Consider the following 70,295-nt stretch of genomic DNA (forward strand, 5'->3'; position numbering starts at 1 on the left):
CCCCCCCCCCCCCCCCCCCCCCCAGCTATAGAGACTGTTCCTTGCACCAGAGCTCATCCCTGGTGGGTCAGCTGTCACACACAGCTCTGGCCCAGCCCAGTTGCCCGGAGGCTTTAGGTGACTCCAGAGTAGGCTTTGTCTGCTGGGGCTGTCACTGATGATAGGACGCCTTATCAGCTGTATTGTGGAGCTAGGTCACTAATTCTCCTTCTGGCTCCTAGTCTGAGCCTCCCAAGGCCAAGGAGGGCCAGGCTTGGAAGGGGTGGCCCTTGCCTCACCCCACTATTCCCCTTCTTCTCCTCCCACCTCAACCACCATCCCCACCAAAGCCTGCAGGAACCAGACTCTGAGTTTCAGGCCACAGGATAAAGAGCTTTCTTTAAAAAGATTTTTTTTTTTTTTTTTTGGTCCAAGACTTTTCCTAATATTTGGTTTCAGGTGACCCTTCTGACCTCAACTCTCACTTGTCTCTTCCCTTCCAAGACTCTGGACACACACATGTTAGGCACACCCCTACCTCAGGGCCTTTGCACCCGCTGTTCCACCTGTCTGGGACTTCCACCTGGCTCTCTTCCTCACCTCCTTCAGGTCTTGGCTCAAATGGCCCTTGTCAGTGAGACCCTCCATGTCCTCCCTAGGTAAAACATGCCTGCCTCACTCCTACCAGCCCTTTCTCCTCCTCATTTCACTTGTTTCCTTAGGACAGACAATTTTGTTACATAAGCCAATAAATTGCTTTCTTTGCCCAAACCGGTTTGAGCTGCGATTTCCTTCCTTTGCATACCAAGCATCCTAAGCATTGCATCCCCTGGGGAGACTTACCGGCAAAACCCTCTGAAGCCAGGGGCCCCTCCCTTAGCTCCCCCAAAGGACTTGACACAGAGCTGGGTGCATGGGAGGCCCTGACCCAAAGAAGGACAACCTGCCTTGAACTGCAGTGCCACAGGGATTCTCCAAGATGACGGCTGTGTGCAGGACGACAGCTAGGCCGTGGGCAAAGGGAAAATATTGATTCAGATGAGCTGGCCTGGGCCTCATCCTTCCCATTCTCGCCAACCTGGGTTTGACCCAGCAATTGGGAAACATCTTTTTTTCTTTTTCTTTTTTTTTTCCCTTTGTTCAAGTCCGGCCAGGGCCGGCCCTTTCTACCAGGCTTGTGAGCAAGGTGGAAACTATGGTGGTTCTGGACAGGCTGAGGTTTGCATGCTGGAGGCTGGCCTTCAGCCCTGCCGCGTCCCTGGCAGTCAGCCTCCCCGACTGCCATACCCACGACACCTGCTCACCAGGCCACTCACCACAGTTGTTCTGGCCTGGCCGGCTGGGCAGCCACGGAGCGCCCCACAGAGCAGAGGGACCAGGAGACGGCATTCAGAAGTCGGCTGACCCAACCCACCTGGGGAGATGGGCTGATGAGGCCAGAGAGGGAAGGAGACCTGCCTAAGGTCACACAGGCATTCGACAGAATCACTGGGCTTGTGAGACCAGACCGACCTGGGTCTTAACCCAGTTTAGGCTCCCTGGGCAAGCGCCACCACCTTTGTGAGCCTTGGTCTCTCATTGGAGGTTATAATGGTCTCTCCCTCCCCTGTATCGAGTTGTGGGGCGGATGACAAGAAGAGACACACAACACGGGGCCTGGTCCACACCGGGTGGGGGGCCCTCATCTACACACTTGACTCCACCAGCTTGTGTCGTCTTCGCAACAACCCTGGGAGGCCAGACAGTTAGTGACCCCATTTTACAGATGAGGACACTGACCCCAGGAGAGTTGAGAAGCCCTGGACTTGCCAGGATGAGGATCTGGGCCTGGAATCTCTGGGCCAACATGGGCCATAGAGAAAAGAACACCCTTCCGCTGTCTGATTCTGGCCCTGTTCATTGTCTTTGAGCTATTCTGTACCTCTTTGGTAAGTAACTGATAGGTATGCAAACTCCATCTTTTAGAAATCCCCCCTCCCACCCCCCTACCCCCGCTTTTGTGGAGAAACTAGCTTTGTCTCCGTTTTTTCCAGATGAAATTGTGCCTTTTTCACTTTTTCTTCGAACCGGTCATAACATCTGTCTGATTCCCCCATTTAACAAGGCAAATAAAATCTCTAACACGTGCTCGCGTCTAGATTTGTAAGAGAATCATGATTTTACCTTTTTGTATGAGAATCATGATTTTGCCTTGCTCTGAAAAATGACCCCTTAACAGGGTCGTCGAAATCGATGCCAGATCCTTCTGGCAGTGGTCCTGTAACTCAGCCTCCCCATCGCCCCTTGCTTACCTCCAGTGCTCAGGACTCAGCAATTCTATGTGTATTTTCTAGATGATCCTCATACGGGATGCCACGTATCACCGTTCAGTTCACACACGAGGAAACGAGGGTTTAGAGGCCGAGCAACTTAGCGCAGGTGACACAGCTAAAGCCAGCACTCTCTCCCTCTGAAGCTGTGCGTGGATGTGTGTGTCCTGCCTCCTTGAGTAGGTTGTGAATCCGGCTGCAGGTGGCGTCCAAAGAATGCATTTGGAAATGGCCTAGTGGGGGAGGGGGGTCCAGGTGGTGCTGTGGTTAACGAGCAGGTTCCAGAGGCCCTGGTAGGTTGCTCAACCTCAACGGAGTGAAGCTACATTGTTAACAGTTGTTAACAGTTGGCTACATTGTTAACAGTTGGTGGTGTCTTTGACCCCTCCAAATCCTGAAGAATGATCCAGGCCTATGGGAGTGGCCTGCCCATTTCCACCCCTTCCCATATCTCCCCGCTGAGAAACGTGCCCAAAGTCAAACCACTTGTAAGTGATAGAAAGGCCTTGAACTTCAGAAGGCTGACGTTGCAACGCTGCGGTCTTCAACACCTGGACATAAACCCAAGTTTGTGCTTCTCAGCCGTGTGACCCTGGGCCACATTTAACCCCTGTGAGCTCCTCAACCTCTCACGAAGTCGTTCAGAAAATGGAACCCGGAGAACGTAAGCCCAGTGCCAGACACATGGTAAATCCTCCGTAAATAGAAGCTGCTTTCCAAGGCCCCATTAGCTCGAATAAGGAGCCACTGCTTGGGAGCCCCTGCCATGTGCCAGGCGCTGTGGGAGGCACTTGAGTGACATCATCTCCAGGAATCTTCTTGACAACCCTGCCGGACACACCATTATAATCCTTACTTAACAATTTGATAAGTCACCTGCCCCAAGTTGCACCGAGACTAAGCGCTGGACGGAGACGTAAACCCAGGTTGCCTGCCTCCAAGCCCTAGACGCTTTTCCACTCTAGGCATGTGTTCATTTTTGAAATGTTTATTCGTTTTTGAGAGAGAGCGCGACGCACGACTGAGTCCAAGCATGGGAGAGGCAGGGAGAGAGAGAGGGAGACCCTGAATCCAAAGCAGGCTCCAGGCTCTGAGCTGTCAGCACGGGGCCTGATGCGGGGCTCGAACTCACGAACCATGTGATCATGCCCTGAGCTGAAGTCAGATGCTTAACTGACTGAGCCACCCAGGTGCCCCTTGTTCATTCATTCAATAATTCAACAAGTATTTATCGGGAACCTACAATATATACCAGGCACTGTTGTAGTAGCTAGAGGGGCAGCAATGAACCGAACAGACACAACCCCAGTGCTCACGAAGCTGATGTCCTAGTTAGGGGAGCAACAGGCAAAACTTCTGGCTTTTCAAGGTGAGGCTGGTCACACATGCCACCTGCCAGGCCAGGTGGGGCAAGTGTCTCATGCAATTTTGGGGCCAGCGCTAGACTTGGCTGAGGTGGGGGGCAGGGGAAAGGATCAGGACTAAGTCATTGAAAAGATGGGTATATGAAGATGTCTGCTGAGGGAAGCGGAGGATTCTGGAAGGAGAATGGTCTCAGAAGGGGCAGAGCAGACCCTCTGGGACCACTGGGACTGGAGTTTCCTGAGGACTGTCTCCCCTTGGGGTCAAAAACACACAGAGTTACAAGCAGGTATTTCCATGAGTGAAGATTCTGACTGCACTGAGGACATAGCCTGCTGTGGGGTCCCCAGTCTAGGGCTCCCCTGAACCTTCCAGTACAGGACAAGGGAGATCTGCACCTCACCCTGCACGGCTGCCCTGGGTGGGCACTTGGGTGGGCCCGGGCTCCCTCTTGTGGCGTCTCTTGTCTCTGCAGGGACCCCTTGCGTCCCTGAGTTTGGAGGGGCTTCCCATGCTTACACCATTTCTCTGTCCCCAGCCTATACCTTAATGGGGCGCCTGGGTGGCTCAGTCGGTTGGGCGTCCGACTTTGGCTCAGGGCATGATCTCGCGGTTCGTGAGTTCGAGCCCCGCATCGAGTTCTGCGCTGACAGCTTGGAGCCTGGAGCCTGCTTCGGATTCTGTGTCTCCCTCTCTGCCCCTTCCCCACTCATGCTCTGTCTTTCAAAAATGAATAAACGTTAAAAAATTTTTTTAAATGAGATTAAATAAGACAATACTGGACAGTTTGTCTGTTAAAGCCTCACTCCTATCCCCATCCTGCCTGCCATTTTTCAGAATGACTTGCCAGCAGGATTCTGGGTTAGACTCAGCCAATGGGAGGCAGCAGAAGCACCTTATTGCTTCTCCAGTAGCAGCGGATTCAGTTTCAGTTCAGTTTTGCAGCCACCTTTGCAGATTTTTCTCTGAATGCTGCCTCGGGACAAGAGGCAGAGGTGCTCTCCCGCACTTCCTGCAACTTCCAGACTCTCTGAAAGCTGGAGGCAACTTTCCCTAATCTTTACATTCCAACCCATCCAGCGGGTTCCAATACTGAATAGTATTAATCTGGGAGGGCTTCTTGGAGGAGGTGAGGGTGTTGGAATGATGCTAGGCCACAAAAGCAGAAGGCTTCCAGTGTTGAATAATTCCACCTCGGTGCCCATTTGGGCCCTGCCCTTCAGCTCCCCTCTTCACAGTTTCCAGGGAGACAGTTTCCAGGGAGCTTGGAATCCTCATATTGATGTCACTTGGTAACCGGGAGCTGGTGGCTGCAGCCACCTCTCACGTTCTTTCCATCATCCTTGGCCCTCATCTCTGGCATGGGCTCTGCACGGCCCAGGTAGCGGGGGCCCAGCTGGGGAAGCACCTTCTCCCTGCTTCCCTTCTCAGCCAATCACAGGCCTCACAGGGACCCCTGAGACTCTTGTTGATGGCGGTAAGTCCACAGAAAGTGCCAGATGGACCAGGGGCGGGGCACCCTCAACCTCCAGACCCAGAGGATCCTCCCGTTAGTTCTCATCCATGGAGTACCCTGGGGTTCAGCGTGGATGGAACATAGTCCTGGCCCGAAGGGCTCCCAGCCTAGTGCAAGAGACAGAGCGTACCTCATTGTTGCAACACGCAGATGTTAGCAACTGTTACATGCTGCCGGCTGGGCCGCAGACTAGCAAAGGCGTGGCTCATCCTTGCGTGGGGAGGATAGCAGATGCCGTGGTATCCAACTCACTCCTTAGCAGTCACCTCTAAGCACCAAAGGCTACTTCCTCTAAACTCTGCGGTCCTCTACCTGAAGGCTTTTCATGCCCCCAGAAGCAGCCCTCAACCGCAGGGAGTGAGTGAAAAAAAATCAACTTAATTCTCTCACCCTCCATTGGGACAAGTCTAGTATGTGTGTCTCCCAGAGTGGCTGGATGGGACGGAGCTCAGGTGCCCAGAGGTAAAGGGCTCCAACACCTAACACCTCCCGGCCACTTCCCAGTCTCTTATCCCCACCCTTTTGCTGCTATTTCCTGGAAGCAGCTCCCAAATAAGCCATTCAAATCCCTGTCTCAGGTTGGCTTCTGAGGGAACCCAGACTGGCACAGGGAGGATGATTTATTACAGGGAAACAAAGTTCTGCGAAACTCGCGTTATACCTAATCATATGCAAAGCAGTGGCTGACCCAAGGGATGGGTAGGGGAGCTATCTGCCCGGGTACAAGCAATGAGGGGGGCTGTTGTCTGTAAAAAAGTTAAAAGCAGTAATTTAGCTGACCAAAGGCCTGTCTGCTTTTTATTGTCACTATACCGGCCATTATAATAAGCTTCAATGATAAAATTCTCCTCCCCCGTGAGACTGATGGCTCTTGCTGTCCCATGTCCCCTCCTTGGCACCCCACTGATGCCAACTGCACTGAGGACAGAGAAATTGATTGTAGGCAGAGGAGATGGGGGAAGGCCTCATGCAGGAGGCAGCAACAATGTCCTAAACACACAGCACTACCTGCATTTCACACCTCCACGCTTTGCATATGCCATTCCCTTTTACTGGGATGCCTTTTGTGCCTCAGTTCTCTCCCAATCGTCCATTATGATGCAGTGCAGTTGGGTATCTCCTCCTCCAAGAAGCCCTCCCTGACCCCCAGCCTGAATTAGATTGCCTCCTCTGGGCTTGCACAGACCTCCAAGTGCCCCTATGTCATGGCAGTCTTCACACTGGGTTACCTTTGTGAGTTTTGTGTGTTTTTTTTTTTTTTAATCACCAGACCATGGGCTCCAAAGTGTCAGGAACTACAGTCTGTTCATCTGGGGCCTGGCTCACAGTTGACACTTAGGAATGGGTCTGCCCCTGGGGCACCTCTGTGCGGTCCGCGGTCTGCATCCCCATCCATGGCAACACAGCCTATGGAGGTTTAGTGAACGAATGAATGGGTGCATGGGTGGAATTTTCAATAACCGGGGAAGACATTTATTTTTTTTTTATTTAAAAAAAAATTTTTTTTAACATTTATTTATTTTTGAGACAGAGAGAGACACAGCATGAACGGGGGAGGGGCAGAGAGAGAGAGAGACACAGAATCGGAAGCAGGCTCCAGGCTCTGAGCCATCAGCCCAGAGCCCGACGCGGGGCTCGAACTCGCGGACTGTGAGATCGTGACCTGAGCTGAAGTCGGACGCTTAACCGACTGAGCCACCCAGGCGGCCCCCGGGGAAGACATTTAAAGCAGAAGAGACAGAGCAAGTAAAAGCAGGGAGGCTTGAAAAGTGCAGAGCTTCTCAGTGGAAGGGGTAAACGGTCTTAGGCCGCAGGCAACATAGCTCAGGAGTCCATCAGCTTCAGCACCACCCACGGTGCGGTCAACATACCTGCAATCTACCTCAGACACTTAGCTGGAATCCCTGCCGATGGGGTTCAAGAATCTGGGTGTCCCAGAGAAATCCTGGGAACAAAAACATGTGGAGTGGCATGGGGCCAGCTAACAAAGTGAGGGGTGAACTGCAAAAAGGTGAGACCGGCCCCGTTAAGTTGAGCCCACACCAGTAATTCATTCACGTAGCATTCATTCATCCATTCATTCATTCAGTTAGTGTGTATTGAGCCAGGAAGGCACTCAGATATACCTGTGCACAAGACAGATATGATCTCTGCTCCCTTTTTCACCGTCTAGTGGGAAGAGAGTCATGAAATTAACAAGCAAGCAAATAAATACCTGATATAAGGTCAGGTTATGATTAACGCTTTGCAGGGAAGAAAGCAGGGTAAGGAAGGGATTAAAGAACAGAAGACATGGGGTGCCTGGGTGGTTCAGTCTGTGAAGTTTCTGAGTCTAGATTTTGGCTCAGGTCATGATCTCATGGTTCGTGGGATTGAGCCCTGCGTGGGGCTCGGCACGGACAATGCGCAGCCTGCTTGGGGTTCTCTGTCTCCCTCTCTCTCTGCCCCTCCCTCACTTGCACGCACACGTGCACCCTCCTGCTGTCTCTCTCAAAATAAATAAACAAACGTAAAAAAAACAATAGAAGAGGTTATCTTGGATGTAGCGTCAGGGAAGCCAGGGAAGTGAGAGAAAGAGTCACTTAAAATGAAGGAGCAAACCACGCAGATGTTTGAGGAAAGAACATTCCGGGCAGAGAGAGCAGCACATGCAAAGACCTGGAGAACAGAACGTGTGGGAGAGGAAACCTGGTTAGGTAGCTACTGCAATAGTCCAAGTATGGGATGCTAGAAGATCAGATCGGGGTGGAGACCGTGGAGGTGGTAGGAAGTGGTCAGATTCAGAATACATTTTGAGGGTAAAGTTGACTAGCTTTGCTTTTGAATCAGATGTGGGTGTGAGAGGATGGAAGTCAACGTTATTACAGCCAGGGGTGCAGGGGATGAGAAGAGAGTTGGAGGGGATGATGTCAGAGGGAGGTAAGGGGTGTGTGTGGGGGGGGGGGCGCAGACCATATGCAGGTTTCCAGAGATCATAGGGAGGACATGACTCTCCCTGAGTGTGTTAGGAGCCCTGGGAGAGTTTTAAGCAGAGGAGGAATGTGACTTGGCGTGTGTCCTAACAGAATCTCCGGTTGCAGAGTGTAGAACAGACTTTGGGAGACAAGAGATGAACTCAGGCAGTTCAGAGGTTGGTGCAGACATCCAAGTCAGAGGTGATGGTGGCTTGCTATAGGGTGCTGATTGGAATGGGAAAACTGAATTTACTTGAGCAAAAACAGTAAGCGGATTTAGAGAATCTTGTTGAAGAAATAGCAGGTGGCAAAAATCATAGAGGCGCAACTGCATCTTCTTGGAGGAAGCGGCTTCAATTCTCTGGGCTGGTTTTGTCATCTGCAAAACGGGGACGATAATGGAACACACCTCGCAGAGTTGTCGATAGGGTGATGTAGAGGTTTGGGCACAGGATCCAGCACACAATAAACATTTAATAAACTTTATCCTGGGAGCCAGACTGCTGGGTCCCGGTACCATCTCTGCCCCTCATTGTCTGGCTGAGTCATCTCGGGTCAAAATCACCCCTCTGTAAAACGGGGCTACCGTTAACGCTAACTGTATAGGGTTGGGTCGTGACGCTTAAATTAATGAATACACGTAAGGCATTTTGAATAAAGGGGCACGTAGCAAGCATTGCATAAGTGCCAACTATTATTATTAATATATTTTAGTCATATTTCATAAACTCTTCCTCCACCAGCATATGCCCACCCTATTCTGAGGATGGGAAGTCTGTGGCTCAGAACAAGGTAGCCTCTCCTCGAGGACCTAACCTAGGGTCCCGCGTGTGTGGCGATCTCTCCAACTCCCTGGAAAAAGGAGATTCCTGTTTTAAAGGACCGCGCCCCGCCCCGCCCCGCCCCGCCCCTCCTGCGAGCTGCGTGGCGGAACGTTTAAGCGCTGCGCTCGGGTTTCCAGTCGGCGCGCTGGTGCAACGGGTCAGGCGCTTGGAGTTACTTCCGGCGGCCGTGTTCGGCCCTCGGGCGTCTCCATTTTGGCCGCAAGTGGGGCTAGGCCAGGGCGGGCGGAGCAGCGGAGCGGAGCCCTCCGCGCTCTCAGGGCTGAGTCGGCTTACGGCATTCCCTCCCTTCCTTCCTCCCTCCGCCTGCAGAAGCCGGGGGAGCGCATGGCGGGCTTGGAGGTACTGTTCGCGTCGGCGGCGCCGGCCATCACTTGCGCGCAGGACGCTCTCGTCTGTTTCTTGCACTGGGAGGTGGTGACGCACGGCTACTACGGCTTGGGAGTCGGCGACCAGGTACTCCAGAGAGGCAGCCCGGGGTCAGGGTGGTGGTGGTATGGTGGTGGATCCAAGGTCCGGAGTTCTGGTCCAGAGCGCCTGGCCCTCCCCCCGCCGGAGTCCGGGCCTTGGGGCTCCTGGAACCTTCGGTATAGACAGCGGGTCGAGGAGCTCCTCTGCTATCCCAGCCCAGCGCCCCTCAACACAGCTGGGACAACATGATTTTGGAACCCAAGGACCAGAAGCTCGCTTCAGCATAGCCTGGCAGTCTCCCAGGCCAGGATCGTGTGGACCTGACGCCGAGACAGGGGCGTAGCTCCCCTGAGCACTCCTCACCTGCCTGAACTCCGCCAAGCTCCTTCCCGCATAGCAGCGGGGGGGGGGGGGGGGGGGGGGGGTTCTGTTCCCAATATTGCACTCGAACCTCCACCAGATATCTGAGTCCGAGCACGTTTATGGGGGCCCAGAGAACATACACACCCTTATCGTTTTACTGAAGGGTCCCGTGCAGTCTGCTCACCGCTGTCATCCCCAACTCAGGTTCTGGGATACAGCCCCCCCCCGGTACACACCTGCACTCTGTATGTGAGGGCCAGGTAAGGTTACCTCCTCAACAGCTGCCCTACAGGGTCAGCCCCTCCTGCTCGCAGGTCCTCTGACTGCCTCTCCGAGCTGGGGGCCTTGCCCTCACACCCAAAGAGCCCCGGGATTGCTGGGCCCAAGCTCCTGCATAATTCTTTGCTGGAGCCTTTGTTCATCTTCTCTGCCCCTGCTTTGTGGCTTTCACCCTCCACATCAGCTTCCTGGTGAGAACTGGGCTTGGCCCCCTTCCTGCCCCTTCAGTTCTCTTCTACTTCGGCAGAGAAAATATCCTCCCAGCCTCACTCCCCACATACACGTAGGATTCCAAGCCTGCCCCTTCCTGTCACCGTTCTTCTCACCCTCGGAACCAGCATCAGCTCTGGGGAGCGGGGCACCTCACCCCTTGCATCTCTTACGGTGCGATTTTTAACCTTCTCATTTTTCACTGCTTCAGTTCTCAAACTCCCTAATCCTGAGTGTCTCAGGTATACACTTAGCATCTCGGGTTTTCCTGTCCTGACACAGAGCTTCAGGGATCCCTCCTTAAATGCAGTTTGCACATCCTGAGCACCGAGAGGCAGGCACTCCCTTCCACCCCCTGCTGCCCCATTCCACCGTCCTGAGCAGTGAGCCAGACCGCTGCCCCATCTCACACTTCACACCCAACACCGGGAGTCAGATTAGAAGTACAAGAACTGTCATGGATGTCTGGCTTTTTTTATCCTCCTAGACTTCGAGTATCCCACGGGGACCCCAGATACACACTTAACAGCTCCATCCCTACCCCCTTCCAGGCTCACACATACTTCGTCCCTCATGTGGCATCTAGGACAGGAGATACGGCTAGAAAAGAAAGGGCAGCCACACACACACACACACACACACACACACACTCTCTCTCTCTCTCTCTCTCTCTCTCTCTCTCTCTCTCTCTCTCTTGGAAGCAGAAACCATGTTTTCCTCCCAGATAGCTCAGTTCTGGGCCTTTCCGTCCATCTTGCACTTCACTTCCCTTGCCTTTCAGCATTCAGGCCTTGGGACCGGGTAGAGATGGCGCCCCGAAGTGTCATTCTCCCCCCTTCTGGTGCATAGCGGCCCCAAGAGAAGCTGTTGCCTCACTTGCCTCACGTCGCCTTTCTGATCTTGAATGGCTCTTCCACTTGCCCAGTCATGTCACCTCAGCGTGGCCTGGGAAGTCCAGGCAGCTGCTGTACAGGATGGTGCCGAATGCAGTGGGATTGGAGAGCAGAGGGGGAGGAACACTTATTTGGTCTGGTTCTGTCCTTGGGGCTCCTCTGTGGGCCTTCTGTTTCCCTGACCCCTTGCCCTGTCCTTCAGCTCTAACAGGTCTGCCCTGCTCTCTGCCCCTCCTCATGGACCTCACCTGGTTTACTTCCAGCTAGCTACTTCTGGTCTGACAGTCAGAATCTGTCCCCCCCAGAACGGGAACTTGTTACAGAGGGCCTGTGTGACTCCCTTCTCCCCATTTCACAGGGACATATCAACACAGCAGATCAGCTCCCAGCATTGTCCCTTCACACACCCGTCCACAGTTCTGAATTGCTTTGACAGCTTAGGGACATCAGTTCCTATAGGTCATTGCCTCCTTCGGCATCCTCCCCTTGCCGAATTTTCAGGTGAACTGTGCAGAAAGAATGCGATCTCATTCTAATACTGGTTTAAAGAACAGAAAAGGTCCTTCACTGATTCCTAAAGGTCCATCTAATTCCACTGTGTTCATGGTGCCACGTGTTGCGTTCATACAGGCCAGAAAAAGCTGCCAGCCCCAGATATCTTACGGAAGGCCAGGGAGGGTGGGGATGAAGGTTTGAAAGGCACTGCCCACTGTCCATGTGTCCCCCGCCCCAGTGCTAAGTCCTGCGTGCCCTCTGGGGATGGGTGTTTGTATTGCACACTGGTGTGTCTGCTTCTGTGCCCTTTGTCACAAGTGCTGCTAAAGCTCACATTGCACTTCCCCTTCTCTACCTGCTGCTGGAGTCAGCGTCCCCTGGAGCAGAAGGCCTGTAGAGAGGCATCTTTCCTATCAGTTTATTTAAAAGAGGGTTTAATTGTCTGCCTTGAGACCAGCAGACTCAACTGAGACCAACAGTGTTTGCCATGCCTGGAGGATGTTCATGTTGCCTCTCCAGCCACCTTCTGCTCCTCACCCTTCTAAGGGTGATAAGAGAGAGGAAGGTCCTGGAAGTATGTGCCTGATCATTTAGCATATTGACAGTTAAATACAAAGTTGTCTGCTTTTCTCTTTGGTTTTATCTCCTCTTGTTCAGGGAAATTGCACATGTAAAACTTGGTTAGAGGAGCAGTGAGGCCATTGGCTTCAATAAAAATTGACTGTTTGAATTTGGAGCACTTCCTCGAAGTGAGTGCTGCTCCTCCTAAGAGCTTTACAGAGGTGTCAGGTGGGTCAGGTAGCAAGGGGTTAGAGATGGCCATAGGTAGAAGTCAGAGAATCTTGTTTCCTGTTGGAGGAATCTAAAGATTTTGACCGTAGAGAGAAAATGCCCAAGATGATGTTTGTGTTTCTTTGGGTGGATTTTAGCCCAGAGACCCTGGGATGAACTCATGGTCACTGAAGAATGCTTAGGATTTTGCCTAAGTGGGCAACTATCTTTACTTTCTAGGGGCCAGTCTGGTGGACCTGGCTGGGAAAAATCTCCAGCCATAGACCAAGCAACCAGGAGCACTGAAGCCCAAACCCAGCTGTGCACCTGACTTACTGTGACCTTGGGCCCTTCCCAGCCCCTCTCAGCCCTTAAATTTTTCGCCTGAGGGTGTTAAACTGTATAACCATATACTTTGGCTACTTTCCAGCTGCAGCTTTCTGGGGGGCCCGATACTGATGTCAGTGTCTAGAAGACAGTTGAATGCCGTGTTTGGCCTGATTATCACCCAGAGCCAGTCCCTCTTGGTCCCACCTGTTTTTCCCATTATCAGGGCAGCCCTTGGGCTGGTACCATCAGTTCCCCCCGGCAGTGAGAGACATAGGAGAGTGAGCCTAATGAATTATCTATACTCCGAGGAAGAATTCTGGTGGGTTAAACGCCGTATGTGGTGGATATAAACATAAATTCAGAGGCCTCTGACAGAACAAAAACGAGGCATGTTGTCAAATTCTTGGCTTCCAAAGTAAACCTTAAATCCCCGGCACTAAACCTATTAACAGGAAATCTACCCGGTTGGATGTGGGGGATTGTTTCTCTTCATCACTTCGTGGACTGTTCTGACTCGTTTCACTTGCGGTTTTTGTCACTCTCGTTTCTTTGCTTCAGGCCTGTGAGTTTCCTTGTCATCCAGCCAGCTCTTAAACCATGCCAGTTGCAACATCTTAGGTTGTATTGGGGACCACTTCTCCCTTTGGATGCCTGAGCACTAAGGGTGACCAAAGAGAGGCCCACAATTCTCTGCCTTTGACCTCCCATCGTCCTTGGTGCGTGTAAGGGCTGTGGTGCCCGTTTTTGTGTTTTGCTGTTGTTTTTCATCTTTGGTCCAGCTTCTCCCAACATACTCTCCTGAGTACAGAGCTTCCCAGTCAGTCCACTTGCTTGTGTTTAGCCACATAAATAGGCATCCATGAAAAAAGTATATAGAGTGTTTTTGTGTGTTTTAAAAATCTTTTACATGAGTGCTACCTAGCTGTAAATCACATTTTTTCTTAATTTTTAAGGAAAGTTTAAGTTGTATTTTTGACTAATATCTGTATGATGCTACAATTTGACCTAGTTTGTTTCTTGTAACTCCTATATAGTATTCCACTGTGAGCATATCTTTTCATTTCACCTCCACTTTGGTGCTCATGACAAGGTTGTGACGAAGGTCCCTTGTCATGACCCCTGTGCTTTTGTGCACAGGGTTTCTTCCAGGAAGAGAGGTTTGGGGTCATAGGGTGTCAGCTTACCTAATCGCACCAAATACTGCCAGATTGCTTTCCGGAGGGGTTGTAGGAATGTAAAGGGCCACCAGCGGTGTCTGAAGGTTCACATTCTCCCCACACCCACATGAACACCCGGCCAAAAAAAAAAAAAAAAAGAAAAAAGAAAAATGGATAACACCCGTCTGATGGTTGTAACCTGGAATCTCATTATTTCCACCTGTCCTTCTCTGGATGCTAGTCAAGTTTTTAACAGCCCTTTATGTACTGTTATCTGCCGTTCTCTTTTGCTTGTTCATATCTTGGCCAGGTTTTCAAGTGGGTTCCTAATTTTTATTGTTCATTTTCCAGGCATTCCCTTAATGTGCTAGTTATTAATCCTTTTTCATTTGTAGCCATGGCAGAGTGGCTGCCTGTTAGTGTTGCAGTGTCTGTCGTTGAGCAGAAGCTTTAAATTTGGAACAGTCTCAAAGACAGTACTTTTTCTCATTTATGGATCTCAAGAAATCTTTCCCCACCTGTAAATCACTCTATTACTGTAGAAATAGTTTAGGGGTGCCTGAGTGGCTCAGTTTGGTTAAGTGTCTGGCTTTTGATTTTGGCTCAGGTCCTGATTTCACGGTTTCTGAGATCGAGCCCCGGGTCGGGCTCTGCACTGACAGTATGGAGCCTGCTTGGGATTGTCTCTCTCTCAGCCCCTTCCCGCTGCTCGCCATGTGCATATGAGTGAGCACTCTCTTTCTCTCGAAATAAACTTAAGAAGAAAGAAAGCTTGGGGACACCTGGGTGGTTCAGTAGGTTAGGCATCTAACTCTTGATTTCAGCTCAGGTCATGATCTCACAACTCATGAGCTCGAGCCCCATGTTGGGCTCTGTGCTGACAGCGCGGGGCCTGCTTGGGGTTCTCTGTCTCCCTCTCTCTGTCTGCCCCTCCCTTGCTTGTGCTGTCTTTGTCTCAAAAATAAGTAAACTTAAAAAAAAAGAAAATCTTGATCTTTAAAAAAATAGTGTAGAAACTGCTTCTCAAACTTTAATGTGTAAAAGGAAAGTCCTAGAGTTATTTAAAAAGAAAAAGAAGACATCACAACTCACAGTGATGCATTTTTACACACACCAGCTTGGCAAAAATTTTTAAATTGGACAGTGACGGAGTTGCTGACCATGTGGAATACAAGAACTCCTATGTTGTTGGTGGAAGTGTAAAATCAGTACCTCTTTGGAAAACAGTTTGACTTTATGTCATGAATTAGAAGTTCTTTCCTCGTACGCACTCTATGGAAGTTCACTACGTGCACGCTAGGACGTGTGTACACAGATGTTCACAGCAGCCTCATTTATAACAGCCAACCTGTACACAGTCCAAATATGCATCCCCACCGAATGCGTACCTTGCGACGTGTTCACGCAGCGCCACACTGTATGTAGCTGTGAACTTCACGGCAGCGGGGTGCTGTATCATGGATCGTATGTGGTTAAACACTCTGAAACAGATGAACCTCAACAGTATCAAACGACCACCACGGTAGCCTGGACGAGAGTGCACTAGAATCTTTATTTTTAGATAACGTTTTGGTGCTCCTGTTACAGATGGTCCAGGTTCTGAGCTTTGAAAACTGCTGCCTTAGAATTTCATAGTATCCCTTCAGGAGATTGGCCTGATTCTTGGGGAGGGAGGTGGAGAGGACATTATTAGTAAACCCGAGGCGACGGATTCTGGACAGGTTCCAGTACTGTGTCACAAAGGCAGGCAGCTACAAGGCAGAAAGCACTAGAGCAGGAGCCCAGAGATAGATCCCAGACCTCTGACTTGGGCCTTTTGTTTCTGTTGACCTCCATGTCCTTAACCTGTGAAATGAGGGAGTGGGATTAGATTATCTGTGAAGTCCTTCCTCGCTCTGTGCTCTGAGGTCGTCATCTCCTCTCAACCCTGGTGTCTTCTCAGCCGGGTCCCAATGATAAGAAATCAGAACTGCTCCCAGCCGAATGGAACAGCAATAAAGACCTGTATGTCCTCCGGTATGAGTCGAAGGATGGGTCCAGAAAGCTCCTTGTGAAGGCTGTCACCGTGGAGAACAGTGTGATCATCAATGTGCTGGTGAGTCTCGGGGACATGTTGGTATCTGCTGGTGGGAGCACACGTTGTGATCACCTTTGTGTAGCTCATTTAACAGTACAGATCAAAGGCCTTAAATGTTTGTGAGGCCTTTATCCAAGGGATCCTACTTTTGGAACTGAGGCAAGAATCCTCAATATAAAAAAGCTTTGTGTTCAAAGATATTCACCTTCTGGTTTTATCAAGGGAGGGACTTTTCCATCACTGGGGAATGATTATGTAAATTAGGATAAATCCGTTCACTGACAACAGAGGAGGAAAATGCTTATTGTAGGCCCAGAGGACGACTATTCTTTGGATAAGCCTAGCTCTCTGCTATCCTGGAGCCCTTACGTTTCTTATTTCCAGGGATGGAAAAAACTTCCCCTCCACTGTGGGCCACCTCACCCGCACCCTCCTCTCTGCCTTTAGCCCCTGCTAACTCCCTCCCGTTTTTCACTTCCTCAAAAAGTGCAGTCCTGACTACCTACTCTCACCTGCCAGAAGAATCTAAATTATGCCTCTCTACTTCATCATTTTATTTCCTTGCCTGGTACCTACCACAGTTTGTAATTAGGTATTTAGTGTTTGTATTCTGCCACTGGACTGTGCACCACGGGGGCAGTGAACTCTTGTTAAGTTTGTCCTGGTTGTCTCTGCGTGCTCATAGAAAAGTACCATGCAGTCTACATACATTCCCATGTAAAGATATACTTTATTTGTTTTAACTATGAGGTAGTCTCTAATAACCATAATGTATTTATCCCTTTCTGTTTTGATGAACATTTAGATCTTGTATCAGACAGAGTTCTTAGTAAAAAAATAACAAAATTGCCTTAGGTTAATTTAAACAGATTGGCTTTATTAAAAGAGGTGGAATAGTTCACTGAATTATTGGAAAGGCTAGAGAAACAGGTTCAAGGCTGGGCTTTCAAGACAGTCCCTCAAAACCAGGCCGTAGAAACCACTGCTGCTGCTGTCGCCCCAGGCATTAGGTGCCGGCTGATGCCACAGGCCCTCGGCACCTTCTCGTGAGCCACTGGTGTCTCTGTGCCTCCCCTCTTTAGCAAGATGTCTGCCCCTGGCTTTTCCATGTTGCTGCCTCCAAGCCAGAGACGTGCATCCATTTGGCACCTCAATTACATGCCTGTGCCCAAGCTACAAAAGAGCCTGGGAAGTAGGTTTATTGGGCTCTGCCCTACAAAGGTAATATTCCCAAATCAGAGAAGCCCCCTCTGCATTGGAAGTATTTCGCGTATTACAGACATTCCTGGTATGTTCCTTTGCTCATGTATATTTCCTTAAACTGAGTATTTAATTGTTGTTCTCTACTCACCCATTAGCCCAGAAATCTCCCCAGTCTTTCGTTTTCTGTTTTCATTTTTCTAGGAATGTGGCTCACAGCAGGTATCAGATTTGACACTGAACTTGGATGATTATGTCGATTCAGAACACCTGGGTGACTTCCACAGGTACTTCTAAGTGATGGCTTTTCCCTGGGAAAAAGACGAGAGAAACAAGGGAATAGGGCAGAGAAGTCGAGAGAGTCAAGAAAGGTTAATAGAATGGTCTTTGTCTCCTGGGCACAGTCACTTCTCAGTTCTCTTTTCTGTTTTTAATTTATTTTAAGAGAAGATTCACATGGGAAGTGCCACGTGAAGTAAAGTGATGTAATCAAGCATCCACAAGTGCTACAGTGGCCGCAGGGGAGCGGTGGGGTCAGTCAGAAGAGGCTCCTGGAGGAAAGGTGTACCTAATTCGATCTCCGCTTCCAACTTTGTTTTCTCTTAAATGGACTTTATTTTTTAGCGCAGTTTTAGGCTCACAGTGAACGAGCGCAAAGAGTTGCCATGAACACCTCCCCCTCCAACCACCCACACGGCCTCCTTCACCGTCAGCGTCCTGCACCAAAGTGCTGCATTTGTTATAGTGGAAGAACCTCCATCAATACACATCCTCACCCGGACTCCATAGTTGACCTGCAGGTTCACTGCGGGGAATGTCGGAGTATGTTTGCTTCTCTAAGAAACTGCCGTGCTGTCTTCCATGGTGGCAGTACCATTTCGCATTCCCACCAGCAACGTATGAGAATCCCTGTTGCTCCACAGCCTTGTAAGCGTTTGGTGGTGTCGGTTTTGCAGATTTGGCCATTCTGATGAGTGTATGGTGGTATCTTGTTGTAATTTACAGTTCCCAAGTGACACATGATGCCGAGCATCTTTCCATATGCTTTCTTGCCATCTGCACGTCTTCTTTGGTGAGGTGTTCATTTGGGTCTTTGGCCCATTTTTTCATTGGTCTGTTCTCTTACTGTTGAGTTGTAAGAGTGCTTTGTATATTTGGGGTACAGTCTTTTATCATATGTGAGTTTTGCAAATATCTTCTCCCGGTCTGGCTTATTTTCTCATTCTCCTAACGTTTTATTTTGAAATTTGCTACCCCACAGAAAGGATGGTTTGTAAAAGTATTACAGTGAACGCTCGCATACCTGTCATCTCTGTTGACCAGTTTTTAACGTGTCGCCACATTTGCTTAGTTTTGCTGTGTGCTGTTCTGTCCTTGAACCACCTGAGAATTCCTTCCACGCTTTGTGAACCTTCACCCCTAAGCTCAAGCAGTATCTCCGTATTCATCAAGGGCACCTCCTATATAATCTTAACACAGTTATCATGCTCAGGAAATGAAACGTAGATATATGACTGTCCTTTCATACACAGTCTGTTGATGTTTCTGCGGTCATCCTGGCGGTATCCTTTTTAACTAGTCTTTTGGCTCTTTGGGGGTTTTTTCTTACCCAACCAAACATCACATACTGCATTTATTTTCCTGGCTCTTTAATTACTTTTAATCCAGAACAGTTTCCTAGATGTTTATTTTCCATGGTTTTGGTATTTTTGAAGACTTGAGGTCAGTTGTTGTGTAGGAGGTTCAGATTGTTTCCTCGTGATCAGGTTTATTAGGTTATTTCCTCCTCATTTGATTCCGGTTGAACATTTTTGACAAGAGCACCCCATAGGTGAGGCTGTGCTCTCAGGGTGTTTGCATCAGGCATAGACGTCTGTCTTGTTGACTTGGTTCATTTTGATGACTTGGTTAGGACAGCGTCTGCCAGCTCTTTCTATAGTGAAGGCATCTGTTTTCCTTTGTGTTTCATCAGCGATCTGCGGGATTATGCTAGCAGACCATACTGTCTTTTACCCGGTAGTTTTGGCATCTGTGGATGATTCTCGCCTGAGTCAGTTACTACAGTGATGTTTGTAGGGCAGTAATTTTCTACTCTAATCATTCTAACTACATTTATCAGCATTTTTTATAAAAAAGAGTTTTCTATTCTCCCTGTCCCCTTTATTTTTATTTCCTTTAAATACCAGTGTAGACAATGGATTCTTTTTTATTCTAAGTTATGGTCCATTTCTATCATGCTTTGGATGCTTCAGTTGTTCCAGAGTTGGCCAGTGGGAACCCTTTCAAGCTGCCTCTTTGTCCTTTTGACATGTCCCCATCACTCTTAGAGCGTTTCACACTTTCTGGCACAATAAAATATTCCCGCCTTCCCTTGTAATTTCCTTGCCCCTGCCTTGTAATCAGCCGGTTTTCTAGGGAGCCATGATTTCTGTTAGTGGGGAATCGTATTTAACAACCAAAATCTGGGCCCTGAATGTGCTCATTAATACAAGGATACTATTGCTTCCAGGCCCTGTAGATTAGAATAGAGCTTGAAAGCTTTTTCCTTAAAGTCTTTTCTTAAATTTTAAACTGATGCTTTCGTTTTTAATCTAACACCAAGGGATTCTTAACTCTCTTATTCCGTACTTGTATCTCCTTCTGTGGCGTGGACCCTGATTTCCAACAGTATCAGCATATTTACTCATTTGTTTGATCCTGAAGTACACACATAGTTTCTGAACTGCGACGTCAGTGCCAACGAAGAACAAGTCAACCAAGTAAAGTTCCAAGTATAATTTCTTTCCAATTCTTTTGTCCTTCAACTGTGTCCCACTGAGGATGTTATAGTCAGAGTATTGTGTTCAAAATGTACTTAGATTAATGCTGCTTTCTCCTTAAGTGTAATGACATTATCTGTTACATAGTCAGGCCCAGTTATTTCCACTTTATTCCATTTTAGGGACTTTGTTGCCATCCTGATCAGCCTCCTTGGTTAGAGGAAGCCCGGCATCACCGTAAATTCACAGTCACCAGAACTGCCTAGAAACCCTGTTGTGTTTTTTTTTTTAGTGTTTGTTTATTTTTGAGACACACACACACACACACACACACACACACACACACACACTGACCAGGGGAGGGGAAGAGAGACAGAGGGAGACACAGAATCAGAAGCAGGCTCCAGGCCCTGAGCTGTCAGCACAGAGCCCAACACGAGCTGTCACGAACTGTGAGATCATGACCTGAGCCGAAGTCGGACGCTTAACCAAGCCACCCAGGCACTCCTGTGTTGTATTTTATTATGTCTAACCCCCTCCACTCCTCTCAGACTTCCAAATCACCTGCCTCCATCATTGTCTCTGCCCCCTTCCATGTGGCCTTTACGTGAGGAGATGCCTACTTCTGTTCCTGCTTACCACCTTTCAGTCGATTTCCCACCCAGTAGTCGGACCAGCCTTTTAAAACAGATAATAAGATTGTGGCTAAAACGCTTGCTTGAAATCCTTCAGTGGTACCATGTCACTCATGTTAGGATGGCTACTGTCAAAAAAAAAAAAAAAAAGAGAACACAAGTGTTGGCCAGGATGTGGAGCAATTGGAATGCTTGTGCACCATTGGTGGAAACATAAAATGGTGCAGCCACTATGGAAAACAGTGTTGTGGTTCCTCACAAAATTAAGTTACCATGGGGTCCAGCAATTCTACTTCTGGGTGTAACCAGTAACATTGAAAGCAGGGTCCAGAATAGATATTTGCACACACATGTTCATAGAAGCATTTATCATACCAGCAGAAGTTGGAAGCCATGTAGGTATCCGTGAATACCTAGAACAGATGCATGGATAAACAAAATGTAGCGTATACAGACAATGTGGTCGGTGACTACATTTGTTCAGCTTTAAGAAGGAAGGAGAAGCTGACACATGCTGCAACGTGGAATAACCTCGAGGGCCTTATGCGGAGCAAAATAAGCCACCCACAGGCAGACAGACACTTAGTATGATTCCGCTGAGATGAGGTGCCTATAGTAGTCACATTCATAGAGACAGAAAGTCAAATCGTGGCTGCCAGGGGCTGGGAACGTGGAGAATGGGGAGTTACTGTTTAATGGGGACAGAGTTTCAGTCTTGCAAGATTTCTGAAGACGGACAGTGGAGGCGATTGCACAATAACGTGAATACACCACTGAACTGTATGCTTAAAGATGGTTACGAGGGTAAATTTTGTATGTATTTTCTCGCAGTTAAAAATTCTTGTTAATCTGAAAGATACCTGAAACCCTTCAGCGAATGTCGGTTGCTCTTAGAATAAAGAACAAACTCCTTGAGGAGGCCTAAAGCGTAACCCCGTCCTGGACCACTTCGCCCCTAGTTCCTGTGTCTCAGCCTCCATGCCCTGCTTCCTCTCCCTTCTGCAGAGCTCTTCCCTGTGCCTAGAATACTCTCCCCAGCTCCCCATGCAGCCAACTCCTGTTCTCTCTTCAGTTCCCATTGAAGAGTTCTTCAGAGAAACCTCTCCTGCTCCCCACCACGTTTGAGCTTTCGAAACCCCCTTTTCAGCATTTACTAAGTGGGTGTTCTATGATCAGGGTCGCTCTCCCCCACCGGCTGTGATCCCCTTGAGGGCAGGGCCCGGGTCTGTTTCGCGTATAGTGGACTGTGGCATGGAAGAGAGAGGCGAGGCCAGCCCAGAGCTGCTGTTGTGGGCGCTGCCCGCTCCGTGACCCCCACGCTCCTAACGTGGGTAAGGGAAGGACTGGGAGTCTTCCTCTTGATTCTTCAATCTGGAATTCTATCGTGGGAGAAGGTGGAAGAACCCAGGTACGGTACGAGGCTGCGCATGCTCATTGCAGCTTTTAGCCCTGAGCGGTGCTGAGAGAAAAAGTGACCGTGTCTCCATTTCTTTTTTGTGAATACGTTTTTGTTGTTGGGGCTTTGTGTTGGGGGAGTATTTTGTTTTTTGTTTACCGTGAAATGAGGGACCAACAGTACTACCTCGCGGCGTTGTGAGAACAAAACAAGATGTCAGCACAGAGTGTTCGGTGCTGGGTGCAGCAGCTCTTAGACATGCAAAGGGGAAAAATCTGATCACCGGAATCATCTCCATGGAAACTGAGGCTCTGTGAGCTGGCGTGTGGATCTGCCTCTTAATCATAAGGCTCCCTCCCTCTCTGCTCTGTCTTATTGCCGGCGACACTGAAGTGCCTGCTTCTAGTCACCTTCCCCCACCAGGCCCTCCTCTTTCGGTCTTCATGACATGTCTTGTCCACTCTGGGTGGGGATTTGTGCCCCTTGGTGAGCAATCTCTGATTTGCTAAGGGGTCCGAACCTGTTCCTTACTGCCAAGCCTCTTCTCTTTCCACTCCTTCAGGATGACAGGCCACAGGCTGTCTTTTGCTGCTACCAAAATGGCAGTGCTACTAAGGCTTAGAAATTGTGCAGAACTTCTTCAGTGCTTAGCAGTTTTTAAATCAGACCTGAGCTCTACAGGTAAACACACACCCTCCAGAGGGAGATCGTAGGCCTTCCAGCCGGCCGTATCACACACAACCTCATCTGATTGAAAGGAAAGGGGACTTAGATTTATCCCTTCCACCCAGCTTGCTCCGGGAAGCAGCAAGGTCCCCATAATTCTAGGTTTTGAGCAAAACCCTGATCTTTATAGGGATGTAGAGACCACAGGCCCACAGATCTCCCAAGGCCTTGTAGGTGTTAAGACTTTTGAGCCACGGAACTCTAATTCAAGCACAGTGTTCTTTAGGATTGACATATTAAACTAGTTAAAGTAAAATTGCTCCGATGGGAAGGGTAGGGGCAGGAAATGAAGATCCCTGGGTCCCATCCACTGGGCTTTCTCTCTTGCTCTCCTTGGGCCCCCTTCTGTGCGAGAGAAAACTCGAAATTGCTGGTCTAGTTTAATATTCTCTGTTCTTCTTATGGTTATAAATATTAATTAAACCTTTTATTTTGAGATAATTATAGTCTTGTTGTAAGAAATAATACAGACATTTTTTCGTATCCTTTATACGTTTTACCTCAGTGATAACATTGTACAAAACCTTACTGGATACTACAGCCAGGATGTTAACGTTGATATAATGATACAAAGCCTTTCTATCACCGTAATGGTCCCTTTTGATGCCCTTATGTGGCCACCCCACTCCCTCCCCATCCCTAACTCCCTGGCAACCGCCATTTATTCTCCGTTTCTAAAATTTTCTCATTTTCAAAAATGTCTTATACATGGAATCATACAGTATGTAAGCTTATGGGATTGGCTGTTCTCAGCGTAGTGCTCTTGCCATCCCTCTGAGTTGTTGCATGCATTGATAGCATGTTCCTGTGTAAAGCTGAGTGGCACTTCACCGCATGGGCGTGCAACAGTTTGTGTAACTATTCACTCCTTGAAGGATATCTCATTGTTTCCATTGTTGCACTATTACAAATGAAGGTACTAAGGATGTTCCCGTGCAGGCTTCTGTGTGGATGTGATTCTCCCTTCTCTGTGATAAATGCCCAAGAGCACGATAGTAGTTGCATGTTTAGTTTTTTAAGAAACTGCCGAATGATTTTCTACGGTGTCTGTACCATTTTATGTGTCCACTGCCGGTGTGTGAGTAATAAGGTTTCCCCGCACCTTCACCAGCATCCGGTGTGGTCACTCTATCATTTTAGTTATTCTGACACGTAGTGATATCTCATCGTGGTTTTACTTTATATTTCCCTAATGGTTAACAATGAGCATCTTTCCGTGTGTATCTGCCGTCTGTGTGTCTTCTTTGGTAAAATGTCTGTTCGTGTCTTTTGCCCATTTTGTTTGGATTGGTTGGGTGGGTTTTTTTTGTTTTGATTTTTTTAACTGTTGCTCATTTGAGAGTTTTTATATTTTTTAGATGCAAGTCCTTTCCGAGATGGTAGCTTATAAATGTTTTCTACCAGACTGTAGTTTGTTTCTTCATTCTTTTAACAGGGCCTTTCACAAAGCGGACCTTTTAAATTTTGATAATACTTATTTTATCAATTTTATGGGTCGTGTTTTTGGTGTCAAGAACGCTTTGCAAACTACCTCTAGCTCCCCAAGATTTTCTATGGGTTTTTTTTTTAATGATTTTATAACAACATCTTTGATTTGTTTTTTTAATTTTTTTTTCATGTTTTATTTATTTATTTTTTTTGAGAGACAGAGGGAGGCAGATCGTGAGTCAGGGAGAAGCAGAGAGAGAGAGGGAGACACAGAATCCGAAGCAGGCTCCAGGCTCTGAGCTATCAGCACAGAGCCCGACGTGGGGCTCAAACTCACGGACCATGAGATCATGACCTGAGCTGAAGTTGGACGCTCAACTGACTGAGCCACCCAGGCATCCCTCCTATGTTTTTTTCTAAACATTTTATAGTTTCATGTTTTAGAATTAAGTCTGTGGTCGGTTTTAAGTTAACTTTTGTATAAGGTATGAAGTTCAGACAGGGGCTTCATTTTCTTGCCTGTGGATGTCCAGTTACTCCAGCACCATTTGTTCTTCCTTCACTGGATTTGCTTTTACAGCTTTTTCGAGAAGCAATCGTCTCTGTTTATGTGGGTCTATTTTGGGGTTTTCTATTTTTTCCCATTGATCTTTGTGTGTGTCCCTCTGCCAGTGTCAAACAGTTTTGATTAATGTAGCTACATAGGAGACCTTAACATTGAGTAGAAATGATTTCTCTCACCGACTTTTTCTTGTCAAGATAGTCTTAGCTATTCTGGGGTCTGTGCCTTTCTGTACAGACTTTAGAATAAGCTTGTTTATGTCTATAGAAACCTTGCTGGGATTTTGATAGGGGTGGCATTAAACCTATAATGAGGAAAATCGACATTTTTACCATGAACATGGTGTATCTCCATTATTTAGGTCCTACTTGATTTCTTTCATCATCATTTTGTAATTTTCAGCAGATAGATCTTATTAAACATGCTTTTGCTATTTCTTCTCTGCAGGAGAGGAGTGATTGTAAATGGTGTTCTGCTCTTAGTTTGATTTTCAAATATTTGTTATTGGTGTATAGAAATGCAGTTTATTTTTGTAGATCATTTATATGCAGTCACCTTGGTGAACTCAGTGTTCTTGGAGTTTTTTTGAGGATTTCTTGGTAACGTCAAGATAGACTATCATGTCATGTGCAAATAGGGGCAGTTTTATTCTTTGCTTTATTCTGTGCTTTTTCTTTCCTTTTTCTTATTTATTTATTGCCTTATTGCAATATGTTATTTAAGAGTGAGTGGTGAGAGAGAACATCCTTGCCATATTCCCAGTCTCGGAGGCAAAGTGTTCAGTCTTTCATTATTATTATTATTATTTTTAATTCTACCTTTATTTACTAGATCTGTAATAAATACTTCTGAAAACTCATGTAGTTAATGTATATAAAGGACTTAGAACAGTACCTGCCACATAGTAAATGATCGGTAAATATTAGTTGTTACATCATTATTACTCCACTCATATGACCAGCCTTCTTCCAAAATTCAGTATTTAAGGTCCAGAGAACATACTGCCTAGGGATATATACCTATAGGTGTATATCCATATAGGAATGGAATCCATATCTGCCTATTCAGTGGCTTCCCAGTAAAAGAGAAACTTAATTTGTAAGACTTTTTTTTTTTTTACCTCTATTCCCATTCCAGTAAGCCAAAAGGGGATAGAAAGCCACAGTGTAGCTTTTCTTCCCTCCTTCCCTAAGTCTCTCCCTCCCACTTAGCTTCAGAAATACCCTCCAATCAACTCAAGTCTAGTATGTTGTTAACTGTAGGTTTTCGTAGGTATTTAAAAAAAATTTTTTTTAATGTTTATTTATTTTTGAGAGAGAGAACGTGAGCAGGGAAGATGCAGAGAGAGAGACAAAATGTGAGGGTGGGGGGGCAGAGAGAGAGAGGGAGACACAGAAACCAATGCAGGCTCCCGGCTCTGAGCTGTCAGCACAGTGCCCAGCGTGGGGCTTGAACTCACGAACCGTGACATCAAGACCTGAGCCAAAGTCGGATGCTTAACCGACTGAGCCACCCAGGCACCCCGTAGGTATTTTTTATGAAGCTCAAGAGGTTCCTCTCTTTTCCTAGTTTGTTGAAAGTTTTTCTCATGAGTGGATTTACATGTTGGATTTTGTCCAGTGCATTTTCTGCTTCAATTGATAGGATCGTGCGATTTGTCTTAGCTTACTGATATGGTAGGGATTCGTGAATACTGAACCATCCTTGCATACCAACAGTAAATCCTTGGCATATGATTCTTTTTATATATTTTTAATTCAACTTGTTAGTGTTTTCTTGAGCATTTGTGCATCCCAGTTCATGGGAAATACAGGTCTGTAGTTTTTGTTTTTTGTACTCTCTTTGGTTTTGATATGAGGCAATACTGGCCTCATAAAATGAGTTGGGAAATATTTCTTCATCTTATGTTTTCTGGAAATAACTGTAAATTGGTGTTAATTCTTCTTTAAACGTTTGGTGGCATTCTCCACTGAAATCATCTGGGTCTGGAGATTTGTTTTGGGTGCTTAAGTATGAATTTTGTTACTAGAATAGAACTATTTAGATTATCTATTTTATTTTGGCGGAGTGGTTAGATTGTGGTTTTTGATGACTTGGTCTGCTCTGAGTTGTTGAAGTAAGTTGTTTTTAGTTCTCTTATGACCGTTTCAGTGGCAACAGATGTGTTTTAATAGCCCATGTCACTCTCGATATTGGTGATTTGTGTCTTCTCTCTTTTTGTGTTTGCCAATTTTGCTAGAAGTTTGTCAATTTTATTCATTCTTTGGATGAACTAGTTTTTTTATTGATTTTTCTCTATCATTTTCCTGTTTTCTCTTTCATTGATTTTTATTCTTTATTATTTCCTTACTTCGGCTTGCTTCAGGCTTAATTTGCTCTTTTTCTGTGTTCTTGAGGTCTGAATTGTGATTATCGATTTCTTTCCTCTTTTCCAGTGTTTTTAGTGCTAAGAAGTTTTTTTAAAAATTTTTTGTTAATGTTTATTTACTTTTTGAGAGAGAGACACACACACACACACACACACACACAGAGCATGAGCAGGGGAGGGGCAGAGAGAGAGAGAGAGAGAGAGACACAGAATCTGAAGCAGGCTCCAGGCTCCAAGCTGGGGCTCAAATTCACAAACCGCGAGCTCGTGACCTGAGCTGAAGTTGGATGCTTAACCGACTGAGCCGCCCAGGCGCCCCCCCCTTTTTTTTTTTTAAGTTTTTTTATTTTGAGAGAGAGCAAGAACACACGTGAGCAGAAGAGGGTCAGAGAGAGAGGGGAAGAGAGAAAATCCCTAGCAGCCTCTACGCTGTCAGTGTGGAGCCCAACATGAGGGGCTCTATCTCATGAACCCTGAGTTCATGACCAGAGCAAAATCAAGAGTAGGACACTTAACCACCCAACTGCCCCTAATAGGTTGTATTTTTATTTTTATTAAGTGCTTTATAGTTTTTTTTCATGTCTTCCTCTTTGATCTGTGGATTATCTAGAATCATATTGCTTAATTTCCATGTATTACAGATTTCTTTCCGTTTTGATGTTTAGTGTGAATCTGTATGGTCAGAGAACATACTCTTTATGACTTTAGTTTTTTAAAGTTTGTAAGATTTGTTTTTTGATCCAGGATATGGCTCATTTTAAAACATCGAATTTTTAGAAACTCTGGATCACTGCCCACTCATCACTACCTCTGTCTGCCTCAGCACCTCAGCTACAACTTACAATTCTTGTCTGTCACAGGCAGAGAAAAGAGACCCAGAGCAGCCTTCCAAGAACCCCTGAGTTAATGACAGGACTGGACCTTGAGCCCTCAGAGCCCTCCCTACCTGGACCAGGAGCCTGGTTCATACTCCCCGAGGAGGCTTGGTCGTCCGTGACCCTTCCCATGACACATGATGAACACACAATGAGGCCGAGGGTGGGGTTGGGCAGGTAAAGAGGAGTAGCCAGTCCAGGCCCTGCGCCCTTACACCCTCACCTTTCTAATGGGGTGGTAAACGAGGAGGGGCAACTCAGATGCCTGAGAAGCTTAGGCCCAAACCTCGGAAACAACACCGGGCTGTTGCCCCCCTCACACAGGTCCGCCGGGCGGCCCATTCCCACCCTTATAAACAGCCCAAGCGCAAAGCTAAGAGCCGTCGGGGCCGCCATTGCCGCCGACGTCGCCGCTGCCAGAATAGTGTGTGTGGGGTTGCTGGCCAGGTGCAAGCAGCTGATAGCTCGTCTCCTTCCTGCAGGACCTACAAGAACAGCGAGGAACTTCGGTCTCGCATCGTGTCTGGGATCATCACACCTATCCATGAGCACTGGGACAAGGCTAGTGTGAGCAGTCCCCACCGGGAGTTTCCCCCTGCCACTGCCAGAGAGGTGGACCCCCTTCGGATTCACCCACAGCACCCACACACGAGCCGGCAGCCTCCCTGGTAAGTACAGAGCCCCCATCAGGCAGCCCATGCTTCCGCAGGGCTCTGGCCTTTAACCCTTCTGCCACCTGACTCCCTCTCTGACCTCCATGCATCTTCAACAAATTGTCAGAGTCTTGGCAGATGGAGAAAGAAAGTGGAGACGTCAATGGAGCGGTGAGTTCTTGTACTGCTCCTAGTCACCCTAACTCCTCAGGTTCTCCAGGCTGCAGTGACCTGGGCCAGGCGTTTCAGGGAATGTAGGGATGCAGAAGTACTTGCCCAGAGGGGATGTAAGCCCAGTGTCTTGCTTGTTTCATTTCATCCATTGTAGTTGCCTAAACCTCTTTGACAACTTCAGAAGTTTTCCAAAATGCCATGGGGTATGAGCATGTCACATCCAAGATCTTAGCAGGTTAGGGTGGCAGCATTTAGGACAGGAGACTTGTTGGGCACCTGGGTGACTCGGTTAAGTGTCCAACTTCAGCTCAGGCCATGATCTCACGGTTCATGGGTTTGGGCCCCTTGTCAGGCTCTGTGCTGACAGCTCGAAGCCTGGAGCCTGCTTTGGATTCTGTGTCTCGCTCTCTCTCTGCCCCTCCCCTGCTCACAGTCTGCCTCAAGATACCTCTCTCTCTCTCTCTCTCAAAAATAAATAAACTTAAAAAAAGAAAAAAGACAGGGGACTTGTGCTCTGAGGTAGGAGACAGGAACCAGGGGGAGACCTTAGTCTCTGGCTGAGACAGAACTTGCCAATTTAGAGTCCACAGTGTAGTAGTAATGGGGGGTGGGGAGTTCACTGTGGAGCCACTAGTAAGCACTCAGGAAATGTTAACTGCCATTGATATTTTATCCTATTTTGCAGTTCTGTGTCTTTCATTAATTAAAAAATGGGAAAGTGAATCGTTAGGGTAAGTAATAATTGGTACATCCCTTAGGCACTCTTCAGAAATCCTGGGGAAGGGTGAATAATAAAAAGTAGTTGAAGGGGTTGGCAGCTTGTCTGATCTAACCTCCTTATTTTATAGATAGGAACAGAGATAAGATGGCCTGCCTAAGGTCACCAGCCACTAATAAAGAGGCAGGGCCAGGGCTACGGCTCAGATATCATCCCAGTGCAGTGCTCTGTCTGTGATGTTCCCAGAAAACAGTGACAAGATTTCAGAACAAGCCCCGGACAACAATCAAGGGCAGAGAGGGCAGGAATTTTTACAACTTAAGTAGGTAGTAATTCTCAGCTCTCTCAGACTCACTGCCCATTTCAAACAAATATTCTGTGAAATCTCCTTTACTTCTCTTGAACTGAAATTCATAGGTAAAAATGGCACCTGGGCAGCTCAGTCGGTTAAGCATCTGACTCTTACTCTCGGCTCAGGTCATGATCTCACGGTTTGTGGGTTTGAGCTCCATGTTGAGCTCTGCCCTGACATCGTGGAGCCTGCTTGGGATTCTGTTTCTCCTCTCTGCCACTCCCCTGCTCACTCGCTCTCTCTCTCCCTCTCTCTCAAAATAAATAAACTTAAAAAAAAAAAAAAAGATTCTTGGGGCACGTGGTTAAGCATCCGACTCTTGCTTTCAGTTCAGGTCATGATCTCTTAGTTCGTGAGTTCAAGCCCTGCATTGGGCTCTGTGCTGACAGTGCAGAGCCTACTTGGGGTTTTCTCTCCCTCTCTGCCCCTTCCCTGCTCATGAGTGCACGCTCTCTCTCTCTCTCTCTTTCAAAAGTAAATAAACTTAAAAGATTCTAAAATAAAAAAATTCATAGCTAATCTAACTGAATGCATACTTCAAAAGGAATCAGTATAAAGTTCTAACTGTAATATAAATGAGAAGCAAAAAGAAAGTAATTAATAATAAGGTAATGTACATTTGATCATGTAGATGCCTGAACACCATTACAGTGGAAAATGTAGTCAGACATTTGCACTTGTGTGTGGAGTTATCTTGAATTTGACAGTAACAGAAGCTGACATATACAGATGCATTGTAGCAAAACTCAGACTGTATTGCTGTATTGCTATTACAAACTATTGCTGTTACATGATTTTTCTGAAATGCTGCACAGCTCTTAGGAGACTGGCAAACAGAATAGTAGATGGACAGTGTCTCCTATATAAAATGGTCTCAGACTCCGGTGATTTGTAACAAGACTTTCAAAAGTTGTGTGGGATGCAGGTGATTCTTACAATGTAGAATTCATTATGTAGAATGCGCAGTCTGCCTTAAGTACCATAAGGCCCCTCCAACCACTACGGCAAACAGAAATTCTCCCAAGGCTTCCGCAACAGCACCTGGAGGCTCCCCCACCCTAACTGGGAGTCAGACCTCGAATTTATAATTGTGAAGATAAAATTTCCTAGCCTTGGAAGAACTGAAGGAATCCAAAATCACCATGTTGCAACTTCTCCTGAAATAATGTACGTAGGCACAAATGGTCAATGTTTGCTAAAACCCTCAGTAAAAGGTTGCTGGGGAACTTTACAATGAATAGATCAGGCTGGGGGCACCTGAGCCCATAGATGAGTCTTAACACTAAAAGTGGGATAGCCAGACATGAAGTGTCTTCTAATGTGATGCAGTAGTAAGTGCATCGCAGCCTGTACCCGGATCTAACTCCTGGTTTAATTGAAGCCTGATGGATAGAAGAACAAGTTAAACAGGCCAGACACATGAGGATATGTGTGTTGCAGCCCAAACTGGAACATGAAAATTTTTTACAGGATAAAAAATTGTCAAATAAATGAATAGCATGGAAAAGGGAGAGTGAGGCTGTTACTAAAAGAGTTACATCAACTAAATACAGTGTTGGACCTTGTTTGGATCTTGATTCAGACAAACTAATTCTGTGAGGCCCTGATACCAAAACCAAAGACCACAAGAAAACTACAAACCAGTTTCCCTTTTGAATATAGATTTTAAAATCCTCCACAAAATACTAGCAAAACAAATCTAGCAACATAAAAGGAGGATTATATACCGTGACCAAATGAAATTTATCCCAGAAATGGTTGGTTTAACATATGAAAAAAAGTTCGTGTAATATACCATATTAATAGAACAAAGGCTAAAAACCACATGTTCATCTCAATAGGCAGAAAAAAGCATTTGACAAAATCCAACACCCTTTCATGATAAAAGCATTGAGCAATTGAAGGAGTTTCTTAACTCAATAAATGGCATCTGCAAAAAGCCCACGGCTAACATATTACTTAATGGAGAAAGATTGTATGCTTTCCCCCTAAGATTAGGAAGACAAGAATGTGTACTCTTGTTACTTTTATACCCTTGTTACTTTTATATAACATCATATTTGAGATTCTAGCCAGGAGAGTCACTCAATAAAAAGAAAAAGTATCTAGATTAAAAAGAAAGAAGTGAAGCAAACTTTGTTTGCCAATGACATGAGATCTCATATATAGAAAATTCTAAGGAATTGTCTAAAAAAACTTTTTTTTTGAGAGAAAGTGTGTACAAGTGAGTGGGGGAGGGGCAGAGGGGGGAGAGAGAATCCTAAGCAGTCTCCATGCCTAGCACAGAGCTTGCTCTCAGGACTGTGAGATCGTGACCTGAGCTGAAATCAAGAGTTGGATGCTTAACCGACTGAGCCACCCAGGCACCCCTAAAAACACTTTTAAAATAAGCAAGTTCAGCAGTGTGATAGGATACATAGTCAAAAAACAAAATCAGTTGTATTTCTGTATATTAGCAATGAACAATCTGAAAATTAAGGAAATCCCATTTATAATAGCCCCCAAAAGAAAAAGTACTTAATAAATTTAACGGGGCGCTTGGGTGGCTCTGTCAGTTAAGCGTCCAACTTTGGCTCAGGTCATGATCTCATGGTCTGTGGGTTGGAGCCCCGTGTTGGGCTCTGTGCTGACAGCTCAGAACCTGGAGCCGGCTTCAGATTGTGTGCCTCCCTCTCTCTCTGCTCCTCCCCTGCTCGTGCTCTGTCTCTCTCTGTCTCAAAAACAAATGAATGAATGAATGAATGAATGAATGAATGAATGAATGAACGAACAAATAAATAAGATAAAATAAAAAATAAAATTAGCTGCCAAGTGCTTTCCCCCTTAGAAACAAGGCAAAGAGACCCTGTCTCACCACTCTTACTCAGCATAGTACTGAAAGTTTTGCCACCACATTAAGAATTAAAAGGGATGCAGATAAGACAGGAAGAAATAAAACAGTTTATATTTGCGATGACATACCAGTCTACATGGAAAAATCCTACAGAATCTACCTAATCATAATAATAATAATAGTGTTCAGCAAGGATACCAGCTCAGGGCTCAGAATGAATGTGAGCTGGTAATTCCAATTGGATCACAGATTTAAATGTGAAGCTTAATATTACAACACTTTTAGAAGAACTCACAGGAGAAAATCTTTAGGATCTGGGGCTTGTTGAAGAGTTCTTATGGCACTAAAAGCATAGTCTGTAACAGAAAGAAATTGACAAATTGGACTTCATCAGCATTAAAAACTTTTGCTCTGGGAAAGACCCTGTTAAGAGAATGAGAACGTAAACTACAGGCTGGGGGAAAATGTTTGCAAACCACACATGTGACAGAGCAGTCCTATCTCTAAGGATCCAGAACACTCAAGACTCGACAGGTTAAAAAACCGTCCAATTAGAAAATGGGACAAGGATATGAAAACATACCACACTGAGAAGGATAAACAGATAGATGGCAGATAGCACATGAAAAGGTGTTCGCCATCATTAGCCATTAGGGAAATGCAAATTAAACAACATGATCCTTCACACCTAGAATAGCTAAAATTAGAAATAGCAGTGATACCAAATGCTGGAGAGGGTGCAGAGAAACTGAATCTCTTCTGCATTGCTGGTGGGAATGTAAAATGGTACGGCCACTCGAGAACATTGTTTGGCAGTTTCTTTAAGAACTAAACAAACACTAGTAAGATCTAGGAATCGCATTCCTGGGTGTTTATCTTAGAGGACCGAAAATTATGCCCACGCAAAAGCCTGTACGCAGATGTTCATAGCAGCTTTGTTTGTAATAGCCAAAAACAGAAACAGCCCAAATGTCCCTCACTTGGTGAGTGGTTAAGCACCCTGTGGCACTGCTCGTGGAATACTATCTGCAATATAAAGGCGCGAACTGTTGATGCACATAATATTTAGGATGGAGCTCAGGGTCATTGTGCTGGGTGAAAAAAAAAATTCCAAAAGGTCACACACTGTATGATTCCATTTATAGAACATTTTCGAAATGATAGTATTCTAGACATTCTAAACAGATTAGTGGTTGCCAGAGATTAGGAATGGGGGCTGAGGCAGGCTGTTGGGTATGATTAGAAAGGCAGGGGAGGTAGCATGAGGGAGCTTTGTGGTGGTATAACTTGGAGAAAACCGGGTGAAGGTACCTGGGATTCCTCCGCACTATTTTTCCAACTTCCTGTGACTCTTTAATTATTTAAAGATAAAAAGTATTTAAAATTTTACAGCGTGCCTAGGTGGCTCAGTCAGTTAAGCATCTGACTTTGGCTCAGGTCATGATCTTGCAGCTCGCGTGTTCGAGCCCTGCATTGGGCTCTGTGCTGACAGCTCAGAGCCTGGAGCTGGCTTCAGATTCTCCATCTCTCTGCCCCTCCCCTGCTTACATTCTGTCTGTCTCTCTCTTTCAAAAACTAAACATTTAAAAGAAATTTGTAAACTGTTTACCTTTAGGGGTGCCTGGGTGGCTCAGTCAGTTAAGCACCTGATTTTGGCTCAGGTCATGATTTCATGGTTCGTGGGTTCGAGCCCTGCGTTGGACTCTGTGCTGACAGCTCAGAGCCTAGAGCTTGCTCCAGATTCTGTGTCTCCCTCTCTCTGCCCCTCCCCTGCTCATGCTCTGTCTCAAATAAATAAATGTTTAAAAAAATGTTTTTAATTAAGAAGTATTTAAAACTTTAGATGCTGAGGGGCCACTTAGGTTCTTAAATCCCGGTATTTCTTGAGCTCACTAGGTGGGGAGCTCTAGATCTAGCCCCAGGTGCTTCACGAAGACCAGTGATGCCATCTGCGCCTGCTGTCATCACAGGGAGGGACAGGGTGCTAGGGAGCACATAGGTAGAGGAGCCGGAACCACACTTGGTGTTAAGGGAAGGCTTCCCCTAAGGCGGGTTCCTAAAGAATGAGGAGGGTAGGAAGGTGTTCCAGCATGAAGGCTTGTCCTGTGCAGAGCCCTGGAAGGATCGGAAGTGATTAGAGACAGGTGCGATGGGGGTGGAGGTGACAGGGCAGAAGGCTGACCCTTATTGTTCCTGCATACCACTCTTAGCGCCTGCCACTTTTTCCACCCCCCACACGCCCCCCATATCAAGGAGAGTATTAAATGGCAGGCAGGAGCAGAGGCCTTGGAGGTGGGTCTAACTCTGCTTCTGCTTTCCCCACCACACCCTTCGGTTTCAGTGCATGTAATCAGTTTGTACCAATTCAGTGTAGTCAGCGCACCCTGAGTATGGAGGAAAACCCATTCCCTTGCCCTCCCTCCATTAGGTCTTTCTCAAGCAAACCTGTCTCCCAGGACTAGCACACTGAACTGGATGAGATGGTTGGAGAGGAGGTGAAGTGTTTAGGGAGGCTTTTTGCCGGCCACGCACCCCCCTCTGCCTCCGCTCCTCACCAGCCCCCTTCCTCTATCAGCACAGATGTCTGTAATGACAGCGATTCCTTCGTTGAGCCTCCTTTGACTCCAGGTTGCCAGGCAACCAGCACTCACACTTTCACCTTTTTGTTTTTCCCTCAGATGCTGGATTTGGGGGTGGGGCCTTAGGGCAGGAAGGCCTGAAAGAGCCCCGGAGCCTCCCATCTGGCTGCTGCGGGGTGTTAATTAGCCCATCAGTGAACAGCGCGGCTCCTGCTCTGAGCAGGAAATGGCAGCCTCTGCCCCCTTCCCACAGGACACAGTCCTGTGTCTCACTGCTTGCCTTCCATACCCCCATCTAAGTCTGTCCCATCCCTGGAAACTTCTAAACCAAACCAAAATAGGGTGTCTGTCCTAGCGTGGAAGGAGATTTGAGTGTGTGGGGACGTGTAGCTAGCGCTTGTCAAAGGATGCTGAGTCTGCCAGTTTGGTGCTGGCTGCTTCTAGGCCAGGGATGTACGTGGCGAGGACATTCCCTTGTGATGGAGACTCAATAGCAGAAAGTAGGTCTGTCCTACTCCTGACATCTCTAGGGAAGAGTTACTGAGAACAGCCCATCTGTAAGGGAAGGGTTGTGTGTGTGTGTGTGTGTGTGTGTTTATCTAAGCCTAACTTTTATTGTTGTTGTCTTACAATTCTAACCCATTTCCCTTTGCCCCATCTGTCCTCAGTCAGACCGTATGCCCCAAATCCTACTCGCTGTTTTGAAAAACCAGTTTTTCCTATGCTTATCTGGCTTCACTAAAAATAAATCCTCAGATCTAAAGCTCTTGTCTTTCAAAATTCATTTTCAGTCCCAGTCTGTGTCTTTGCATATTTTTAATGTTTCTGATATTTTGTGTCGTGCATTTCCTTTTTAAAGTTTCATAATCTGTTTACTAAAGTGCCAAACATCTCTTTTTTAGTATCTGATATTATATTTTGCGGATATGCTGTAGTCTTGCCTAACCTCCATGGAGTATTTTAAGCATGTTCAGTTTTTCATCTTAAATAGTAAAGTTCTGTGCATCTGCATTAGAGTTTTTTCCTTTTACTTCGTTGAGTTATATTTTCCATGCTGGCAGAGCTCAACATTTTTTAGTCTCAGAAACCCTCTTGAACTCTGAATTATTGAGAAAGAATTATTAAATTCTGAGTTATTAAAGAGTTCTTATTTATCAATCAATATTTACCATATTAGAAATTAAAACTGAAATTTTACAAATACATATTTATTCATTCACTTAAAAAATAACAATGGACGCCTAGGTGGCTCAGTCAGTTGAGCATCCAACTTCGGCTTGGGTCATGATCTCGTGGGTTCGAGCCCCACGTCGGGCTCTGTGCTGACTGACATCTCAGAGCCTGGAGCCTGCTTTGGATTCTGTGTGTGTGTGTCTCTCTCTCTCTCTCTCTCTTAAATATAAAAAAATTAAAAGTTTTTAAAAAACAATAATAAACCCATTATATATTAACACAAATAACACATTTTTACAAAAATACTATTTTCCCCCAAACACAGAAATTGCACGAGAAGAATGATTTGTTTCACTTCGCTGCAGACCTATTTATCGTTAGGTATGGAAGATAACTAGGTTCTCACTTCTGCTTCTGCATTTAGTCTGCAGGCAGTAATGTTTTTGTTGAGCCTTACCCTAATAGTTATAAGAAAAGAGAAGACTGGCTTAATAATGTTTTCAGATAATTGTGGATATTCTTATTTGCATTACACCAAAACTTGACAAGTGATAGTTTCTTGAAGGGTTAATTGTAGTGTGGAATCTGAATACCTAACAGCGAAGGTACGTTCTTGTACATTATTACGTTAAAATCTACTGGTCTGTCATGTCCTTTGGGTGGATCTTTTACCCATGTATGATATTGGAAGATCATGTATCGATCATTTGGAAAATATTGGTTCACTGAGTTAATGCAGATCCGCTAAATGCTGACTCATTATCCAGTATCAAAAAAGTCACATTCATCAATATTACTATTCTCATCACCATCAGGACTAGGAAGCCATCAAGCTACTGATGAATACAAATTTTCAAATCGTTAATTTTCACCCAAAAGCTTCAATTTTATCATTGGCAACAGTGTCAGTTGTTTGTCTTGTAGTAACAGGCCCACATTGTTTTGAGAAAATGTCTACTAGGTAGCCCAAGTCTGAATAATGATGGTTTGTCTGTCAGTCATTCTTTCAAGTTAAAATGGTTTTCCATGAAAAAATGGCTAGTTGAGCTAGCAACTTAACTGTGAAAGTATTGGTAAGTGCCATTGTACTTCTTTATGCAGAAGTGCTCTATGCCTGTTTTCCCATTTCATCACCGAGAATACCAAGAAGAGGTGTATTCAAAGATGGGAATTTTAGAACACTGGGTAATTTTTTACTGCTTCATCAAGGACATTCTAAAGTGACACGAGAGTTATGCAGCAGGTGACTGGTGAGGGAGGGTACACCCGACTGCTAGTTTAGTGTCCCTGCTTTGATTCATACTAAGGAATCAGTGATTTCTCTCACCGCTGCTTTTGTACCGTCAGTGCAAATGTCAACACGGTGAAGAAAGCAAATAGCTTCTAAGAGGAAATAGCTTTGATCTCATGGACCCCCTGAAATGAAAGAGTTTCAGGGACCCCTAGAGTTCTGTGGAGAACATTTTGAATCCTTTCTTTTTCTTTTTTTAAAATGTTTACAAGCCCTTTTAGATATTCCCTTTTGTTGAAGAGTCTTTCAGATCTCTTACCATTTTTATATTCGGTTGTCTCATCTTTTTATGATTTGTAGGCATTGTTTGTGTATTCTGGATTTAAGTCCTTGGTCAGATACATGTATTGCAAATATTTTCCCTCTGTGGTTTGCCTTTGCACTCTGTCAGCGGTGTTTTTTAAATTAAAGTATTCTTAATTTTTATGTAATCTAGCTTATCAATGCTTTCCCTTTATGTTTGATGTTCTTTTTGATGTTTGAGAAATCTTTGCCGTACCCCACAGTCATGGAAGATTTCTCATATATTTTTTCTAGGAGCTCTGTTGTTTTACCTTTTATATTTAGATCTATAACCCATTTGAAATTAATTTTATGCGTGGTACAAGATAGATTGATGTCTTCCTATATTGAATCCAGTTGGTACAGCACCATATTCCAAAAAGATTTATCCTCTACCTATGTCACCTTAATAATTAAATTTTCAATTTTTATTAGTCATGAAACTATTTCCTTTTTTTCTTTTTTTTTTTTTTTTTAGTGTACATATTTAGTTTGAGAGAGAGAGAGCACAAGCAGGAGAGGGGCAGAGAAAGAGGGAGAGAGAATCCCAATGCAGGGCTCAAACTCACCAACTATGAGATCATGACTGGAGCTGAAATCAAGAGTCAGATGCTTAATCGACTGAGCCACCCAGGCAGCGCCCGTTATTCCGTATTCTTAAAATTTGCCCTCATTGTCTTTCCTCTTAGAGGCAAATAATCTTGATCTCTTTGGTTTTTCTCATGTATGGCAAAGCTAGTTCAATAATAATTATTCAATCACTGCTTGTTGAGTGCCAATTATTGTAAGCCACAAGCTAGGCGTTTCATCCATATGCGCGTATTTTATTCTCTCAACCCCATGAGATGGGCAAGGCCTCTCCTCATTTTACAAGTAAGGAAACTGAGGTTCATGTATAAGTAATTTGATCACAACCAGTAAAAAGCAGTTGTGATATAATAATAGAATATTGGATACCACTTCTTGAACTTTTTATTATGTACCAGGTGTTACACTCTTGTAAACATCCTCGTGTGACACCTACAACAACCTCGAGAAATACTGTTGTCGTACTTTACAGGAGAGAAAGCTAAGGTGTAGGGATTTCATGACCTACCCCAAGTCACACAGCCATTAGATGGTGAAGCCAGAATTTGAACGTGGGTCTAAGTCTAAAGCCTTTGCTTTTGCCTTCTTACAATTTCTCGTTCCCAAGTAAGTCTAAGTGCTGCTTATGTGTCAGGCACTGTACTGGGCACTGGGAATACATGATGAGGTGTGGACCCAGCCTTGAAGGAGTTCACAGTTGATCCCCCGCTGATTGCCCTGTTCATTCCAGATCATAAGTCCTTTAAAAACAATGACACGTATTTTCTGAGGTCTGCTAAAGCACAGAGAAGGGTGATTATTCTGAATAATATTCTGAAGGATTGAGTGGTACAAGATAGAAGGAAAGGCTTCACAGAGATAATGCCTGATGAGCTAAATTCTATAGGACTAATAAAAATTCTGTGATATTGAAAGTAATTGGCATGTATGGCTGAGGGGACAGTGGGTTTAAATGAGGCTCTGAAATCATCTCATGCGTGTGTATGTTGGGGCAAGGGAGAGAGTGAGGGCATTATATTTGTACTGGCATGTGAAAGGAGAGTAGGTGAATGTGAGGACCACATCACAAGGGGCCCCATGTGCTAAGGAGCTAGATTTGATCCTGGGTAATGGGAACCATCAAAACATTTGGGACAGAAAGCAGTCTGGTTGGGACCCCATGAACCACTGACTTTTTTCTGTGGAGGAATCCCGGTTAGGTTCTGACAACTAATGTGGTTAATATTTAGCAAGTCTTTACTGTGTGCCAAGCAGTTACATTAAGTGTAAAATATAATCTCTTAATCCTAACGAGAATGAGATAGATGCTGCTATTCCCATTTTATAGAAAAGAAAACTGATGCACAGAGAGGTTAATTAACTTAGCCAAACCAACATAGCTCATAAACATTGGAGCAAGATTCAGCCCTTAGTATTTCCTCCTTTTTTTTTTTTTTAATGTTTTTTAATGTTTATTCATTATTGAGAGATAGAGACTGAGCATGAGCAGGGGAGGGGCAGAGAGGCGGGGAGACACAGAATCCGAAGCAGGCCGAGCCGTCAGCACAGAGCCCAACGCGGGGCTCGAACTCACAGACCGTGAGATCATGACCCGAGCCGAAGTTGGATGCCCGACTGACTGAGCCACCCAGGCGCCCCTAGTATTTCCTCCTTGTAACACATGTATCAGCAATCATTTCAAAGGAAATGATCGTTTTGGATTGTTCCGAGAATAAAGAGAAAGTGGTGTGGTTGGAACTCAGTAAACTTGTGGGTGGAGAATGGAGAGATCGGTGATGACACTGTGGGGGTGAGCAAAGGCCAGGGCATGCGGAGTCTTGGGGGCAAGATCAAAAGCAGTAGGGATCCCTGGGAGGGACTTCATACTGTTTATGTTTTATTTTTGAATCACTCTGGCTCCATTGTGGAGAATGGAGTATAAAGGTCCAAGAGCAGAAACAGGAAGATGGCGCCAGGAGCTGACACGGGCACCCAGGGAACAAACAACGGTGGTGGTAGGGGGAATGGTGGCAGAGACGAGGCAGATGATCTGGGGTATGTTTGGAAGTATACCTGATAGGACTTGCTGATGGGTTGGTTTAATGAAGGAGAGACAGATCCAGGATGATGCAAGGCTTTTGTGTTTCTTAGCCTAAGTCATCCCTAACTTGGGGCTACCGTAGCTAACACCTCAGTGAACATATTTTGAAACTTAGAGCACATCTCTGAATGTTTCCTTAGCATCTGTCGCTGGAAGTAGAACCAAACAATTGTATTTGTTGGCATTCCCACCGTATTTTGATGCTGTTTCCCTATCCTTGCCATGTTGCTGGAGTTGGTCTCCTTTTTCTTTTAAATTGTTTAGCAAAGCATCACCCCCGTAACATTTGTGAGCTAACTGAACCCAAATTTAGTTCCTTGTTTTTGTAGGACTTGGGCTCCCCATTCCTCATTGGCTGTTGGCTGAGGGCCTCTGAGCTCCTTAAGATTCCCTACGTCTCTTCTCACACGGCCCCCTCCGTCTTCAAAGCCAGCGATAGTATGCCAAGTCCTTCTCATGTTTTGACTCTCCCCTTCCACCTTCTCTTCTGCTGCCAGCTAGAGAAAGTTTTCTGCTTTTTAGGGCCCATGTAAGTAGATTAGCCCATTCATATAATCTCCCCTTTTTGAAGTCAACTGTGCAGTATTACCTAAAACAATCGCAGGAGTGATTTGTCATCACATCACAGGTTCTGGGGATTAGACAGTGTGGAATATTGAGAGGGGGCCATTTCTAGAAATGTTACCTACCATAGTCTACCGTCTGGCCTCCCAAATGCAAAATACATTTCCCCTCCCCTCCCCATCACCTTCGGGGTAACGTGTACCCATTACTACATCAGCTGAGTGTAAAATCTTACCTGAATTTCATCAGCTTGCAGAACTCCAATCTCACCTTCTGAATCCTCCAAGTCAGGTGCAGCTGAGGCTTCTGAGCACAACTCCTGTCTGTTGATCAGAGAAGCAGGTTGTCCCCATCATACAGTGGTAGGACGAGCAGACGGTAACATTTACCGATTTCTTTCTTTTTTTTAAGTTTATTATTTTTTGAGAGAGTGCATGCAGGAGTGGGGGAGGGGCAGAGAGAGAAGGAGAGAATCCCAAGCAGGCTCCGCGCTGTTAGTGAACTGTGAGCTCATGACCTGAACGGAAATCAAGAGTAGAATGCTTAACCAAGTGAGCCCCCGGGCGCCCCCGCAGTGAACTGATTTCTGACAGAAAAAAAAACATGTGCACAAAAGTCACCAATTACACCATCATTTATAGTTACACCTACCAGAAGCAATACCAATACATACAGTAGAAGGTCAAGTAAATGTTAAAAATTTGCTTCACTTGAGTGATTATTACTTGGTCATTAAAAATGTCAATAGCAAAGACAGACAACTTGGGAAATACAGGACATAAGTGGAGGAAAACACTAAAATGATAGCATTATAGTTTTATAAAAGCATGCTTATGAAAATAGACAAGAAAAGAATAGCAAAAAGAATCATGTTAGATTATGGTGACATCTTTCTTACAATTTTTAAATTTATGCATATCTGTTTCTTTTTTTCTTCTAAAAATATTTGTTTTCCTAGCCCAAATGCGATACTTCCCACCCACCCTCCATTCCCAGTTCACCTTTGAACTCACAGGATATCCTCAGCAGGGGGAAAAGAGAAGGTTTAGTGCTTTGCTTGCTCAGAGCACTGTAACTGCTGCCATACGTGTATATGCACACACACTCTTGTCTACTGTCCTCAGCATCTCCATGTTCCCAGTCCTAAATTTCTACGCTTAGCAGAACAGAGTAAATAATCCTAGGCTACCAGAATTTCCCAGCTGAACTTGTACCCTGGCAGTCTTAGTCATTGGTGTTCCCCAAACTAGCAAAGTCCAGTCACGTTTCACTCAGTTTGTGAAACATACAGAATCTCAAGTCCCACTCGTGATCTTCTGGATTAAAACCTGCCCTTTTCTTGCACTGCTGGTGGGAATGCAAGCTGGTGCAGCCACTCCAGAAAACAGTGTGGAGGTTCCTCAAAAAATTAAAAATAGAAATGCTCTATGACCCAGTAATAGCACTACTAGGAATTCATCCAAAAGGTACAGGAGTGCTGATTCATAGGGGCACATGTACCCCAGTGTTTATTGCAGCACTTTCAACAATAGCCAAATTATGGAAAGAGCCTAAATGCCCACCCACTGATGAATGATAAAGATGTGTTTATATATATAATGGAATACTACTTAGCAATGAGAAAGAATGCAGTCCTGCCATTTGCAACAATGTGGATGGAACTGGAGGGTATTATGCTGAGTGAAATAAGTCACTCAGAGAAAGACAGATATCATATGTTTTCACTCATATGTGGAATTTGAGAAACTTAAACAGAAGACCATGGGGGAAGGGAAGGGAAAAGAATAGTTTCAAACAGAGATGGAGGCAAACCATAAGACGCTCTTAAATACAGAGAACAAACTGAGGGTTGATGGGGGGGCACGAGAGAGGGGAAAATGGGTGATGGGCATTGAGGAGGGCACTTGCTGGGATGAACATTGGGTGTTGTATGTCAGTGATGAATCACAGGAATCTACTCCCGAAACCAAGAGTACACTGTATATGCTGTATGTTAGCTAACTTGACAATAAAGTATATTTTAAAAAAGAAAAGAAAAGAAACCTGCCCTTAGCCAGATCCCCCACTGATGCATCTGCACATCACAGTTTGAGTAGAACTGGGTGGTCCAAACAATGCTTGGCAGCACATATGTGGTACAGCATTGGACAACACTGCAAAGGCTTTGAAAACAACTGACATTGAAACCAGAACTTGGATCCTGAAGCCAGCTATGTTGATTGCCTGCTAAAACAGAAATATCAGGATTCTTCAGAGCCTCCAGTATACAATTCTAAATTACTGGGCATACAAAGAACCAAGAAAACTTCAACTCACACAACTCACAAAAAGGTAACAGGTGCCAGCACCGAGATGACACAGATGTTGGGATTATCTTGACAAAGACAGAAAGCAGCTATTATAAAAATGCTGCAAGAAGTGAGGGTAGACTGTCTTGAACTGAACAGAGCAGCAGGTCTCAGCAAAGAAATAGCAGGTATGAAGAAGAACCAAATGGAAATTTTAGAATTGAAAAGTAAAATAATCAAAACAAGCTCACTGGATGAAGGCATATCAGAATGGAAATAACAGAAGAAAGAGTAAACTTGAAGACCGAGCAGTAGAAATTATCTTGTCTGAACACAGATTGAAAAATTAAGTTTCAGGGATTTGTGGGACAATTATAAAAGGTCTAACATAGGGGCAATCAGAGTCTTAAAAGAGGAGAAAGAAGACAGTACAGAAAAATTATTTGAAGAACATAAGGGCTGAAAACTCCCCAGATTTGGCAAAAGACATTTTGGGCAAAAAACCCACAAATTCAAAAAGCTCAGCAAACCCTAAATGGATAAACCCAAGAAAGTCCATGTGCAGACTTATAATCAAACTGCCAAGAACTAAAAATGAAGAAAAAAAAAAATCATGAAAGCAGCTAGGGAAAAACAATGACTTGCCTGTAGAAGAATAAGAACGTGAACAATTGTGGATTTCTCATTAGAAATCATGGAGACCAGGAAGAGGTGGACAGATGTTCTCAAACTATGGAGAAAAAAGAATTGTCAACCCAGAATTCTGTACCCAGCAAATATTTCACTTTATTTCTGAAGGATATTAAGAGTTCTTAGTGAAAGGAAACTAAGAATTCATAGTCAAGAGCTCTTCTCAAAAGGAATTGCTAAAGGAAGTTCTTCAGACCAAAGGGAAATGATACCAGATGGAAACTTGGAACATCAGGAATGAAGGAAGAGCAATAGAAATGGTAAATGTCTAGGTAAATAGAACTGTTCTCTTGAATTCTCTAAAATGTGTTTTACAGTTGAAAGCAAAAATTACACATTTCACTTTATGTCAGTATAATAGGGAGCAACTGTAACATAGAGGAGAATGAATGGACCTGTATATGCCTTCTACGGTCTCTGCCTTCTACTTGAAATGGTAAAATACTGTTTCAAAGTAGACTGAAGAGTTTCAGTCTGTATATTTGATCCCTCAAGCAACCACTTGGAAAAAACTCTAAGAAGAGATCGAGTAAAAAACACTAAAATTGAATAAAAAGAAAGAGGAAACAGAGGAATGAAGAACAGAGGGAACATTTGGAAAACGAATAATAAATGGTAGTAGCTGTAAATTTAAACCTATCACATAAAATCACATTAAATGTAAATGGTCTCAACACATCAGTTTGAGCATGGATGGGTTTTGATGTTGGGCAGACCCAGGATGAATACTGTATTGGCCACTTACTACCTATGTGGCTTTGTTTAAGAAACCTTGCTTCTGAGCCTGTTTCCTCATCCGTAAAATAAGAATAAAAATCATACGTACTCAGAGGGCTGCTGCAAAGGTGAAATATGATAATGTATATAAGGCGCTCAGTGCATCCAGCTGTTAAAAAAGGAGAGATACATATTTGCTCTCTATGCATAGTATTTTTGGAAGGACATACAAGAAGCTGTATCTTAGTTGTCTGTAGGAAGACCTGGTAGGCTGGGGAACAAGGGTGAAAGGGAGAATTTTTGCTTTTGTGGGCCCACAATTTTTTATGTACAATTCTGATATCAAAGGAGCTCTGAGGGGCACCTGGGTGGCTCAGTCCGTTGAGCGTCCAGCTCTTGATTTCGGCTCAGATCATGATCCCAGGGATCGAGTGGGATTGAGACCCATGTTGGACTCTGTGCTGAGCATGGACCTTGAGATATATTCTCTCTCCCTCCCCCGCTCTCTCTCTCCTTCTCTCTCTCCCTCTCTCTCCGTCCTTCCCTTCCTCCCTTCCCCTCCCTCCCTCCCTCCCCCTCCCTCCCTCTCCCTTCCTCTCCCCTTTCCTCTCCCCCTTCCTCTCCCTTCCTGTCCCTTCCTCTCCCCCTTCCTCTCCCCCCCCCCCCATAAGATTGGTGCCAAACCCTGTCCTGAAGTGGCATGAAGCTCCTCATACATTCATTTATCCCACTTACATATGAATAGGCATTCGTTTTGCAGAAACATTAGGGTATTTGTTACAGCCCGGGTGCTGCTTGGGAGTGTTACACAATGTAAGTTAGGTACACCCATCTGACCTTTCTAAATCTGAAGAATTCTGAATTCCAGGACACATCTAGCCTAAGATTATGGACGTGTGGGTCTTTTATCAGTCTTGAATTTTCAAACGGGTAGATGCATTACCTGTTGAGGAGATTACATTTTCAAAATTAGCATTTTTAAAACTAAATTAGTACAGGGCAGTCTCTTGGTAAATAGCGGCAGTGGCTGTTACCCACTTCTTCCAGGCCTTGCCTGGCAGCGTGTCTGTCTGTGCCCGCTGCGGCTGTGTCATCGTCAACAGCAGGCCCTGTGAGTGTTACTTCTTAGACTCCAGTCTTCTTAAAAGACTGAGGTGCAGAGGTTTGTGACAGACCTGCCAACCACCTAGATCATCCTCCACCCAGAGCCCAGGGCCCGTCTTCTGCCCTCCAGTCCCGAGGCCTTTCCACATTGCCAAACCGTGTAGCTGTTAGAGTGGTGTCAGCGGGATTTGTGTGCCCAAGAGAGGAGTGGGTGACGTTTTTATCCAAGAGGAGAGGGGAGCACAGAAGGAGGAAATCGTGTGTGTTCGGGATCACCTTCAAATCCCTTCGGGGGGCCCTGTTGGAGCCGGGATCATATGGTCATGTGGGCCCAGGCAGGCACTTTGGCCTACAGCGTTAGTGTATAACACTCTACTTCAGCTGATTATCAGTTGAAGGAGGGGCTTGATTTCAGAGACCTTATACAAAAATCAGCTTTATTTTAATCCCTGTAGCCTCATTCAACATATTCTGGACTGAGACTTTTTTGAGGCATTCCCCTCAAAAGAATGGTCAAGAAGAAATTACAGCTAGGGGGACTTGCTGAACTGAGACTAATTTTTTTTTTTTTTTTTTTTTTTTTAATGTTGAAGAGAGAGAAAGCGTGCAAGCAGAGGAGGGGCAGAGAGGGGGAGAGAACATCTTAAGCAGGCTCCACGCCTAGCATGGAGCCCAACATACGGCTCGATCCCACAACCCTGGGATCGTGACCTCAGCTGAAATCAAGAGTCAGTCACTTAACCAACTGAGCCACCCAGGGCACCCAGGACTGAGACTATTTTAAAATGGGTTCTGAGCATGTGCATAATAAATTTACAGAAGTGTGCGTGTGTGTGTTGCAGCGAGATTGTGGTAAGTGTTGAGTCAAGGGATAGGCTGTGACAATTTCAAGTACACAAATGGTTGCCACGGGCCTGGCAGCTGCCTTGTCCAGTTTCTCTTCTCTGTTCCTTCTCCCTGCCCCGTCCCGTGCTCTGTGGCCCAGGAGAGAAAAGGAGAAAAGGCTATGTGTTTCAGGAGCTATAAGGTGCTGTTCTCCTAGGCATTTTTATAGCCATTAGAAGCCCCTTCTGTTTGCTGACCTGTAGTGGGCCATTTCATGGAGATACACTCGGTGCTCTCCAGCACCCCTGTCCATCCACAGTGTGGCATGATGTTAACAGAGGCCACCAGCACATTTGAACTAGGACTCGGGAACAGTCATCTACATCAGGAAAAATTCCTTCCCTTGGAAACCTAGCCACATCCACTTAAACCACAGTATCCTTTCCAGCATGATAGAACTGACTGAAGAAGCATCTCCTTTTGGATTTTTTCCCAGTTCTTTAATTAATGGCTTCTTACCTGTAAGTGTATATTAGCTGCTATTTACAAGGCTCTCCTGAGGTCTGGCAGGAACCCCCACCCCCTCCAGAACTGCAAGGTTTGTATTGCCTGCTAGGTCTCCAAGCAGGTTCCAAAGCACACTTCCGCAAATTTTAAGTATTTTTTGTTTTGTAGGAAAAAAACCAGAAAAGCATAAAGAAAATCATCCCAGGAGTAACTGTCAGTCTGTACTCCTTTCAATTTTTATTTAGACATACACGCCCCCGCACACATTTTCACAGTTGATTCCCTGGGCTATTCCTAGGCTATCTCTTTTTCCCCCCCACAGTTAGCACTAGAGCATAAGCATTTTTTCACATCATTTTATTTTATTTTTAAACGTTTGTTTATTTTTGAGGGAGAGAGAGCAGAGAGAGAGGGGGACAGAGGATCCAAAGCGCGCTCTGCGCTGACAGCTGCAAGCCTGATGAGGGGCTCAGACCCATAAACCGTGAGATATGACCTGAGCTGAAGTCAGACACTTAACCGACTGAGCCACCCAAGGCTCCCCTTTTCATATCATTTTGAAACCTCTGAGAACATTGTCTCCACAATTGCATTTAGGGATCCACCATAAAGCGCCTAACTGGTCCCTACTTAGGCCAATTCCAGTTCCCTTGATTAAAGTCTTTATGGTGATATTTTAATTTGAATTATGTATTGTTTAAGATAAATGCCTAGATAAGGAACTATTGGATCAAAGAGTATAAAGATACGTTAAGACTTTTGAAAGACACAGGTGTTTTGTATATATTAGACAGTACAGAATTGCTTTCCAGAAAGGATGCTCTCATTTATGCTCCTAGCTCATGCATTCCCAGTGAGAACAAAAGTGGGTTCTTGGTGTAGAGGTGAAAAAAATCTTGGAGGTTACAGTGGTTTGTGGCCCTCCAGTGGGCAGCGCATAAACAGATACACGGTGTCTGTGGGATCGAAATGTCGTGGAGAGGCCATACTGTTCTGGCTGTGTGTGGACACCCATCTTATTCCATCCCTGGAAGCTTTTAAGTCTTAGTCCTGGAGTTTGGGTTTTGTTTTTAGGATATTTTCTAATCTGAAAGTTCTTGGTTCGTGATACAAAGTTTAGAAACTTGAGAAAAGTGTAAATAAAATTTATCTTGAGGTTACTAACCACTGTCAGTACGTTTATTTTCTACAGTATTGAGGTCTCCTTGTTTTTAGCTTTGTGTTCAACTCTTTTCAATATTGCCCTTGTAATATATTAGTCTGTGCCAAAGACCACTTTGAAATATCCCTCGTGTTATGGTCTCATGCGGGGATTTCCCCTGTCCTCCATACCTGGGAGTGCATTTGTGACCCCACGGGCATTGGGTTCAATCCCTTGGGAGCCCAGGCACCCGGCTGCTATGGGACTTGTGGTAATTGTCCCTTGTTTGTTTCAGGTGTGATCCCCTGGGCCCGTTTGCTGTCGGGGGAGAGGATCTGGACCCCTTTGGGTGAGTCCTGCCAGGGAGGGGGCAGCAACACAACTTACTCTTGTGACTTTTCAGCCTCAGCTCACCTTCTAATCTTAGAGCTTTTCGTCAGCCTTGCTTTGGGGTGAAGGAGGCTGCTGGGGCTGAGCGGCTGAGAAGTCCCCGCCGCTGTTCTGCTCTGCCGTGCCTGCAGCAGTGAGGGAGAGCTCTGCTGGCGGGGTGGGGGAGGCGCCGAGCAAGCCAGCAGACAACTCCCCTGTCATTAGCTGACCCCGCTGGCCCTGGCGGAGGACAGCAGCCTCCCTTGGATGGAAGGGTTTCTCAGGTGCAGGCTGAGGAGCACGTGGTGGGCGACAGACTGAAGGGCTGTTCAGGGCTCCTCAGCAGTCACCTCACTTGCTCAGGGGAGTCTCTGATCCCCAGTAGACTGTGTGTGTGGTTTCTGTCGTACACCCAACAAAGTCACTACAGCCCAGCCAGGCCCTGTCTTCTCTGAATGCTTCTGGGTAGATTTCAACCTGTGCTGCAAAGTGACCCCAACATGAGCACCTCATTTTTAGACAGTGGGAAATCGCATGAGCCTGCAGTTGAGCTTGCACAGTGGCCGCAAAGTTTGGGGAACATCAGCTCACACATCCTGCTTTGAGCACAGGAGGTCAGGTGCATCTAACTCCATGAGGAACAGATGCTGTCAGGAGCCAGATTTGGGCAGTCCACGTGCAGTCCTAGATCACCCTGAGGCCCTCTCAGGAAACTGCAAGAAAGCCATCATCCAGAATTGTCCCAATGCCATTACTAGTCCTTAGACCTAAAATAGTGCCCTCCAGAACCTTATGATGGTTCTCCGTTGACCTTGGCAAGTTCTGGCACCTGTTCTTGATCAAGTTGTCCCCCTTGGATGTAGAACATGGCAGGGATCTCGGTTTTGTGGGTTCGGGCAGCCTGGAAAGCTGAAAGGGCAAGCCGTACATGCCGGGAAAGGTGTGCTCTTGGTGTTCCTGTTCTTGCCCACTTCCTGCTGACTCTCGGGCAACCGTCCATCAGTGTCTGCTTGAGCTCTCTAGAGTACATATCCCAGGCATTTTTAGTCCACTCGCCTCCTTCGCCTCTCCTCCAGCAGCTCCTTGCCCCACCTGCTTACCCACCTTTTCTTCTTGCCTCAGGTGTCGGAGAGGTGGCATGATCGTGGATCCCCTGAGATCTGGCTTCCCGAGAGCACTCATTGACCCATCCTCGGGCCTCCCAAACCGTCTTCCTCCAGGCGCTGTGCCCCCAGGAGCACGCTTTGACCCCTTTGGACCCATTGGGACCAGCCCGTCTGGGTAGGTACTCACTCAGGCCCGCTGAGAAATAGGGCCTGATGGCAGCTCAGCTCAGCTCAGCGTTGCGGGAGCAAGCAGTCTGACTCTAGGTGCGGAGTCACCACTGGCTCCATCATCCCCCACTGCGGAGGGAGTGGAGCCTCCTCCGGGCCCCATGCTTGATGCCTCCCCAGAGCTCCCCAGCCCTCAGTGCCTCCCTTCCTCCAGCCCCCTCAGGGAGCACTCAGAGGAGGAGCTGCTCATACTCACTGAAGTTTAAGTCCGTGTCAGGACGCTGGATTCTAATAGCAACACTTAGGGGTACATATTACTGTCCATATTGCATAGATGCAGAAATCAAGACCCTGGAAGATGAATTAACTTACCCAGGGTGGGAGAGTCAGGATCATGGCTGTAGAGCGTGTGCGTTTCAACCCCACAGAGCACCATGTCGTTCTGGAGGGCAGGCTCCCTCTGCTGAGGCCCCGTCTGCCTGTGCACCCCTGGCCCCGCCATCACTCCCAACTCACCAGCCCCTGTTTCCATTCCAGACCTAACCCAGACCATCTCCCCCCGCCGGGCTACGATGATATGTACCTGTGAAGGCCTCAAGAACGTAACATCCCAGCCTTCCCTCCACTCTCCGGGAGCTGCCGCCGCTGGCCCCGTCAGCAGCCGTGTTCTTGCGGTCTGGGGGCGAGGGACTCTGCCCATGTGTTTGCAGGCTGGCTGGGATTGCCTCCCCACCCCCTGTCAGAGCCAAGGCACCGGCTGCAGCTCTCCACCTGGCTGCGTATAGGTCCCAAAGAGCAGTCTGTGTGTCTCTCTCACCACCAGCTCCCGCACACTTCTCAAGGGACACTCCGGCAACATATACTCTCGGCCCGATGCAGTCGAAGCTGCAGCGCTATAAGAACAGAACGCATCTTGGATGTTATTATAAGAACCAAATGTCAATACAAAAATCATGTTGCCAGGCTCCCACTCTTCTTTTCTGCGCAGCTCCTTCCATTTCTGAGACTTTTGAGTTGAAATCTTTCTGGGGCCAAATGACTCTTTTCCTACCCAGGGCCTGTTCTTGCTTCTCAGACACCTTCCCTTCATAAATTGCTTTTGCAGTGTGGCTACACAGACGAAAATGAGAGACTAGAAAGCCCCATAGGCCACAAGGAAGACTTTCACAGGGGCAGGCACATTGCAGAGAGACTGCGTCATGCGGAGAAGGGCAGAATCCTCCAGTTCTGCTTGCCCGCACAGACCTGAAGGCTGATCTCATTTTTGCCACTAACTTACCGAGTTGACCCTAAGCAGGGCTCTCCCTTCCCAGGGCTTTCCTGCTGCCCTGGGAGGTGCCCTTCCTATTCTACAACATTCTGATGCCTGCCTCTGTGTGTGGCCACCTCTCGGAACTGGGCAAAGGAAAAGAATGAATTTTTGACGCTTTGTGTGGTGCTTACCTACAGGGTAACTCCGTGCCCCTTGGGGCCCACGCAAGAAAAGCACAGGAGCACGGGCTCCATCTGAGTGTGGTATTGAACCCCCGTGGGAGCAGGGAGCCCAGCCTCTGGAAGCCAGTGGCTGGGGTGGATGGAGGAGCTAGTGAAGCAGGAAACAAGCCAGGAGGGCCTTTCACCCCCAGGGAGCCCCAGCCTCCAGAAGCCTGTGCCATCTGTCCAGGCCCACCTGACCTCTGGTGTTCTCCGGATTCTTTTCAGCCCGAGGCCTGACAGACACGGTCAGTGATGAGCCCCCCCTGTGCTGGAGTGGAGAGAGCACCATAGAGCACCAGGCCCAGAGGCAAGAGATCAAGGCACTAGGCACTTTCCCTCCACAGCTAGCATTGCATCCATGGATGGGCCTTTCTGCTTCTCAGATCCTTGGGTTCTTTCTCCTAAATGAGGACACATTATTTATCTGTGGGCACAGGGTAGGCTACCAGAGCCTTCCTGAGGTGTCTGCTAATATGCTATAGCCTGGAACTGCCTGAGAGGGGGTTAAGGGTACCCTCAGCTGGGGCTTGGGTGGGGAGGCCAGCATGAGCAGGCGCCCTGGCCATTTCTGGGAGACCCCATCTCAAGCACTGATGTAGTGAAGACCGCCTTGAAGCCTTTAGCCTTCTTCCTTAAGGGCCTACAAATGGGTGGAGTGTTTTTGTTTTAGAATTGGGTCATGCTGGCTACGGAAAGGACTTGGGGCAGTTTGGTCACATAAGCATCCTTCATTACAAAAGGAAACATTAAAGGAACATCACACTAGAAACCATCAGACGAGCAGGGAAGCAGATCACTTTTAGATCTGTGATTTAAGGAAAAGAGGATTCAAACAATAAATTTGGCACTTGGTTTTTCTAGTAGCAAAAGTTGAAAGGATAGTCCTATACATAATTGTTTTCTGAAAACAGAAACTTCAGTGATTCTCATCTGCAGAATCAGCCATTTTTTGCGTGGGTCTCCTTGTATCAAGGACACTGAGGAACATCGTGTCTTAGTTCTGTGGGGGGAAGTGAATGGGGCCTTCAGGAACTTCCACGTCACGCTGTCAGTGTTTGTTGTAGTCTAGGCCACTTCCTCCTTCCAGCCAGGAGTAATCACCAGGCCGAGTGGGAAGGGTTCCAGGGTATGCCTTGTGGAAAGGTGGGATCCTTAACAATAAATATCAGCACTTAATAACCTGTTCCTTTTTTTAAAATTTAAAAAAAACAAAACAAAAAACAGCTTTATTGAGATATACCCACATGTACCCATGAAGTTTACCTTTTTCTTTTTTTTAATCTTTATTTTTGAGAGAGAGAGAGAGAGACAGAGCATGAGCAGGGGAGGGGCAGGGAGAGAGGGAGACACAGAATCCGAAGCAAGCTCCAGGCTCTGAGCTGTCAGCACAGAAACGTGGGGCTCGAACCCACGAACCGTGAGGTCGTGACCTGAGCCGAAGTCGGCTGCTTAACCGACAGAGCCACCCGGGCGCCCCGCAGTTTACCTTTTAAAAGTGTGCAATTCAGTGGTTTTTACTATATTCACAGTGTTGTGCATCCATCACCACATCTAACTCCTGAACATTTTCGCCACCTCAAAAAAAAAAAAAAAGGAACCCTGTACCTATTAACAGTCCCTCCCATTGCCCCGCTCCTGGCCTCAGGCAACCACTAGTCTGTTTTCTCTCTGAAGATTTGCCTGTTCTGGACACTTCTCACAGGGACAGTCACACGGCACGTGGCCTTTTGTGTCTGCCTTCTTTTCACTGACATCTTCGAGGTTCCTCCATGTCGTAGCGTGTGTCACTGCTGCATCCCTTTTTCTGGCTGAAGAATGCCGCTGTGTGGACAGAAACCCCCGTTCTCTTTTTTCCTTTTTTTTTTTTGATATAGTTTATTGCCAAGTTCACGCACATACGGTGCGTGAAGTGTGCTCTGCTTTTGGGGGTAGATTCCCGTGGTTCATCGCGCCCGTACAACACCCAGTGCGTATCCCAACAAGTGCCCTCCTCACTGCCCATCACCCGTTTTCCCCTCTCCCCCCATCAACCCTCGGTTTGTGCTCTATTGAAGAGTCTCTTACATATATCCCTCTTTCCGTATCCACTTCAGTTAATGGACAGATGTGGGTTGTTGCCACTTTCTGTGCTGCCGTGGATGTTCGTGTACAGGTCTTCGCGTAGACCTAGGGTTTCATTCCTCCTGGGTATATGCCTAGGAGTGGGATTGCTGGATCGCATCATAATCGTGTAACTTTTTGAAGAACTGCTAGACTTTTCCAAACTGGCCGCACCACTTTACGTTCCCACCAGCAGGGTGCGAAGCTTCTCGTTTTTTCCACATCCTCGCCAGTGCCTGTCAGTCTTCCTGCATGTAGCCATCCTAGTAGGTGTGAGGAGTTTTTGGCTTAGCTGTAAGAAAAAGAACTTGACCTGGGCTGAGCGAGAGAGACCAGAACCAGTCACCTCGGGAGCAGACCATGGCTTTGGTCATCGCCACCTTGGGGTGACCATGGCTGGTGAGCCACAAAGGGATTGGGTTTGAGTTGGGAAGTTCTGGTCAGGATGCGGTACAGGATGGGTCCGGCCTATAGGGGAGTTTCCAAGTCTGGTGCAGTTCATGGCACCACTCTTGCTTGGTTTGAAATTTCTGTGTTTGCCCGATGGCTTACAAGGAGAATAAAAGTTGGATTCCAAATCCTCATCTTCTGCTGGCAGGCCATAGACCACTTGTACTGTCTTTCGCAACCCCCACAGCCCCATCTTCTCTTCCTTGCCTTGTTTCCTTCCCAGTTCCTGGAGCTGGCTGTGATTCCCTTTGCTTCTGTCTACTCCGTGTCCTGTGTCTGCGTTGTTGGCCAGGGTACAGAGGAGTACCACAGCCACCCTTCCCCAGCTTGCTCGAGCCTCGCGGTCTCCTGAGGCGCTTGCTCAAAGTACACAGTATGTCCTGGCGCCAACCCACACCTGTGTCCAGATCTCCAGGGTCGGGCTTTTAAATCTGTTGGTCATGGGTTCCTCAGATTCATATGATCACGTAAGTTTGAGAACTCTCCAGGAGGGAAGACTAGATCCTTGCTACTCAAACCAGCTGCACCAGCAGCATCACGTGGGAACTTGTGAGAAATGCAGAGTCCCGGGCCCTACCCCAGACTTGGTAAATGAGGATCTGCATTTTAACAAATTCACCGGGTGATTCACGTGCACATTAAACGTTTGAGACGCTCTTTGTACGCTCTTTGTGTCTTTTCCTTTTACCTGGCCGTCAGGTGCAAAGAATTCAGCCAGTCTTCGTGACACACTATGACTAAGACACACAAGAATTCCCTCGTTTTGTTTGTCAGGTTTTACCCCCGATACCCACTCCGTTCCCTTGCTCCCATGGGTCACTCACATGTGTTTCACATATGTTTCTAAAACTGCATGTACCCTTGTAAAATGGCATATATCTTCAAGTCATAATAACCGCAATAAGGTAGTATCCTCATTGTCTAGGCCAGAAAAAGAGGGTTTGGAAAGGTCCAGTAAGCTTGGCTTCCTCAAAGCCAAGCAGGAGTCTAAGAATCAGGCTGGCATCAGACTTCCCTCTGCCGGTGCGTGGCTTTATCTGCAAAATGCACATTACCTGCACCTCCAGGACTGTTACAAGGTCCGACCAAATGGTGTGTCTTAACAAACACACAGTTGGAGCTCAGGAGGCCATATGGATAGATAAGGCCTCATGAGGGCTCAAGGATGAGGCTGTCCTCCAGTGCACGCAACAAGCACTTATCTGGTGCCCATGGCATGCTTGGCTTTTCCTAGCCACCACTCTAGCCACCCCCAAGGTAAACACTGTTGGCACTGGTTGAGGTGCTAGGCTTGCCCCTCTAGGGATGGCAGAACCATGATGGGAACCTGGGTCGGCCTGGTTCTAAAGCCAGTGCTCTTCTCGTAGAACTGCCTTCCCCAGGTCCCCATGCCCTCTCCAGGGAAAGAGCATGGGTCTCTGTGCAAAACCCATTCCTGAAGCTGGAAAATCAAGTCAGGACTTGTATGAGAAAGGAATAATGCAGCACAATCCCGGGGATGTTCTAAGACTCCCAAGTCTGCGATGTGTATCTCGTGTTCCTGAGCACGTCCACCTACAGGCCACCGGGCCCAGAGCGCCCAGGTCAGGAGCGTCAGAAGTTACCCAACCCGACCCCCATTTCAGAGGAAGAAACAAGCCTGTGAAGCCCCTCTGTGAGCGTGAGCTCCTAAGAGGCCTCGCCAGGCCCCAGAGATGGGCTTGGAGTCTGCACAGGGCTGTCCCCTGGCCCCAAGTGATGCTCACCTCTACCTTCCAAGTTGAGTAGGATAGAAGCTACTCTCCTCATTAAGCAGTTGAAAAAGCAGGTCTGGAGCAGTCGAGTGACTTTCCCAAGGCCTCACAGACCGCAGAAATCGTAGCGCCACTAAAAACTGCCCCAAACAGTCATGTTGGTCCCCGAGACAAAAGATGAATCTCCTTCCCTTTCACCCTCTCCCCTCAGCTGGTCTGAGCGATGGAGGAAGGTACGGTCCAGGTTCAGCACCCTGGTCAGCACCAACCTTCTCTGCCGCGGCCTTTGGGCCAGGGTAGCCCGCATCGTGTCTGCTGCTCTCCAATCCAGGATGGCCCACTCTTGGGGCAGGCAGGCAGGCATCCCTAAGAGAAAAGGACCTGGACTTGGGTGTCCTGCCTCCAAGACACAGCCCCGCCCTGCCCCTCTTCTTCAGTTAGAATCACAGGACCGCAGTTTCATCCTGTAGGCTGCTTGGTTCCCAGGACATCAATTCAAGTGAGAAGCCTATGCCTATGAAGAAGAGAAAGACAAGCAGGGGCCCTGAGCCATGATGATCCTGGGCAAGTCCTACCCCCCCATGGCTTTCCCCACCTGTAAAATGGGGCTAAAGGTGGAGCTATCTCCAAGATCTTGTCCAGCTGTGAGATTCCATGATTCTAAGTGGGCCATGGGCCTGGCCGAGTTCAGTACTCCCCCACCTGCCCTCTGCCTCCTCCCCACAGAGCTCCCCAACACAGTTAAACCACAGGCCTCGAAGTGGCAGCCCACGGCCCAGATCTGCCCCCACACAAGCTCTGGCCTGCATGTTATTAAACTTAATACGAGACATGATGGCATACTACTAAATCTGAGTCTTGACTCTGCTGTGTATCAGCCTGCGTGGCAGCGGACAAGTCACTTAACCTCAGCTTCCCCATCTGTAAAACGGAAGTAATGATAGCACCTACTCTGCAAGGTGTCGTGAGGTTTAAATGAGCTACTAGTTGTAAATGCTTAGAAGAGCACCTGGCAGAGAGACCATCATGAGATGTCACTTACAAACGGAATGACCCGTGTGTGTAATGCGTAACTGGTTCATTGACATGTACAGACACAAAGAGTTTTCTCTCATTCAGCTGACCTCTGTCAGTGCCCCCTTTCTCATCTGTGCGTCATGGCCCAAGCAAGAACTCATCCCTTTGATTCTCCAGCTTGGTCCAGTCCCAGCTAGAACTTTCCAACTCACATCCAGTTCCAGGAGGTCTCCACTGACCTCTTTTGGACCTTTTGCTGCTCCTCTGTGGCAGGGCAAAGGAGAAGGAAAACAGCAAAGTTATCTCTTCGCTGGCAGTGATGGGGATGGGGATGGGGTGGGGGGAGGTACTCTTGCTCTGATTCACGCTGGCTGGCTTGGGCGGGCTTTTTGATGCCGGGGTCCCCAGTAGACAGCAGGTGTAATTTTGTGGGGTGCCAGGAGCTTTGTCCTGGACCCTCAGAGAGAGTGGGGGCTTATCTAGTCCACCAGAGGCTCACAGCCCAGTTGCTTCTTGAGTTACCGTTTGGGCCGCACAGCCACCTGTGCCCCAGCAGCTCCAGCCTCCTCTCACTTCCGTGCACCAACACTTGGGGCCCCTCGAGCCACGGGGTCTTCCATGTGCCTAGAGTTCAGGGCCTCAGAACGCCAGGAGGGAAGGCAGCACTGCCCTTCATCCTCCCTGATCCCCAGCACCGCTGTCCCTTCAAGCCAGCACAGGCCACGTCTGTGGCCTGCCACATCAGAAATTCTCCAGTCAGAAACAGACCTCATCCCCTTGTTCACAAATACCCCGGAGTTCCAGGGGACGCATTTCGAGCCCTCTCAAGAGTACTCTCCTTAGGTTTTTCATCTATTCGGTGCCGTATCTCCAAACCCTAGCAGAGAATTGGGGCGCAAATCTGTTGAAAGACTGAACGAAGGATCCTCGGATGGCCAGCACTCAGGTGGTCTGCAGGCCTTGCCCTTCAAACCTCCAGCCAAGAGGCAGAGGTCTGTCCACTTCTGGAGGACGCAGCCATCTGAGTGACTGGGCAGGGGCGAGGGGCGGATATCTGGGCCCCGCAGTCGGCATCTTACCAGACACTTCCGTGGCCTCAGTTTTGGCCTGTGACAGAAATGTGACATTTCCCAGGCCGTGGGATAATCCCCATCGGCATCCTTTTACCCACAATGTCCAGATGTCCAGCTGCTCGTGGAAAATCAGGAGCTCTGGCGAGCGTGAGCCCCTCCAACACAGGGCACTGGGCAGCCAGAGCTGAAGCAAGCACCCCTTTAATCCTGCCCTGGCTGTCCACAGCCACCTGCTTCCCTCGTGAATGTGACCTGCTGAGCCCTGCAGGCATGTGCACCGGGCCCTGCGTTCATTTTTGATGGGAGAGGGTGGGGACTCTCAGGAGGAAGATCAGATGGCTAACAGGTGAGTTTGGAATAGTGACAACTCGCCTGTGGGCCCCTAACCCCCAGGAGTGGCTTCACTGAAAGGAGATGTGGACACAGAGAAAGGAGTCAAAGAGGAGAACAGGGAGGTTGGAGGAAGAGAAGAGCTGGGAGTGGGAAGGACATGGCCCTTCCTGAATGCCCTTGACACTGAGTCAGTATTGGCCTCCAGGGAAGAGGTTGGCATGGCAGCCCCTCCTTCCCCTACCCTCCCTGCTCCCCCCGGGGCCGGCTTTCCTACCAGAAGATCCTTCTACTCCTGAACCTCCCCTTAGGCCCAGGAGAGCAGCAGCCTCCACCTCGAGGTCATGTCCTCTGGCTACAGCTGGAGACCACAGTCCCACAGACTGGCCTCCCCAGTGCCAGTGTCGTCCCTATAATACATCTGCCATCAGAAGAGTCTTCCTGCCACACACATCTGACGGTTGGCAGTGAGCTCTCACCATGTCCCGGACCCCGTGCTATGCCCTATACCAGTGTGAACCCAGAGTCCTCTTAATGACCCTGTGAGTGGCGGACTGCGGTCATCCCCACAAAGACACACATGCCCGCCAGCGTGCCTCGTCTCAACACCCCAGCGTAGACCCTACAGACCCTTCCCCCCACCCCCCTCCCCGATAAACCCTGCACTTTCTATGCCACTGAGCCCCTGATCATGCTGTTCCCCTGCCCAGTATACCTTTCCTGCTCCCCGCATCAGATAACTGTCCTCATGTCAGACGCTGCCTCACTGTTTATGATTCCTACTAGTCATCATCAAAAGGCTTCCAGGAAGGCCTTTCCTGACCCCCAACTCAGTCAGATACTTTCTCTGCACACTCACACGCATAGCCTGATGTGCACTGTCCTGTTGCCCCAGGCATTCTGTGACTAACTTAGGGGCAGGGGCTGTGTGTTCCTGCAGTGCCTTGCCCAGGGAAGAGTGCTGATTAGATGTGAGTGAATGAACGAACGAATGGGAATAGCTAATAGTATTGAGTAATTATGGAGTGCCAGGCACCGGGCTAAGTGCTTTACAGGTATCTCATTCACTGCTGACCATGCCTTCCCGGGGAAGGTGCTGTTATTAGCATCCCTGGTCTACAGACGAGGAAACAGAGACTCAGGGACATTAGGCATCTACCAGGCATCCAGGCAGTCAGACTCCAAAGCCAGTTCCCATTTACTCTTACCGGATGGACCATCCTCAGTCGGCCCCCTCCAAGAGGGCCCCCCCGCCCCCCGCCGTCTCAGACCTCTGAAATGTGAGTAGGGACAAAGCTCAGAAGTGCTTGGCCTCCTGGGAGAAGGGGCACCTGGGGCACCATTCAGATATCCTGGGGCTTCTCATTTGCTCGTGGATGACCTGACCCAGGAAGAGGAATGACCTGGGGAAGAGGGTATTTGGGCCAAAGACCAGAAGATACAGAGGGCCAGGCTCTGGCGGTTGGGACACTGGCTCTCCTTAAAGAATGGGGGTTGGAAGCTGGGGGAGTCTCCTGATTCAATCCTACCCAACTCTACTATGCTCCATCCCCAACGATACCCAACAACCTGACCAGTAACCTAACACACCTTCCCTAACAAGGAGCTCCCTACCACTCCAACCGGGACAAGGTCTCAGCAAGCGTCTCCTTCCCTCAGGTGAAGCTTAACCTCCTTGGGGACATCAAGGGGAGTCTACTGTCTCCCAGAGAAACCAACAGGCCCCGATGGAAGGCATCTCGGTTTTACCAGTGCCGCCAACACCCTACTTTTCTCCCAGACAGAACGCCAGCTCCTGGGGCTTCTTCATAATGCCTCCCTTCTTCCTCCCTCCTCCTGTCCCTCCAAAGCGCTCCGGACATGGGGTAACATGCTCTTAACTTTAGAATGCCCTCCGCTCGTGTTTCCTGATCTCCCGAGTCACCAGACAAGGCAGAGTGGAAAGGTTTCCAATTTCATTCTGGAGGACCAGAGGGGTGGAGCGATATGCCCATGGCCCATAGGGAAGGGGTGACTTCAGGACCTTGGCTCACCTGGTTCCCAGCCAGGACCACACAGTGCCCTCCCAAAATGCCAGGCGGAAACACCGTGTGGACATCTCTCCTCCTCCACCCAAGCAGGAGAGGGAGCAGGAAGGATAGAGATACCAGCATAACCTGGAGAGGGGGAACCTGACTGTGGCTATGAGGTTAGCTTCCTGGGAACGGCAAGGCCTGTGTGGCTTCTGGAGAAAGAGAAAACATTATCAATAATCCAGTGGTTGCTTTGGCTTGGAGCTGCTTCAAAAGAGTAGGTGTCCTTGGCTTCTGAGCGAGGTCAGACAAGAGAAAGGGGTGTGTGTGTGTGTGTGTGTGTGTGTGATGTCCCTGCCTAGGTATGTGCCCCTGTACATGTGCATGTGTATGTGTGGGTGTGTACATGTAACGAGGAGGGCATTTTTAAAGAGAATCCCAGAGAAGGTGATGCTTATTCTCAAGGAAGAGACGTGGATAATGGTGGAACCTCCCAGCAGCAAGCACTTTCAGCCTGGGGTCATCCCAGGGGTCAGTGAACAGTTGTGATGATAGGCACGGGGGCTTCAGAGGTCCAGGCCCGGCCACTCAAGGTTCTTGAGTAAGAGAGAATCAGGCTGGTGTATCACAGGTGCCTAAATACCCAGCAAATGCCCCCCCCCCCCCAAGACTAGCTGGAACCTGTCTCCCACAAGGCTGGGGAAGAAGGGTCTTCCTCCATCAGAGAAACCCCTCCCTCTCCCCCACATAAAGCAGTAAGTACCAAGGCCCTGAGAGCAGAAGGCAAACGGATTCCCAAGCTCCAACGTCAGGTCCCAGAGACAAAACACACTCCATACTTCCAGCCCTAGGATCTTCTGCATGACTGTCGTGCACCCCTAGAGGGGGCTCCGGGAGGTGAGGCAGGGGCTAGGGGTCTCCAGGACCCTGCACTGTTCGTCCAACAGTGAACACCTACTTTGTGTCACGCACAGTTCTAGCCCAGGGCCTACAAAATGCCAGCCCTCGTGTTGCTTGCGAGGGGGGAAGAGAGACGATAAGTATAAAACATGGCCTGCTGAGTGGTGATTAGCTCTGGAGAAAAAGCAGGAAAGGAAGAAAGAGAATGAGGTTGAGGTGGGGGAAGGGTGCAATTCAAAAATTTTTTTTAATGTTTTTATTTATTTTTGAGACAGAGAGAGACAGAGCATGAGCAGGGGAGGGGCAGAGAGAGAGGGAGGCACAGAATCCGAAGCAGGCTCCAGGCTCTGAGCCGTCAGCACAGAGCCAGGCACGGGGCTCGAACTCAGACTGTGAGATCATGACCTGAGCTGAAGTCGGACACTTAGCCGACTGAGCCACCCAGGCGTCCCTGAAAGGGTGCGATTTTACATCAGCATCAGCAAAGGACTCGCTGACAAGGGGGTATTTGAATAAAGCCCCTAAGGAGGCGAGCAAGTGGGCCTTGCATGTATTAAGGTGAAATGCCTTCCTGGTCGAAGCAGCAGCAAGTGCAAAGGCCCTGAGGTGGGAGTGTGCCTTTCACGCTTGAGGAACAGCACAAGGAGGCGAGTGTGGCTGGAGTGAGAAAAGAGGCAAGGTGTGAGAAATAAGGCCAGAGAGGCACAGGGGCCAGACTGCGATAGGATTTCACGGGCCACTGTGGGGAAGGGACACACATCTGGGGAGACCTGAATCTATGCAATTTCAGGGGCCATCCTTTAAAAAAAAAAATTACATATAAAACGTTGACTCTGGGCCTCGGAAGGTGCCTGGGGCAAGTGAGGGGCCTGGACAGTACACCTGACCAGAGGGAGACTTTTGGCTTTTGCCCAGAATGAGAGGGAAGCATAGGAGAGTTCTGAGCCGACGAAAGACCTGACCCAATTAAATCTGTCTGGCCGCAGTGTGGAAGATGAACTGGGGGCAGAGGGCGGACAGGAGAGAAATCGGAATACCGATGAGCAATGTGGACCTGGTAATTGTGGCCAAGGGGCAGGCACGGGCAGACTCCAAGCATAGAACCAACCAGATGTGCTCATGGGTAGGATGAGAGGTGTGAGAGGCGGCGGGCAGAAGGGCAGCCCCAAGGTCTTAGGCCTAATCTACTTACCCCCAACTGAGGTGGGGAAGGAGTGATCTTAGTGACTGGACCTCCTACCTCTCCCCCTTCACAGATAACACAATACTCAGAGACGTGGAGTGGCTGGCCCAAGGTCACACAGCCAGTGAATGGCAGAGCCTGGATTCAGACCCAGGTCTTCCCAACTCCACAGTGGATAACCAACACACTAGGGAAGCAAGGTTTGGGGGCCCTGGTGGCATGTCAGGTGGGAAAGGCAGTTCCTAGAAGTGAGGCACATCCCAGGGACCACGGGGTTCCCTGGGACCGCTTCACAGCCACCCCCCAACAAAGCCTGCAAAGAAGGTTCTCGGCACCCTGTGCCACGTGTCTCCCCGATTCCTTCCTAAACCTGTTTCTGACCCACCGGCTGGCAGATCTGAGCCGCACTCTTGGGGAAATGTTTTTGGCTCTCCGGTTTTCTTAATTCACTGACAAGGTAATGACGGCCTCGATCCATTTATACACATTTTCTAAAGGAGTTTCTGCATTAGGATGCAAAGCAGGCTTCTCTGGCTTGGAGAAAACCTGAGATTCCCAGGATATGATCTTCCAACAGATTTAGCCCCTAAATCAATTCACTGCATTTACACTGATAGGAACTGAGGGTCCCAGATGCCTCCACTCAACAGGTGAGACTCAAATGAGCCCCCCACTGTCCCAGTAATCTATACGGCTTGGACCAGTATTTTTATTATTATCACTATGGATTTGAAAGGCCTTAACCCATCCTTTGGGATGTCCAACTTGACTGTAGTTTACATAGAGCATTCACTTCTTCCTTGGAAGGAGGTGGGGCGGCAGGGGGGGGGGTGGGGGGGGAGTGGAAATTGACACATCAGGGAAGCCCTGACTTGTGAATCTTTCACCAGCTAGAGGCTTTGTTCTTTTCAAACCACACCCCTTCGACACCAGGAACAAGAGCCCAGCGGGCCAAGATGAACAGCCCTTGTCCCCTCCAGTCCTCCCCCAGCCCTCTGCTCCTGGCAAAACCTGCCAGCAGGAGCAGATATTTGATCTGTCGTAGAAGCTGTGCTGTTACATTTCCCAGATGTTCGGCTCCCGGGACTGAAGGCTCAGGTTACGGCTAATCAGGGCTGCTCTAGCCTACAGACCCCATTCCCACCACACCCTCCCACCCCCAAGAGACAGTTGGGATCCAGGGCCCACGTGGCCAACTGAGATGGAGTGGGTAGGACCTGCCTGGGGTCAGGGGGCTCATGGAAATGACCCCTTTAGGGTCTTCACGTCAATGACCTGGAAGGTGTGTCCTCTCAAAGCCCTCTAGGGCCCGTCACACTGGGTGATGCCTCCCCCACCCCCCGGGCCTCAAGCACCTGTATCTCCCCGCCCCCTAGAGCTCACTTCCTTTCCTCGTCAGTAGTTTAGAGTCTGGAGGGACTCTGCAAACACCCCACGAGAAGAACGGAACAAACAGTGGTCACTGCAGCTAGAGCTAGGCCACCAGAACATGCCTGATTTCTCCCCCAATACATTGGGGCTCACTTTACCGCTAAGGGGAAGAAGCGAGGTTACAAATTCAGCACTAAAAAAAAATTTTTTTTTCTGCTCCCAGGATAAGGTCCGGGGCCAGAGACGTAACATTGAGAAGTGGGAGGTGACAGAAGCCCACATCCTGTCCATGGAAATACAACAAAGGCCTCTCACCCTTTCTTGTACGAAAGACCGCTCTTGTCCAGGGGTGCACTGGACTTTGTAAAATGTGTGCGACGATCTGGTCGCTGCAGGTAATTCGATCCCCAGCCCAAAATCGGGCTGTAGCAAACTTTGGACTTCAACCCAGCCTAACCAGGGGATTCGGGACCACGCGAGCGGCTAGATGTCGGACAGCGGCGGCCACCCAAGCCGGGCCAGAAAATGGCGGAGATTGGTGAGCAGCAGCCAGACACCCTCCTTTCCTGTATCTACTGGGCTCCCATTCCGAGGGCAGAACTGGAGGGGCCCCAGGGATCATGCAGCCCAACCCTCTCAATTCACAGTCAGGGGGACTGAGGCCTGGAGAGGGGATGGTCGCCTCGGTGTTGATTTCTCCTCTCCTCGGGAAGCCAGCTCCCAACAGATGGTCAGGGCTGAAAGGCGGGGGGGGGGGGGGGGGGGGGGGTCCCTCCGAGGTCGCCCAGCACCCGCACTTGGCTGATGAGGACAGCAGAGCTCCAGGAATTCCCCAAGGCATGAGAAACAGGATGGACAGCCTTTCAAAGGGCTCTCGATCCTTGGAAATGCCAAGAAACCTCATCTTCCCAGGGCAGCGGTTTCCAAACTTTTGTATTTTTAGCAGCAGAAGCCATCCTCCAAACAAACCTTATGCAAAACCTCAAGCTGCAAACACATCGGTGGGGGTGGGGGGGGGGGGGCTGCTCTCACATGTGCAGCCTGGGCCCGGCCCCGGACTCCCCCCCACAGCACCCAAGACTGCTTCCGCAGGACACTACGTGAAGCTCAGTCTGCAACCCCAGGCTCTCGGGGGCCTTGTAGCCCTTAAGCTGAAGCAGCCAGACAGGGTGAGCTCTTACTTAAGACCCCTGGAGGGTGTGGCTGGTCTCTGAGACCTGGACAACTTCGTTCTCCACCAGAGCCTGGCCCCCGTCCCCATTGAGCTGTCTCATGCGCAGGTTAATGGAGCCATAGGTCTTCCTGGAGCCCCTGCCAGGGACGAAGGTGGGCCGGCGGTACAGCTCGCCCTTGCACAGGGAGACCATCAGCAGCACTGACAAGAGGATGCCACCCACTGTGAGCAGCCCCAGGCCCGCGATGATGCACTTGTCCAGGTGGGAGCCCAGGCGGGCATAGTACATCTCGAGTCGTTCCATCTCCCGCGCTGTCACCGTGTCAGGGTTGACGCGGGCCTCACGGGGGATGGCGTACGCAGTCACCACCAGGAGGATCCCACTCACCAGAAAAACCAGAGCAGAAACAAAGCCATAATCCACCGGGCGGCTCACGGGCTCCAGGCCTGGCCCCTCTTCTGAACGCAGGGATAGATCGTCCCGCTGGGATCGGGGTCGTGAGGGGACGCCCCCAGGGGGGCTGGGGGAGCTGCCCAGTCTGGTGTCCCCAGGGTTCTGGAAATGGGTCTCACGCTCCTCTGAGGAAAAGCAGGCATTCTCCACACCCTCCCTGGGTGGGCCTACCGGGCCCAGAGGGGCTGGTCTCCTTGGGATCTGGGGGCCATTGTGCAGTGTCTTCAGTTCCAGGCTGGGGGGAGATGCCATTGGGAAGGAGGGCCCCCGCTCATCCCTTGGCCCCTTGGCAGCTGGAAGAGAAAAGAAAAAGTCAGTTGAATTTAGCAGACCTCGACCAAGAGCCTGCTGGCGCCACGAGCAACGTGAGGGCGGTCCAGGCACAGTCCCTGGGGGAACCTGCCAAACAGATGGGGGTGGGGTCTTAGACAGTGACCGAGTGGTGCCATCCTATCCAGCCCAGGACCTTGTCCCCCACTGGCTGGCAGGTGGCTTTGGGCAATTTACTTACCCTCTCTGGGCCTCAGTTTCCCTAGTAAGTGATAATACACTACTACTCCCTACTCACTGGGACTGGTGTAGGGCTTGAGATAATCCCTGTAAACTTCTCAAAACAGTAAGTATGAGCAGCAAGCTATCACTATCATTCAGATGGTGGCGATCAGGCTCAAATCCCAGCTTCACCCCTTGAACTCGGGCAAGCGATGTGACCTCTTCAGACTCAATGTTCTCACCTGTTAAATGGGAATAAGCAAAACGCCTCCCTCCGAGGTCAAGGTGAGGATTTCGCAAAATAATGCAAGGCCCCAGCCAGTTCAACTAAGGGACACGGCTGTCGTGAAATGAGAATGGCCGGGGGCAGGGGGGAGGGGTGGAGAGGAGGAAGATGACGTACAGACAAAGAGGAGAAAGTCAGAGAAGCTTCTAAGGCTTGGTGGCATTTGAGCCAGACCTCAGAGAGTGAGTGGAAAATCCCCCGGCAGTGAGAGGGGATGAGGGCATTCTAGAGAGGGTGCCTCAGAGGCCAGCTGGGACCAGCTCTCGGACCATTTTTGGCTCATAGAGGTTTTGCTTTTTTCTTGTTTCTGGTCTGTTCATTTGTTTTTGAAGTAGTTGCCAGTATAGAAAAAGCAAAAGATTTTACATTTGGGTTCCTGGCTTCTCTTGCAATAACAGAAGAATCTGGCCCCCCCTAGGCCCTCGTTCCCCGACAGCCACACTCAGCCAGAGTGGATGACGCATCCTCTCGGGCAGGTCCAGAGCCTGTCCCCCTCCAGGTCCTACCTCAGCCCCCTTCCCCACGCAGCAGACAGAACTCCTGATCCCACAGCAGAACTACTCTGTTCCTTGTACACACGGACACCCAGGGCCCCAGGCACACAGACCCAGGTCTCCACGCTGTATGGAGACCCCGCAGTATAGGGTGGCTCACACGCCCTGGTGCGTCTACACACACGTATACACATGATTCTAGATGTTTCTCTGCATTCCCATGCCTGAGTTTATTCTCCAGTGCTCTGTGGTTCCGTATGTGTGTGTGTGTGTGTGTGTGTGTGTGTGTGTGTGTGTGTGTGTGAGAGAGAGAGAGAATATGAGCAAATGAAGTGAATAGAGTGAATGAATGAATGAAAAAGAGCCTCAGTGCAGGAAGGCACGTTTTTCGATCTTTCTGATCTTCCTTCCATCGTGGACTTTGCAGTAGATTCCTCCTCTTGGCACACACAGGGCCTTTCATCTGAGTACAAAGCCAGTTTCCGCTTACAACCCATTCCTACCACCGCGTCCCTCTCTCCTGAGTTCCAATTTAATAAACCTTTACTGAGCGCCTACACGCCCCAAAGCAGGCACTTCACTCAGGAGTGTCTCCTGCAACCTTCACCAGCCCCGTGAGCAGAAATTACTGTCTCCGTTTTGCAAACCACAGCCACGATCCCCTGGCAGGCATGTGGGGGCCAGAGGTTGAACACGGCTTCCCTAAGAATTATGATCACCTACAAACCTGGGAACCCCAACTCTCCTGTCCCAGTGGCACCGTTCCACCCTGCGTCCCTGGCTCTTCCAGCCCCCACTCGTAGACTCTACTCTGCCCCAGTGTTTAAGGCCACGGTGAGCAGCTTGAGGGCAGGGATGTGTCTGAATCCCGCCTGGGTCCCACCCAGCCCCCCGGCTTGGAACACAGCCAGCCCTCAGGAATGGCGCAGCAACCTGCCCAGGCAGACAATCCCTCCCCCAACCCCAACCCGGGGTAGCAGGGTACCTACTCAGAGCCAGGCTCTGCCCAGACTGCTCCCACTTTCCAGTAAACGGACAGAAGAGGTGTGGCGTGCTAGCTGGCTTTTTTACTCTTGGCACCAAAACCATTTTCCTGACTGCCACCGCGAACAGGGACTGGCGGTGACCCCTCCTGCCCAGTGGGTGTCCAGATGTGTCCCTTCCCCGCCCCAACCCCCCTCCCCCACCACACACCCAGATTTTTAACACCTTACACAGAACTCAGCTCCTGGAGTGGCCCAAGAACTCCCCTCCCAGACCAGCATGCCGATGCTTCCATAGCCCAAGGAAACTCAGGGCACCCAAATTCTGGTAGCAGGGCTTTCTTTCATCCAGCAGGAACCCAAAACTTTTTCTTAGAGGACACCAGCGTCGGGACAAGGGCAGAGAAAAAGGAGGCGTCCTGTCACCCAGGTTTGTGACGTCTCCCACACACGGATTCAGAGATACCCACCAGTTATACAAGGGCACGCCCAGTCACCCCAAACACAAGCAGAAACAAACTGGCAAAGATGCGGGGGCCCAGTGTTCACGGCTCCCCCAACGGTACCAGTTACCCTCCAATTTTCTCTGCAGTCCAACAGGATCTGAAAGACGCACCCCGGCGCCACATCCACAACCCCAGGGACCTTTTCCACAGGCAGCACCCACAGACGTGGGAAGCCACGCAGGGTGACCCACAGATCCCGCAGACCACACTGGTACTCACACCCCAGGAAGGGATAGAGCTGGTTACGCACACACAGTTAAGTACCCCCAGGACGGCTCCCAAGACCCGCCCGGGGGCCGGCACCCCACCCACCCGCGCGCACCAACGCTCGGGGAGACAGACGCACAGCGGCCGTGGGTAAAGCTTCACAAAACCCAATCGATACACACACGCACGAGTTGTACACAAAGCCTCGGGACGCGCACATACGCACACGCAGGTCCACGCCGTTATACCCAAAGTTCCACGCAGAAAGCCCCAGCACCCCGGCTGCCCGCCGCACCGCGCGCCCGCCTGCCCGAAGCTCACACCCCCTGCTCCTGCCCTTGACCACAAACGCGGCCGGGCCGGGCCGGGCCGGGCCGGGCCGGACCGGGCCGGGCGGCGCCGGTAGCAGGGCGGCCCGGCGGCCCGGGGAGGCCGGGCTCCGCGCCGACCGGCGTGCGCCCGGGTCCCCCTCGCCGCGTGTCCTTCGGCCGGGCCGCGAGGTCAGGCTAGCTCTCCCTGGCCGGCCCTCCGCGCCCGGGGCCCTCGGCCTCCCCCGCGCCGTCCCCGGGCCGCGTGCGTACCTGCGCCGGGGCCTCCCTCCCCGGCTCCGCACGCGGGAGGCGCGGGCACCGGCGGCCGGCGGGCCAGGGCAGGGGCGCGTCCTCCCCGCGCGCCCGCCCGCCTCCCCGCCCCGGCGCCCGCCCGCCGGTGTCTCCGCTGCGGCGCAGCCCAGGCGGGCGCGGGCCCGGCTGCCACCGCCTCGCCCTCCCCGGCTCCCGCCTCCTCCCCGGCCCGGCCCGGCCCGGAGCCGCTGCCGAGGCGCACGTACCTGCTCGCGCCGCGCGGGGCTCTACGGCGGCGGCCGCTGGAGGCTCCGGGGAGGGAGGGGCAGGGGCGGGGGCCGGGGAGCTCGGAGAGCCGCCGATCCAGCTCCGCCCGCGGCCGGCGCGGGCGCCCGGAGAGTTAGCGCGGGGAGGGACCAGGAGGCGGGTAGCAGGCTGGGTGTCGGGCCGACGGGGGATCAGGCTCCAGCCCCCTCCCTGTCCCCGGAGGGCTTATGTGTTCCGCCGGCGCCCGGGCTCGGGGAATCGAAGCTTGGAGCCCGCGGGGACGGGTGCAGGGGCGGGGCGCGGGGGTGGGTGCTGGGGGAGACCCCTCCCCCGCCTCCTGCCTCTCCCCCCCCCGCCCCCGCCCCCGCCCACGCCGGGGAGCCCCTACCGCGCAGAGCCCCTTCGCTCCCTTCGCCCCCGCCCCCCACCCACACGCACAGCCCCCAGGTGGGACCCGGGTCCTCTCCTGGGTCCTCAGGTCGGGACAGTCTTCCCAGGCGCGTGCGGCTCCGTGGCTCAAGGGCGCCACCTGAAGGCTGAAAGGAAGCTTCCGACGAACCTCCCCCCTCCCCTTTCCCTGTTCTTTCTCTGTGGGACAGCGGGGTGCACAGTCCAAGGTAGGTGTTCTCTTGGGGAATTACCAAGGGCCACACACACCGTCACCCTCCAAGGCCCAGCTGTAGTGCCTCCTCCCCTGGGAAGCCTACCTCGGGACCCTCCAGCTGGACTGGCGCTTTGCCTGATCTCTGAGGAGTTACTCCTTCCTGGATGGCTCAGTCGGTTAAGCGGTTAAGCGTCCGACTTCGGCTCAGGTCATGATCTCGCGGTTTGTGAGTTCGAGCCCCGCGTCGGGCTCTGTGCTGACAGCTCCGAGCCTGGAGGCTGCTTCGGATTCTGTGTCTCCCTGTCTCTCTGCCTTTCCCCCACTTGTGCTCTGTCTCTCTCAAAAATAATATTAAAAAAAAAGAGTTATTTCCTCTCCGTGCCAGCCTCCCTCATCAGACTGGCCGCTCCTGGAGGTCGGGGCCCCTGTCTGATTCCCCGATTCCCCCAGAGCTCAGCACAGTGTGCATGGATGAAACACGGGTGAGGCTCTCAGTGTTTCTTTCCTTTACAGGGCCCAGA

General features: G+C 48.7%; 2 protein-coding genes across 6 annotated transcripts; one reads left to right on the forward strand and one right to left on the reverse strand.

Annotated features, from left to right (window-relative positions):
* The first annotated feature begins 4,966 nt into the window (after positions 1-4,966).
* Positions 4,967-51,064, forward strand: PSMF1 (proteasome inhibitor subunit 1). 2 transcript variants are annotated; one of them, XM_053200137.1, is made up of 8 exons: positions 4,967-5,127; positions 9,275-9,418; positions 15,814-15,966; positions 17,353-17,435; positions 28,380-28,565; positions 48,752-48,805; positions 49,948-50,106; positions 50,637-51,064. In XM_053200137.1, exons 1-8 carry the CDS (start codon positions 5,122-5,124, stop codon positions 50,686-50,688), a joined length of 837 nt encoding a protein of 278 aa, XP_053056112.1. In that variant the 5' UTR covers positions 4,967-5,121; the 3' UTR covers positions 50,689-51,064. The 2 variants fall into 2 exon arrangements, with proteins under 2 accessions (XP_053056112.1, XP_026925552.1); XM_027069751.2 differs by lacking the exon at positions 4,967-5,127 and adding an exon at positions 9,036-9,167.
* Positions 51,065-64,706: 13,642 nt separating this feature from the next.
* TMEM74B (transmembrane protein 74B) lies at positions 64,707-70,011 on the reverse strand. 4 transcript variants are annotated; one of them, XM_015084173.3, is made up of 2 exons: positions 69,878-70,011; positions 64,707-65,665 (listed from the first exon to the last, which is right to left on the reverse strand). In XM_015084173.3, the coding sequence occupies exon 2, from the start codon at positions 65,622-65,624 to the stop codon at positions 64,926-64,928; it is 699 nt and encodes a 232-aa protein (XP_014939659.1). In that variant the 5' UTR covers positions 65,625-65,665; positions 69,878-70,011; the 3' UTR covers positions 64,707-64,925. The 4 variants fall into 4 exon arrangements, with proteins under 4 accessions (XP_014939659.1, XP_026925551.1, XP_053056113.1 ...); XM_027069750.2 differs by lacking the exon at positions 69,878-70,011 and adding an exon at positions 69,170-69,295; XM_053200138.1 differs by lacking the exon at positions 69,878-70,011 and adding an exon at positions 68,922-69,054.
* Between the last annotated feature and the right edge of the window lie 284 nt (positions 70,012-70,295).

Source organism: Acinonyx jubatus, chromosome A3 (genome assembly GCF_027475565.1).
Source record: "Acinonyx jubatus isolate Ajub_Pintada_27869175 chromosome A3, VMU_Ajub_asm_v1.0, whole genome shotgun sequence".
In the NCBI taxonomy this organism is placed as follows: Eukaryota; Metazoa; Chordata; class Mammalia; order Carnivora; family Felidae; genus Acinonyx; species Acinonyx jubatus.

What these genes read in the sequence shown, in the direction of transcription:
- PSMF1 (XM_053200137.1), top strand. An exon ending in GCTTGGGAGTCGGCGACCAG is followed by an intron (nt 9,419 to 15,813) that starts GTACTCCAGAGA and finishes GTGTCTTCTCAG; the next exon opens with CCGGGTCCCAATGATAAGAA. An exon ending in GTGTGATCATCAATGTGCTG is followed by an intron (nt 15,967 to 17,352) that starts GTGAGTCTCGGG and finishes TCATTTTTCTAG; the next exon opens with GAATGTGGCTCACAGCAGGT.
- TMEM74B (XM_015084173.3), bottom strand. Translation starts at nt 65,624, where the DNA reads ATGGCATCTCCCCCCAGCCTGGAACTGAAGACACTGCACAATGGCCCC.